We start from the raw sequence: 67552 nt of genomic DNA on the forward strand, positions 1-67552 counted from the left end.
AGCGCAGCCATCTTGGTAAAAGTCGTGAACGCCGCTGTCCACACAAAAGTGACATGCGGTCGACCAGCGAGAGGCTCGATCTTCAGAGGTCGTCTTATTCTAAACTTCTGCTTGGAGCGTCGCAGTCATAGTCGCCGGCCCAGCTCGCTGTGATCTTAGTCGTATACTGCTGTTTGCGCCTTCATACGACGTTGTAGTGCCCATAGTCTATGGACCATAGAGTTCGTTTGATTCTTCTCTTTGGCCGCTCATGGTTCTTCTTGATGTCCGCCTCACGGCCGGATGATTTTCAGCCAAGCCGGCAGCCGCCGTACGAAGACAAAGAAGACAGACAACGGGATATACTGTTCCACCTCCACGATCGACAGGTTTCATACTCCTACCATCCGACTATGGCGAGGTGGGTCTACCACTGATATTTCGCAGACGCCGAAGCCATGCGACGGCGCAGATATCCACCTCCGGCTCGGCTGATAAGGATCAGTCCGCGAAAGGCGTTGTGGTGTGAAGCCTGTTCCAGCTGCAGCAGTGGCATCGTGCCGGCCTCGCACCGTCCGTCACTGCAGAGCGAGATCATCGCGAGCTTTTTCGCGTCGTGCATACTGCCCAGAAGTGGGGTGGGGTCGTCGCCCGTCCGTCCGTCCCGCGAAGACGGGCGAGCTGGTTTCTGCCCGTTATCCGCGGCGATGTGGTGCTGCCCGGATGCAGTTCAACGGCCATTTCAGGCGCGCAGGGCTGCAGGCCATCGCTCTCGGAGCATCTCGAGCGCGGAAGCAAGAGAGAGAGAGAGAGATAGCAGGTAAAGATTCTGCAGCAGATAGCAGATATTCAAGCCGCCGTAACGGACGGCCAAAGATGATGACACGATGTGTGTGTGGAAGAATTGGCCGAGCTGGGACCTGCAGCACGCGACTGAGAGCGGCGGTCGGTATTATAGCAGCACTTCCCGATCCGCCTTCGAGCCCGCAAGCGCGCAGCGTCTGGTTCCCATTCGCCAGACGCCACCAACACGCGGTCGAATCAGCGCCGCACCGCATCAACACGCAGAACGCGCCAGCTGGGCGTCGCCTATCAACAGACCTTTCTCGACTGCGCCAAGCAGCAGCAGCTATAGCAACAGCATCTAGGGTTCGTTCTTGAAGCCGCAGCCATCAGCGCTCCTTGTTGGCCGACATCTCGAGCGACTTTACAGTTGGACGAGGGCGCTCATTTGCGTTCGGTCGGCGCCCGCGACGGTCTCACTTCAGACGCTCACTCGATCACTCGATCACTCATTCCCTCTTCAACACGCGGACGCGTCTGTTTGCGGCGGACACACAGCACAGCACAGCGCAGCACTGCACTGCAACGGCACCTCCATGAGCACCAACCGCTACGAGACGGAGGCGTCGCTGCGCGCGGCCATCTTCGGCGAGATCCTGCTGTGCCGCGATCGCCTCACGCACGAGCGCGTGGTGGTCAAGACCGTGGACCTGCAGCTGGCGCTGCAGCACAAGTCGCGCTCGCAGGAGCTCGTGCAGGAGAACGTGCTGCACGAGGTGGAGGTGCTGAACCGCGTGCGCGCGCTGGGCGGGCACCCGAACGTCATCAATATGCACAGCTACTTCGTGGCCAGGGGCGGCGGCGTGCTGCACATGGTGCTGGACTACTGCGAGGGCGGCGACCTGCTGGACGCGTGCGTGCAGCCTGTCACGGCGGACGAGGACAAGAGCGGCGGCAGCAGCAGCAGCAGCAGCAGTAGTAGTGGTAACAGCGACAGTCAGGACAACCAGAAAGAGGACGCACCAGCAGCACCAGCCACACTAGCGACTCTAGAGGAGCCGAGCCCGGAGGGACGGCGGCGGGCCCTTCCTGAGCGGTGTGGACGGGTCCAAGCGCCTGCACGAGCGCGTGGCGCACCGGTATCTGGTGGACGTGCTGTCGGGCCTGCGCTTCCTGCACAGCCACGGCATCGCGCACCGAGACGTGAGTCTCGAGAACATCCTGCTGCGCGACGGGCGCGCCGTGATCGCGGACTTCGGGCTGTGTGTGCAGGACCCGTCGGCGGTGGGCAGTCCGACGGGGACAGGAGGCAGCAGCGGCGGCGGGGAGATCCGCTGCGTCGAGACGGTGGGCAAGAACTACTACATGGCGCCGGAGATCGTGGCGCGCGAGCGCTACGACCCGCGGCGAGCCGACATCTGGTCGACGGGCATCGCCTTCTTCATCCTGCTCACGTCGTCGCCGCCGTTCGAGCGCGCGGAGCCGTCGGACCCGGGCTTCCGGTACGTGGCGAAGCGCGGCATCAAGGCGGTGTTCACGGCGTGGGGGCTGGGCCAGGACGTGTCGGAGCCCATGCAGGACCTGCTGGCGCGCATGCTGAGCGTGGACCCGGGCGAGCGCATCACGATGGAGGAGGTCTGGCAGCACCCGGTGCTGCGTCGGCCGCGGGGCGGCGCGTGCAACCAGGCGGACTGAGCGGGGCGGGGTGCAGTGTATTGTATTGTAGTTGTATCGAGCCGGCAGCGCGCGTGCATGGGGAGGTCTGTCCGCAGCGGCAGCCTAACGGAGTCGTTGGTGGCTGCAGGACGGATGCAAGTGTCGTCGGGTGTCGGGCGGGCCGAGTCGTATAAGGCGGAATTAGCTATCAGTGGACTAGGAATTGTGCGAATAATGGAGTATTTTAGTTGGCGTCTCTCGCTGCCGTTGCTGCAAAAACTGATGCGATTGCGACGGTCTCCAGTGCGATTTGGCAGATGGCTCACCGGGTTTTAGCGGCGTTTGGCGCCACTCGAATTCAAACCGCGCGCTGCAACGGAACCAATGACGGCGGCACCGAGGGCGGCGACAGCATCGCCCCCTGCGCCAGCGATGCAGCTGGTGGCCGCGACCAAGAAGACCAAGGCGCAGTGGCTCGCACAGGCCGTGCGGCTGGAGAAAAAGTGCGGTGGCAGCAGCAATAGCGTCGCAGGCTCGAGCGGAGGCGTCGGCAGGCCTTCACTGCGCGGACGGCCTCCGGCTCTAGCGCGCCCTCTTGCGCCCCATCCTCAGTCACTCACAGACTCCCGTCTGCCTATTGTTCTCGTGCCGTGCGTCGCAGGAGCTTCTCCAAGAGCGACAGCCTCGGCCAGCGCTTGGTGGAGGAGGCCATGAAGCCGTAGGCATCCGTCGCCGACATGCTCGCTCAGCAGCACCTGCCCGCGGTGAGCGAGCTGACTGACCGCTATTGTTCTCGCTGTGGCCGCCTCGCGCAGGCACAACACGCTGGTGCTGGCCGTCGCCGACGGCGCCGTGCACGGCTACATCCTGTTTCGGCGCAACGGCGTACGTGGCGTGGGAAGAGCAGGAAGGGAGGAGGCTGCCGCCGCTCACCTCGCTGCTTTGCCTCCTGATGTGTACAGACCGAGGGACACATCGACCGCATCGTTGTGGCCGAGCCCCAGCGGCGGCGCGGCGTGGGGCGGAGTCTGCTGCAGTTCGCGGTCGCGACCCTGCGGACGAATCGGTGCGTGTCCGCACGAACGCTACGCTGCCGAGGAGGATCGGGTCGCTGATGTTTTTCGAACTCTGGTGCTTGGGGTGTCCATCTTATTCTTGCGGTCGATCGCTGCAGCGCGGCCGTGCTGCTGCTGGAGGCGGACACGGCCAACGCGGGCGCCATCGCGCTGTACGACTCGCAGGGCTTCGCGCGCACCGCCGTCCGCGCCGACTACTACAAGCCCGGCCGCGACGCGCTGCTCATGGAGCTCAAGCTGTAGGCGGCGGGCATTGGGCGCGGCTGCTTCAGAAGCGCTCCGAAGCACGCGCCCGCTCGGACGAGTAGTTCGTGGCGTGCGTCCGGACGGATTTTTTCGCCGCGCGCGCCGCTAGACGGGTGGTTGTGACGCGACGGCGGCCACCGTTGAAGTGAAGCCGCAGGCTTGGCTCCCTGGGTTTCGTGCCTAAGGTTTTGGTGCGTTGGCTGCAGCTTGCAGAAACGCGGAGAATTGAAACTCGGAGAAAGTGTTTGGAAGATCTCTATGGAGGTTGAAAAAGAAATGTTCGTACGAGTTGTGTGGAGGTTTTGCTGACTTAGCACTGCTGAGAGCTTGAGGTGTTGTGATAAAAATTTTGACGCTCCCTCGCTTGTGTTGCGGATTGTTGAGCAACGGGGTCTTTCGAGTTTTTCAGAGCAGCTTCATGATGATATCGTCCGAAGGTAATCGTTTGTGGAAATTGCGAAGTTAGCTGGAAAGGAAAGTTCGGGCGACGGTCAAACAAGCATTGACTTCATGAATGCCCAATTGGTCAAGACAACATTCGTGGTGCTCGGATACGATCAAGGTATACTTATTCAATGTTCACAAGTTAGGTTTAGGAAGGCCGGCGCTTCCTGCCAAACAGCGATTCAAAGTGCCATTCACTGGCTGAGTTACTTTGTGAACAGAGCTTTGAGCTAATAAACAAAGACATTATCCATAGTGTCAACGAGCTATCGATTGCTTCATCGATACCCAGCTAAGATACTGCACCATCAACATTTTCAAAATGAAACCAAATCCTCATCTGATGGCACAGCAACAGCTGAGTTGTCACCATAACTTCCCTCTGCGTGCGCCACACCACGGTTGGGGAAATCTGGCGGTGTTTAGTTTAGAGGCGGGACGCCGCCCTCAGGCCGGCCCGACGGGCAGGGCTGAAGCCTGTGCTAGAAAACTATAATACTAAGCAAAGGGTGTGGAGTGGTGGGGGTCGAGCGCTTGGTCGCGAGGAAAACTGGAAATGTGGTGGCGCCGCGTGCATAGGGCCATCCAGCGCCTCCGCCGGGCAGCCATGTGTTGCTAGCCCTAGTCCTGGTCGCTGGCTCACGCGCGCGGAAACCTCGCCTTCAGGAACCTGAAGACGAGTGGAGCTTCCTAACCTTTCCCGACCGCACGGAAATTAGCTTTCTCCGCGTTTCTGCAAGCTGCAGCCAACGCACCAAAACCTTAGGCACGAAACCCAGGGAGCCAAGCCTGCGGCTTCACTTCAACGGTGGCCGCCGTCGCGTCACAACCACCCGTCTAGCGGCGCGCGCGGCGAAAAAATCCGTCCGGACGCACGCCACGAACTACTCGTCCGAGCGGGCGCGTGCTTCGGAGCGCTTCTGAAGCAGCCGCGCCCAATGCCCGCCGCCTACAGCTTGAGCTCCATGAGCAGCGCGTCGCGGCCGGGCTTGTAGTAGTCGGCGCGGACGGCGGTGCGCGCGAAGCCCTGCGAGTCGTACAGCGCGATGGCGCCCGCGTTGGCCGTGTCCGCCTCCAGCAGCAGCACGGCCGCGCTGCAGCGATCGACCGCAAGAATAAGATGGACACCCCAAGCACCAGAGTTCGAAAAACATCAGCGACCCGATCCTCCTCGGCAGCGTAGCGTTCGTGCGGACACGCACCGATTCGTCCGCAGGGTCGCGACCGCGAACTGCAGCAGACTCCGCCCCACGCCGCGCCGCCGCTGGGGCTCGGCCACGGCGATGCGGTCGATGTGTCCCTCGGTCTGTACACATCAGGAGGCAAAGCAGCGAGGTGAGCGGCGGCAGCCTCCTCCCTTCCTGCTCTTCCCACGCCACGTACGCCGTTGCGCCGAAACAGGATGTAGCCGTGCACGGCGCCGTCGGCGACGGCCAGCACCAGCGTGTTGTGCCTGCGCGAGGCGGCCACAGCGAGAACAATAGCGGTCAGTCAGCTCGCTCACCGCGGGCAGGTGCTGCTGAGCGAGCATGTCGGCGACGGATGCCTACGGCTTCATGGCCTCCTCCACCAAGCGCTGGCCGAGGCTGTCGCTCTTGGAGAAGCTCCTGCGACGCACGGCACGAGAACAATAGGCAGACGGGAGTCTGTGAGTGACTGAGGATGGGGCGCAAGAGGGCGCGCTAGAGCCGGAGGCCGTCCGCGCAGTGAAGGCCTGCCGACGCCTCCGCTCGAGCCTGCGACGCTATTGCTGCTGCCACCGCACTTTTTCTCCAGCCGCACGGCCTGTGCGAGCCACTGCGCCTTGGTCTTCTTGGTCGCGGCCACCAGCTGCATCGCTGGCGCAGGGGGCGATGCTGTCGCCGCCCTCGGTGCCGCCGTCATTGGTTCCGTTGCAGCGCGCGGTTTGAATTCGAGTGGCGCCAAACGCCGCTAAAACCCGGTGAGCCATCTGCCAAATCGCACTGGAGACCGTCGCAATCGCATCAGTTTTCGCAGCAACGGCAGCGAGAGACGCCAACTAAAATACTCCATTATTCGCACAATTCCTAGTCCACTGATAGCTAATTCCGCCTTATACGACTCGGCCCGCCCGACACCCGACGACACTTGCATCCGTCCTGCAGCCACCAACGACTCCGTTAGGCTGCCGCTGCGGACAGACCTCCCCATGCACGCGCGCTGCCGGCTCGATACAACTACAATACAATACACTGCACCCCGCCCCGCTCAGTCCGCCTGGTTGCACGCGCCGCCCCGCGGCCGACGCAGCACCGGGTGCTGCCAGACCTCCTCCATCGTGATGCGCTCGCCCGGGTCCACGCTCAGCATGCGCGCCAGCAGGTCCTGCATGGGCTCCGACACGTCCTGGCCCAGCCCCCACGCCGTGAACACCGCCTTGATGCCGCGCTTCGCCACGTACCGGAAGCCCGGGTCCGACGGCTCCGCGCGCTCGAACGGCGGCGACGACGTGAGCAGGATGAAGAAGGCGATGCCCGTCGACCAGATGTCGGCTCGCCGCGGGTCGTAGCGCTCGCGCGCCACGATCTCCGGCGCCATGTAGTAGTTCTTGCCCACCGTCTCGACGCAGCGGATCTCCCCGCCGCCGCTGCTGCCTCCTGTCCCCGTCGGACTGCCCACCGCCGACGGGTCCTGCACACACAGCCCGAAGTCCGCGATCACGGCGCGCCCGTCGCGCAGCAGGATGTTCTCGAGACTCACGTCTCGGTGCGCGATGCCGTGGCTGTGCAGGAAGCGCAGGCCCGACAGCACGTCCACCAGATACCGGTGCGCCACGCGCTCGTGCAGGCGCTTGGACCCGTCCACACCGCTCAGGAAGGGCCCGCCGCCGTCCTCCGGGCTCGGCTCCTCTAGAGTCGCTAGTGTGGCTGGTGCTGCTGGTGCGTCCTCTTTCTGGTTGTCCTGACTGTCGCTGCTACCACTACTACTGCTGCTGCTGCTGCTGCTGCCGCCGCTCTTGTCCTCGTCCGCCGTGACAGGCTGCACGCACGCGTCCAGCAGGTCGCCGCCCTCGCAGTAGTCCAGCACCATGTGCAGCACGCCGCCGCCCCTGGCCACGAAGTAGCTGTGCATATTGATGACGTTCGGGTGCCCGCCCAGCGCGCGCACGCGGTTCAGCACCTCCACCTCGTGCAGCACGTTCTCCTGCACGAGCTCCTGCGAGCGCGACTTGTGCTGCAGCGCCAGCTGCAGGTCCACGGTCTTGACCACCACGCGCTCGTGCGTGAGGCGATCGCGGCACAGCAGGATCTCGCCGAAGATGGCCGCGCGCAGCGACGCCTCCGTCTCGTAGCGGTTGGTGCTCATGGAGGTGCCGTTGCAGTGCAGTGCTGCGCTGTGCTGTGCTGTGTGTCCGCCGCAAACAGACGCGTCCGCGTGTTGAAGAGGGAATGAGTGATCGAGTGATCGAGTGAGCGTCTGAAGTGAGACCGTCGCGGGCGCCGACCGAACGCAAATGAGCGCCCTCGTCCAACTGTAAAGTCGCTCGAGATGTCGGCCAACAAGGAGCGCTGATGGCTGCGGCTTCAAGAACGAACCCTAGATGCTGTTGCTATAGCTGCTGCTGCTTGGCGCAGTCGAGAAAGGTCTGTTGATAGGCGACGCCCAGCTGGCGCGTTCTGCGTGTTGATGCGGTGCGGCGCTGATTCGACCGCGTGTTGGTGGCGTCTGGCGAATGGGAACCAGACGCTGCGCGCTTGCGGGCTCGAAGGCGGATCGGGAAGTGCTGCTATAATACCGACCGCCGCTCTCAGTCGCGTGCTGCAGGTCCCAGCTCGGCCAATTCTTCCACACACACATCGTGTCATCATCTTTGGCCGTCCGTTACGGCGGCTTGAATATCTGCTATCTGCTGCAGAATCTTTACCTGCTATCTCTCTCTCTCTCTCTTGCTTCCGCGCTCGAGATGCTCCGAGAGCGATGGCCTGCAGCCCTGCGCGCCTGAAATGGCCGTTGAACTGCATCCGGGCAGCACCACATCGCCGCGGATAACGGGCAGAAACCAGCTCGCCCGTCTTCGCGGGACGGACGGACGGGCGACGACCCCACCCCACTTCTGGGCAGTATGCACGACGCGAAAAAGCTCGCGATGATCTCGCTCTGCAGTGACGGACGGTGCGAGGCCGGCACGATGCCACTGCTGCAGCTGGAACAGGCTTCACACCACAACGCCTTTCGCGGACTGATCCTTATCAGCCGAGCCGGAGGTGGATATCTGCGCCGTCGCATGGCTTCGGCGTCTGCGAAATACGTCGGCGCGGAGCTGGCAGAGGCCTCAGTGGTAGACCCACCTCGCCACAGTCGGATGATAGTAACGAGATGTACATCGGTGAAGTCTGTCTTTCTTGTCGTCGGACGATCCCGGCCAGCTCGGTAGGAATCATCCGAAGGCGATACCATCGCGCTTTTAAGTCACGAATTCGTGAACAGCACGGGCTGGTACTGTTATTTTTTTAAGATTTAAAAATCAGCATGTTAGCGTTCTGGCTAGATCATCGCTAGCGCGACTGGCAAGTTGACGTCGAAGATGTCAATCTTGCTGGTTGATCTTCATCGCTAAGGGATCCTCGTGAAGGCAGCTTGATCATTGTACGCGGCCGACATTGTGCTCTCGCAAGGCCAACAAGGGCAAGTGAGAAAGGTGTCAACGCCCACAACGGACGTTGGCATTTGCTACCAGCACATGGGTGGCAACTCGTAACAGCTGCAGCATTTTGTCATACTTTCTGGCGCAGCGGTTTCTTGCGGGGAACCACGATCTAGCTCGGCAAGCTAAGGCCTTATGGCGCAGCCGCGATCACGGCCCACACCTTGCGGCAAGCAGTGTTCACCTTCGCTTAGGCAAAGCACGAGAAAACGACGTGGTTGAACTGGTCAAGTTGCAGTTGCAGACGACCCTCAAAGATACCATTGCGTTCGTATGCAACTGTTCGTCGGCCACGATGAAATCGGAAACGCCTTCGCGTCACTCGCTTCTACTCCTTAGCAAGCTACTTCACTCCACGGGCACCAGAACGTCATCGCGCCCAACGCGGTTAGTCCTCCGGCGAGATCTCGAGGATCGTGGGGTTTGGCACAATGTGGGCGTCCTTCGAGCCCTCCACGACGCGGCCAACGACCCACGCGGGCTTACCATCCAGTTCGCGCAGCTCCTTGATGAACGCATCCGCGTTCTTGGCCGGCAGACACAGCAGGAGACCCCCAGACGTCTCCGCGGCGAAGCCATCCAGCAGCTTGAAGGAGTTGCCGACGGTCTCGTTCACCTTGACCATGTTCTTGATGATCGGGAGCGTGTGCAGCTCGAAGGACACGTCGCCCAGCTGTGACTTGGCTTGGTTGCGCGCGTGGGCCAAGATGCCAAAGCCCGTGACATCGGTGGCCGAATGCGCGCCGTACTGTACAAGCAGAGAGAGAGAGAGAGACTTAGTATCACCTGATATCAATGGAGAAACTAACCTCCGCAACAAACCTTGTGCATCATCTTGGCAGCGTTCAGGTTGAGGCGACTCATGGACTCGGACGCCATGCGGAACGCAACATCAGCATCCTCCAGGGCCACCACCTTGTCTACGCGCTGCCAGCGCTCGGGTTTCTTCTTCCACTGGAAGAGGTTCACCGCCACCTGCGTGCCGAGCGGCTTGGTGAGGATGATCACGTCGCCGACCACGGCGTTCTCCGGCCGGATGATTTGGCTCTCTGCACAACAGTCAGCCTAACGTCAGTATCAACAAGCACTCCGGCCTTCGCGTGGAGAAGCTAGGCCACCCACCGCTGCGCACGCTCATGGCGACGCCGCCCACAATGGGCCACGGGTTCATGACGGTCTGGCCGCCCGTGACGTTGGTGTGCGCGCGTCTGGCCAGGTCGTTGAAGCCGCGGATCATCTGCGTGGTGACGACGTCGCGCTGCTTGTCGCTCATGTCGCGGCACACGCCGAGGATCATGAGCATGGTGTCCACCTCGGTGACGCCCATGGCGTAGACGTCCGACAGCACGTTGGCGCAGGCGATCTGGCCCTGCACGTACGGGTCCTCGACGCTGGGGAAGAAGAAGTCGGTGGTGGACACCAGGTACAGGTCCTGGCCGTGCGCGATCTTGACCACGCTCGAGTCCATGCCCGGCGTCTCGTTGGGCTTGAGGTCGTTGGCCAGGTCGTCCAGGTAGCCCAGCAGCTTGGCCTGAGGCAGCTTGCAGCCGCAGCCCTTGAGCGCGCTGAAGTTGGTGAGCACGAAGTCCTGCTCGAGCCCCAGCGCCACGGGATCGAAGTCCGCGGCGTCGCTCGGGGCCTGCGACGCCGACGGCGACGAAAGCTCGCGGTCGATGATGTCCTTGGTGTGCTGCGCTGCGGCCTCCATCGCTGCTTGGTGCGTGGTGATGGATACGATACTGGAGTGACACGCATGAGGCAGTGGGCTGTGATTGGAGGATTCGCTTTAGTGACGTGATGTACTGCACACCAAGCGATGATTCATGAGACGTACGAAAGACAGCAGTCACGTGCTCATGCATGTATTTGAAGATAGTTCTACATGTAGCTAGCTAGTTGTTGGGTCTTGGTTGAACGATTTGTTTTTTGTCGCTTGCGTCGGCCGCTGGCCCGGGCTCGTGCAGCGTCTCCGCGCCTTCAGGGCGCAAGCCTTTGCTCTTGCGGCACCCTCGGCCAGGGAGGGGTGTTGTCGGGCGGAGCGCGAGGCGCACGCGCGGGCGGGCAGGAGACCGATGCAAGCTGTTTTAAATATGGCGGAACCAAGTTGGGCTGGAGAGGGGTTGCTCTGGGAGGCGGGCGGCGGCAGCGCGAGGAGACTGGAGTCAGAATTCCGTCATTCTGGGCAGGAGAAAAGGAGGGGGAAGCCCCCGCGCGCTGCGCCGACCGCCGGCGATCGACCCACCGACCAATACACTGACGCGCCGCGGGTCCGCGGCGCCTGTTCTAACGTCCTCTGTCGTCAGGCGAGAGGCTTGCTGCTTCGTTCAGTGCTGGAGAAGCTCGTGAGGCGGCTTGGGGCTCTGCGCTCACAGCCGCCAGCGGCAGCAAGACTCGGCGACGACGTCCAACTTGGAATTCGTCTGCAGAGCGGGGCGGCGGCGGCTCCCCGGGCCGCGCGCTGCCTCGGCGCTCGCAGGAGTCATGAGGATGTGGCTTAACACTTGGAGTCTAGAGGGCATCTCGGTCTTGGCGGCACTCAGCATCTTTTGGAATGAAGCCTTGAGCGCCAGCTCAACCCACGCTGGCGCCACGTCTTCGCACTCGTACCGTAGGGAACGTGCGGAGAAACATCCAGTACCAACACTCTGAACGACTAGGACTGAGTGAAGGTCGGGTCAGGTGTAGCCATCAAGGCAACAAGTTCATAAGGTCAAATATCTGCTGCAGTTTCCATTTCTGGCGCCGGATGAAATCCACGAACGCAATAGTCAATGACGGGCTGGATGCATCAAAATGTTATATATTTGCGAGAATAACCCTGCGTTCGGCACTGCCGGCGGCAGCGCTTCAAAACTTGGCTGCCTATTTGACTGCCGTGAGGATCGCGATGATGGCCACGACCACCAGCACCGCAAAGATGCCGATGCAGATGAGCTTCGTCTTCGAGCACTTGCAGATGCCGCGCTTACGGTCAGCCTCCCGCACGTTGCGCAGCGCGCCCTCCGTGTTCTCCTGCGCGGCGGTCGTGTTGTCCTCAATGTCCACTGCAGCAGCAACACCAACACCAAAAACAGACCGTCAGCACCAACTCCCCACGACGCAACCGAACGTGAACACAGCCCGACGCACCGACGATCTCGCCCTGGTCCTGCACCAGTCCGTCGACCTCTTGGTATGCCGCGTTCACCTCATGCAGCTGCTGGTTGATCTTGACAATGTCCTCCTCTCGTCGCACCAGGTCTGTAGTCCACGAAAACAAAACAGTACGAGTAGTGTCAATCCACCAATCTCTCGGCTAGCAGTCTAGCAATGGAACGCACCGTCCTCGTTGTAGCTCGTGACGTTGGCCTGCGCGTAGATCTGGTCCTCGTTGTAGCCGTCGAAGCCCGCGGGCTTGTCGTCGTCATCGGAGCGGAAGGAGAGCGAGGACTGGCGCAGATTGGACACGGCAGCGCGCTCGGCGGCCAGCAGCTTCTGGCACGTCTCCTCGAAGCTCCGGAGCTGGTTGCGGTAGTCCGTGGACAGCTTGGCCACCTGCGTCTTGCGCGCGCGGCCGCCCGCGGCCTTGGCGCCCTTGTCCAGCTCCTGCAGGCGGCGGTTGATCTTGGCCACGAGCTTGTTGCCGCGGTCCGTGAGCTCCGTGAGCTGCTGGTGGTTGGCGCGCGAGTCCTGCGGCGTGCCGAACAGCGTCATCTTCTGCGCGATGGTGCGCGTGACCTGGTTGAACTGGCCCACGGCCTTGGACGTCTCCTGCACCAGCGCGTTGTAGTGCTCGGCCTCGCCCATCTTGGGCGAGTCGGCCGACATGTAGCTCATGCTCGGCGGGCGAAGACGGCGGCGGGGAAGTGGCGTCGAGCGAACTAAGCGGCCAGGCTAATTCGGGTTGTGCGAGGGAACTGTATTTGGCCGCGCTGTCCAACGCATTGTGTCTCGTGTGCAGAACCGGAGCGACCGCAGCACACGTTTGACTTGCTTTTGTAACCAAGCATTGTAGGTACCGATATCCAGCCTACACCGGCTGGCTCTGAGACGGACCCGCGCTCTCCATGCCCAGGCACGAAGCCGTCCGTTGGAAAATGTTGCTGCTGTATGGGGCTTTAGCGAAGGAGCGTTTCGCCGCTGCCGCTGGGGAAGAGGCTCCGATCATCGCGTGCTGTCCGGAGAAGTGCCGCACTGTCGATTACGGCGTATGCGACACGCGCTATGTCGCTGATTGGCCGAAAAAATCGAACGCCCATCGACCAATCGCAGCGACTCGTGCCCTTTGGCGCGCACAAGTTGAAGTGACTGGTGACAAGCTTCGAGGGCGGCAACGGAGTCTGCACAGGGCCAGCTCCATTCCAGCCGAGATCACCTTCCCAGCTGCGTTGCGTGCATCTAGGAGAATAAAGCACAAGGTGATTGCCGCTTTCGGGTCTTGTAAACGGCCCTGGCGCCGGTGGCATAGCTGCAGCCCAACCGAGTCGAGCTGTGTTGCGTTAGCCGCGCGAACACTGAAACCACGTCTAATCGACCCCTGTATTTCTTGCCCTGCTTATAATTCGCTTAGATAGAAAGAGCCACTTACATTGCCACGGCCACCCATCACTCGCGAGCCATAGCGACAACTTCACTAGCAGCAGCGTTTATCTTCTCTGCGGCTGCAGCGGTGTTACCAGCCACCGAGTCAGGGATCATTGAAGATGATACTAGCCGCACATCGGCCACGGACCCTCCTAGCTCGTCGAAAACAACCAGCACATTCGCCTCATCCTTGACCAGCCAGTCCCGCGGAACGTGATAGTAGCGCTGCACGAAGTCGCCTTCGTCGTTGATGAGCCAGTAGCGACCTAGATCGTGGCCATTGATATACGCACGGCCACGCGTGAGCCCAATGCAATCGAGCAGGATCGATGGTTGCTGGTCCACTGGAGCTGTCTCGGCTGGCAGCTCAAACGTTGGGTACGGGAACGACGTCCAGAACCAACTCATGAGCTGTCTTCCGCCCCGACTGCTGCTGATGGAGGTTCGAGGAACTGGAGCCCACGGAACCGAGGACAGCCACTGCGGTCGATAAATCTCCAACTGCTCGCCCACAAGGCTAGGATACATCTCCCACTGACGCCCTACTGTCAGGTCCTGGTGCCCAACTCGAACCTTGCCGGTAAGCCCCTTTGTGTGGTTGCTGCCCAGCGAATAGATCCCCAAACTGACTGAGACCAATCTCAGGCTGTGTTGTCGATCGACGTCAATATTGGCCGGTAAATGGAATCTGAACTCTTTGGAGCAATTACCTCCAGGGTAGGCCAGACTTCTCTCGCCGATAAGCCAGCCATCGACGAACGCAATGATACTAGTCGCCTCGCATGAGGTTACTTTCACCACTGGTGCATTGTTGTCGATATCGCTTTGAATGTCAGCCGGATCCAAAGTGAACGTGGCCTCGTACGTCAAATAGTCCGATCGGTCCGCTGTCAGTCGGAGCTGTTCTACGGGTCGTTCGGCAATCACACGCCTCCTTGGGGTCAGCGACGAGACATTCAGTTCACTCCACATTTTCCAGTCGAGGGAAGCTGCCTGTACAATCGGCGAGTAGGTTCGATGAACCGTACCTGGAAATGACTTCTGCACATCCGTTGTGTCGAAGAGAAGAACTCCGTCCTTGACGACCTTGATCGAGTACGGAGCCAACTCGTATTTGTTGCTCCTGAACACAACACTCACACTCTGGTTGGCCTGGTTCTCCAAAAAGGCGACTTGGTTTGGCCCCTCTTCCGGGCCGTAGATAAAGGCACGTTGCTGTTGAGACGAAGGATCTGTCGATTCTCCGTCTGCTGGGGCCAGATCATGAGGGTGCAGTAGCTGGCGGTCATTGCGCATCAAAACGTCATTGCACTCGATCAGCGCTTCATGGAGTTTGCGCAAGTGAGATCGCTTCGGCTCGTTGCTGAGTCCGTCGGAATGAAGATTCACTCCATCGGCATACTTGGTAGTCACCCCTGCCGATGCTGCTCTGCCAAAATTGTTGCCACCATGGTACATCTGAGGGAACACACGGCGGCACATCAGTCAGACCGGTACCGTCACGTATGAACAACCCAACACGTACGTAGTAGTTGTGCGCAGCTCCACCGACCGCAAACCACCGAGCAACAGCGTATGCCATTTCCTCAGCGCTGCGTTGGTCATTCGGCAGCGGATTTTTCTTGTCCCTCGCCCAGGTCTGGAACCAGCCTTCGTCCTCCGTCCACACCAGCGGATCAGAGGGGCGTTCCTTCACGTGCTTCACTGCAAAGTCCACGCAGTCGTTGTCGTTGCACGACAGAATAGTGTTCTCAGCCGCATTGGCGTAGCACCTGCACAAATGAATCCGATCAGTTGTCACTAACACGTTGGCGCCAACTACCACTATGCCGAATAAGCGTACATGACCCAGGGGATCGACGTGTCGAGCCTCTTGACCAGGTCGCCGCACCACTCCACGTACTCCGGGTCGTGCATGGCGAACTCGTTCTCGATCTGCGCCATGATGATGGGGCCTCCGTTCTTGGCCAGGAAGGGCCTCGACAGCTCCACCATGTACGCCACGAACCTCTCCATCTCGCGCTGCCAGGGCGCGTTGCTCGCCCTCACCTTCATGCCGGGCACCCAGTTGAGCCACACGGGCAGGCCCCCGTTGCTCCACTCGGCACACACGTAGGGCCCGAAGCGCACGTGCAGGAACAGCCCCACCTCCGCCGCCAGCTCGTAGAACCGCGTGACGTTGGCGTTGCCCGCGAAGTTGAACACGCCGCGCTGCTGCTCGTGCAGGTTCCAGAACACGTCTGCAGCACAGCAAGCAGCATCAACGCATCAGCCTCCCTGCTCTACCCCTCACACTACAGGGTAGTACACTCTACTGCTGGCCTACACATCTCGACGTGGTTGAGGCCGTCCCTCTTGGCCGCCCGCAGCAGCGTCTCCCACTCGCCCTCCGAGCTGCGCGCGTAGTGGACGGAGCCCCCCAGCAGCAGCGTGCGCCGGCCGTCGATCTCGAAGCCGCGTGAAGAGTACGAGACGCTGTAGCCCGACCGGCGCTTGGCCGCGTCGATGTCTGCGTACGTCAGGTACTGGAACTGGGCGCTGGGCGCCAGCAGCAGCGGGTTGGACGCGCGCAGGACCGGCGGCCGCACGCCCACGAAGCAGGCGACGAACAGCAGGACGGCCAGCAGCGCCACGTCCATGCGCTGCAGGCGGCGGCGCGCTCTTCCGGCGGGGGGCGCGCTCACGGGCAGCAGCGCCTCGCAGTCCGCCTCCTCCTCCGAGAACATCTTGGCGAATGGCGGCGTCTCAGATCCTGCCAGGCATAGTGAGCGCAAGTGGAGGGAGCTATCTTTCAGATACGGAGTTCGTGTTTATGGTCAGTCGGTACAGTGTACCGATGCTAGGATGGATACGACTGCGCAGTGCTCACACGTCACATGTTGAAGTTGCCTTTTGATGGTCGCAGGCAGCTCGCCAGCGCTGCAGCACCTGCACGAGGAACGCGCTGTGGTGTTGAAGGAAGAAGGATCTGCACTTGAGACGCTGGCTACGCGCCGGCAGCTGGGCCCTGAGCGCGGCGACGGCGGAGCGCAGCAGCCGCTGCTTGTGCGCGTGCCGCTGGTGGTGCGCGACCAGCTCCTGGTTGAGCCACAGGTCCGTGCACACGCTCTCCCAGTGGCTGAACCACGCGACGAGATCGCGGTGGCGGCGCTTAACGGCCATGAGTTGCATGCCCGTTCGTCGACGTGCTTGCTCAACAGTGATTCCACGCCACTGGTGCAGCCTTCGACGGCGCTGAGACTGCAAGGTTTGTTGCCTCACGGTGCGGAGCTTCTGCTTGAAAGCGGAGAATGCCTTCCACTGGTAGAAGCATTCGTCGGAGAGACTGCGGAAGTACCGGCAGCGGAAGGCTTCGATCTTCATCTTCAGTTGATTCATGCGGTTGATGTGGTGTCGGAGAGCGCTGATGCAACGCCATAAGAGGTGTGCTCGAGCGAATGCATCCGCCTGTGCACGTTGAAACTTGCGATACTTGGCGATACCGAACCACTGCATAACCCGGCCCCAGTACTTCTGTTGGTGGCAGAGCTGCCAGTGACTGTATGCACGCTTGATCAGATCGCGAGTGCGGTGGCTCTCTGCACTGAGAGCTCGTAAGGTAACGATTACTCGGCGTTTGCGAGTCTCGACGAGCTGAGTCCTTACTTGTGCTTGAAGTTGGATCAGTTGAAGTCTCAACTGTCGCCGACAAACTAGGCCATGAAAGCATCGGCGTAATATGCTACTGTTGTAGTGGAGTTGCGCTTGATTCAAGTGATAGCGCTTACGCTTCCAGTACTGGCACCTTCGTTTCCACAAAGAAAAACTCTTTCTGCTCGAAAAGCGCTGCCGGAAAACAACAGCCAATTTGATTGTGGCGTGCTCTTGTCGCTGTGTGGCCACCCAAGCACACCACTTTTGCCACACGTCCAATTTAACGAGATTGTCTCTGAACTTCATAGCCTTACGCAGTCTTTCGTTCAATTGCCTTCTAGCCGACACATACCGCTTCCAAGCGTCAAATTGCGTTTGTGCTCGAAAATGTTCCTGGTAGAGAAACATTGTTCTCATCCGCCGCAGCACATGAACGTTTCGATTCCAGAGGTTGAATGTCTTGCGAAGAACTGTGGTGGTGTTAAACGTTCGAGCCGTCTTATTTTGCTTCTGTGCTCGAGCAAATGTTTTCCAAGCACTCCACGCACTCTGTTCCACGTGAACACTATGAAAAACTCTCGCCTGTAGCCGCTTTTCGCTCATGGATAGCCGTTTCTGCCAATACGCTTTCCAGCGCATAAATGATTCTTCCTTTTGGTTTCGCTTAAACGCTCGAGTCAAATGGACATACTTTGCTCTCCATTGATGGTAGTGTTGCCACCGCCGGAAACACTTGGTCATGGCTTTGTTAGCTCTAAAGTGCTCTGCTCGGATAATACGCTCACGAGTATTTTTTTGTACATCTCGCCAGAGAAGTAGCTTGTCGAGACCATACATCAAGCGCCTCCTGCCAAAATACTGGGCGGCTTCGATTTCGTTGTGGTGTGCCCGACCCCATACGACAGCTACCTGTCTCCATTTTCGGATAGAACGAGACAAGACGAGCATTTCAGACTTGTGCACCTGAGTATCTCTACGAATCAACTTCACTTTTCTTAGCGCAGTATATGCTTTCCATGTACGTAACCAGTTGCGAGCAATGCGGTGCAAGTTGAAGGCGTCTGCTAATTCTCTGTTTTCTCTCTTTTCGTTTTCAACCGCTACGAGCCTTTTCCACGAGGTAAATGACTTACGCAACAGAACTTCAATGGAATAGTAGCTTAGAATCCACACAAGTTGCTTCTCCTTCTCGTGACAATGTGTGAGGTATCGCTGCCATGCTGTCCAGGTCTTATCTCGAAGCTTCGTTTCTCGGAATCCAACCGCTGTCGCAACCTTGACCCTCTCCGCGATTCGTTCCTTGGTGTGATCATACCACCTGCGCAGCATAGCCGCCTGCAAGTACTCGAGTCGTCGGTAACCCATAGTTCTAATAGATCTGCGCCAACCTACCACACGGCACCAGCGAGACCAAATCATTCTGAAGCATGAGACCCGATACAATGCGTCGCTCTTGTTTTGAAGAGCTCGAACACAACGTTGTGCATGCGACTTCCACGCTAAAAGGTGTCGGCTTTGGTGATTCTGGATGTATCTTTGCTTCGCCAATGAGCGGCGACATCTTTGTAAGTGCTTGATACCAACGAATTGTTTCCACTGTCTCCACATATACCTTACTCCATTGATTCGACCGACTGTTGCAGCTCTCACGACGGCTTGCCGGGATTTAGCTTGCTTTCTCAAGCGCCCTACTGCTCGTTTACACAGGTACCGAACATGATAATCGTCTGCCCGACAAAGTTGGACCTGGAGCTTACGGTGCTGTAAAACGTTCGCCTTCCATTGAATGAAAGTAGCTCGGTACAAATTATTCCGGAGCAGTTGCCTAGTCACCAAGATATTGCGTCGAACTTTAGTAACGTACTCGCACTGCTGTCGCCAGCTGATCCAGACTATACGAAGAAGCAGCTTCCTACGAAAAGTGTAGGCAATAATGTAGAGTGTACGCTTATTTCGGTAGCTCCTCCAGTTTTGAAAGACTAGACCAAGAACAATTCTTGATCTGTGCTCAAGTGCGAATTTGAACTGTCGCTTCTCAAAGATAATGACCTGCGTAACACTGTGCCACCTCTGAAACATTCGTGACAGCAAATTTTGCTGGCGTCGACGTGTTTCGAATCGTCGCTTCGATAGCTTATGACGAACGGCAGCGTTGTAGTCTTTCCACACGCGGAGACACCGTGTCAGCAATACCCTAGAGTATAGCCGCAATGCTTTTACTTTCTTCGAGCGACTATTTGAGCTACAGCGACAATTTTCATACCACAGGGCCACTGCTTTCGAGAGCCCCCGCGAGTTAATGTGACTTATGGCGAGCTGTTCCTTGTGTCGTAGCGCAGATCTTTTGAACCACAGTTGTTGCCAGTGAAACATCATTAGGCACAGAAGATACTCGCCGTAAAATTTATCCGCGGTAGCGAGTTGTTGCCGTCGACGTTGACGTTCACAGCAAAACTCAGACCATTGTGTGACTCGAGCTTGAAGATGTCTCTGTATGAGCGTGTTTCTCAGGCTAGAGCTGCCTAGCTTGAGTTGGTTTGACCGTCTTGTCTCCATATACCAAGCTCGAAGAACGTTCACCTGCAAGAAGTTATCATGGGCGGTGATAGCTACGTATTTCCTCTCATTCGACGCTCGACGGGTTTCGAGAAATTGAAACCAAGCGTAGAAAGAGCGACGTTGCTGACTTTGCCATTGAAACTGAAGTGCAGCCCACTCCCGCGCTCGATGATCCGCCCTCTGTCGCACAACCGAATACCAAGCGTGCAGGCAGTTCGTCATTATTTTCTTGTCACGAAGGTGCTGCCTATATCGAAAGAGTTCTGCTTGACGACGAAGTTCTCTTGTTGCGACGTACCAATTTTGTAAGGCCCCAATTAATATCCGACGAAAGTAGTGTGATAAGGCTTTGCTGTCCAGTTTTCTGGATCTAGCTCGTCGATGAGCGAAAGAAGACCACCGTCCTACCGCCATGGCGTACCGGCGCTCGCAATAGTATTGAGTTGCCGCACGCATGATATTTCGGTGTTCTTTAAGCTCTCGGCAAGTGCGCTTCCACCCCAGCAGTGAAAGTCGTATCAATTCTCGATCTAGTTTGCGAGTCGCCCTGCAGACGTGAGCATGAACTCGCCATAGCTGAAAAACCGACTTGACACTACGTCTAGACTGTTTCTTTCGGAAAAGTTTCACCAACCTATTGAAGCACCTCTTTCGCAAAGTTATTCCATACCACTTGCTTACAACGCGTTGGAGATGGGTAGCTTCACTTCTGCTCCGTTGCTGCACCACAGCATTTCTCCGCGACACTTTGATCCTGCACCAGTTGTACCAAGCACGGAAATGATTCGTAGCTCTTACGTTCCTGCGTTTCAACTCAAATGATGCTACCATCGACTCGATGTGCAACCACCTCACCCACTTCACCATGCAAGTTTGCTGCAATAGTGCATTCCAGCGCTCGGACACGTGGATTTGTATTGAAAGAAGTCGTTGGGACTCTGCTGTTCGCTTCCGCCAATTACGAAGAATCCGGCCTAATATCCTTGCATTGACAGACAGTCGGAAGGTCTTCAGCCTAACGCGTTTTTGAGTATTTACAGTCCACACCTTAAGCACTCGGGTTGCTAACTTCCATCGATGCCACCGTATCGATGCATTAACTTGATCTCGCCGAGTTTGTGCTACTATGGCTGCTGATTGGAGCGCTTGAACGCAGTTTTTTTTCGCATTCAATTCGTAATGCCGTCGGGCTAGATCGATCACTACCTTCCGTTGCCTCGTCCACTCAACAAACTGACCCCAACCTTGAATAGCGTGCCGCAAACATATTCGATACCGAAAAAAGTCTGCTAGTAAACCTTGACGAGCACGTACTTCCCTTCGGGTCAAATATCGCCTCCACTTCCTCACTCCACTCGACAAACTAATTCGCTTCTCATGATCAATCGACAGTAGATAAAAGGGGTCATCAAAAATAATATCCCTCCATAAACGCAGCACCGACACCTGTAGCTTACTCTGATAGTGGGCAACAGCATCAGCACATTTCAAGCGTTCACGTGTTGCATAACGTATACCATCTTGAAAAGATCTCAAGACCAAATGCATATGCTTTCGACATATCTTCGCTGCGAGTTGATAACACTTTCGTGTCTGTAGAATGCAACGGTGCCAGTGGTGGAAAACATGCTGTCTTAGACGTGCTGCACTGGCTTCTCGCCGCCGAACGATTTCACGCTCAACCCGGCAATGACGTTTCCATGCAAGGAATGCCTGGGGCTTGATGATAGAGCCATAAAATTGGTCTGCATCTTCGCGTTGCTTTCTTTTCCGTTTGTAGATATCGCTTCCGCACTTCCACGCGCGAATGAACGTTTTTAGCTGCTTTTGACGATGGAAATTCGTGGCTTGTACGAGTTGGTGAACGCGTTTCTTTCTTGAATGGTCCACGCTACATTTCCATTGACGGAAGCAAGCGTATATCGAGCGTAGCTCCGTTCTAAACTGCCGTCGCTTTTCATTAGAGTTCGGGGCGACCAGAAGCTTCGCGTTAGGCGAACTATACCACTTCTGTAAGTTTTGCTCGCCAATGGCATCCGGTGGAAGCATGGCCATTCGAGTTGACTTGCAATCAGCAGTAGTCGAATTACTGTTTCGATTATTTTCCGACTCCTCAGCATTCGATAGGCTGGTATGGCGCTTTAGGATCAGATTTCTTCGTGGTGGGGGCAATCCAGCTGAATCGTAACCAGTTGGCAGTGGCTTAGTTGGACGAGTATGGCGATGAATCTGCTTCGCGGATCGACGTAACGCAAAAACCACCCACTTCCACGCCGAGAAATGTGTCTCGATGACTTTCCGCCTCCAGTAGAACAGAGCAATGAACATCTGCTGATCGTCTTCATCCACTGTCGTCACATACACTTCCCCAGATTCCGCAAGTCTTGGTGATGATAATCGTCCGTTTGTCGGTCGTCGCTGATAGTAAGACCGCATAGACTGCAGGTTGTAGGGGGAGGCCTATACAGGTCGGCAAAAGCGTCAAGTTATCAACACAGCTCTTAGAATGCATTCTACGAGCAAATACTCACGACGAAATCTTGGTATGCTCTTCTTGCCATTGGGTTCCTCACTCTGTCAACCTTTTGATCAGTCGCCTTCATATGCACACCAACGCAAGAGTAGATCAATTCCCACAAGACGCAAGACATAATACCCCATGCTCAATCAAAGCAGCAAGAATGTACCTTTCCGCGCGCTGTCCATCTGTGAATCGGTCGACCACGAGTTACTGGTACCCTCTTAACGTGTTTTGCTCCATCTTCATCATCCGATGACAACTCTGAAGAAGACGGGGAGGAATAGACATTGAAGTCTTCTTCGTGTGGGTACCGCTGTACATCGCGACGCGGTGATGTGGTCCAGCTCGTCGGCATCTTGAGCGGTGTGTTGCTCAACCTGAGCCGAGCTGGAGCTTATGCGCTGAAGTCGCCGACTGGTGACCATGAAACGACGTGCCGCTTCCCCAAGTAACGTACATGAACCAGTCCGGTCCGGCATGACGACCCGAATCACTGCTATTCCTTTGTCTGTGCGAGGTATCGCACGTACACACCCTTATACACGAGCTCGAATATCTGCGCCTGGACGTCGTCATAGATTGTTTGCTGCAACTTCTTACCGGGGGTCGTGATGACCTTCTTGATTTTCTTGCGCTGTGCCGCCGTGATCACTTTGATGCGACGGGACTTGATGTAGGTGAGGTAAGTGTTCACTGCGCGGGAGCGAAGTGTCTTGCTATCGATGCCATTCTGCGCACATGGCATGCCACGATCTTGTTAACGAGAGGTTGGTTGAACTAAAGCAAGATTTCAGTGGCCTACCTCCTTGAATTCCTCGATTGAAATCCAAAAGGTAACAAGGTCTTCAGCGAATTCCTGTTTTGCGAACGTTAAAAAGGTTGCCAAGCCCTCGGGGTCCTCCATCAGCAGGTGCCTGAAGTTCTCCAAATGCCTAAAGAGGACAAAGAGCAACATCAGACTTCGTGCGATCTGGTTCCAGTACAATAACGACATCCCGCCAGCAATGTACTTTTCACTCTCGTTGGCCAGTCGTTCGAGGCGTCTTCTCTCCTGCTCGATCTTGTGCAATGTGATGAGGTCCTCGTTACTCATGTTGACCGTCTCTCGCTTCGCGATAAACTCATCCAATTGCTCTTGAATCTCTTTCAGACATTTGTGCGAAGCCGGAAGTGCTCTTACACGAATACTAAAAACATGGCGGCATCTTCGAACAGCCTCACAGTAGTTTTCCGTCGCGTCCTGGAAGCAAATCACATGAAACTTGTCAAATGTCTACGTCAAGACCGAAGACACGCTTTCGGCTTACTAGGCTACGGAGTAGTATTGCAGTAGCCGTGAGAATATCCTTGTGATCTAGAGGGAGAACACTTTCAAACAGTGAAAGTGCGTCTTGCATTGTGTTGAAACATTGCTCGAACTGATTTGTGTCCTGTTGTAATCAAACCCACGAAGTTTAGTTTAAATATTTACCAGTATTCTCGCCGAAATGTTACTTAGTACCTGGGAAATTCGTGCCCTGCCGATTGCGATCTTCAGCATCGTAGGATGAAGAATACCGAGCGAGTCTGCAACCAGTCTTTCTACCTTTCCCAGTAGCGTTCGGGCCTGGTCATATTTCTTCTGTGTTGTGTAAAGTGCTGCAAGTTCGAGCTCGGCCAACTGCGTGAAAACAGTATCTTCACCCGCCTTAGCTGCATGCTTTGCTGCAGCGACAGGTACATTGATTTGCATTTGAGAAATCGCTTTCTCTTTTGCTATTCGTTGTTTTCGCTGGTATTTATCAACCTCTGGATCAACTGGTGTCGGTGATATGGTGCAATGAGGAACATGATCATCTCTGAGTATCAATTTGCGCATCTCGGCGACGTAGCTAGCACTCTTCGCGACAGTGTGTTGAAGAGAGTTTTCTTGGTTTGTTTGGACGACTTCTTTGAGTACGTGCCCCACATACAGCTCCGGTGTCAGCTCTTCATATTGATGGTGTCTACGATAAGCCAACTCATGCAGTCGCGCATGGCATTTATCGCACAATACCTGGTCGCAAGATGAGCACCGCTTACGAGCTCGACTCTGTTGGCAATTATCACAAGTAGGGAACTTGAGGCGGCCGGCCGGGTCCAATGGCAACGGAGCAATAAGTCCGTTTCGACGGCCGCGAGTTCTGGCAGCTAGAATACGCCCCCGTTCCTTCTCGTACAGTTCCAGCCGATGTTTATCTCGTTTCAAAGTCTCTTGCTTAATTCCCCACTTACGAATCGAGGAATCGTCGACTGGCTCCTCATTTCCATTGTCATCATTAGCATTATCAGGCCCTGTGGAGATGCTGTCATCAATACTGCGGCTACTGCCATCACTCGCACCCTCGAGAGTAAACGAAATGTCCGCCTGCGTCAACGAAATTAAGTACTCAGATTTCAGGAAGTTCATGGGGGATATTATACTCCCCAGCACTAACGCCGGAATGCTGTCGCTGCCACGAGCACGGTGCTTGATTGTATATTCAATTGCAGGACTCGGATGGTCGAAGGCATTCAGATAATAAAACGCATCACGACCAGAAAAGTCCCGAGTAAACATACTGCAGCCGCACTTCATTAGTAACTGTATCATGTCAACGTCGCCGCGCTTGCACGCAATCATTAAAGCATTGATACCCTCCCGGTTTTGATGGATCGGAATGCAGTTGCTCTTGAGACATAACATCACGTCGGCATACGTTCCACTGGCGCAAACGATCAACAGTGGCGTATTCCCGTTGTCATCTTCGTAGTTCGGGCTGAACTGAAGGCCTTCAGTCGACAAGTGTTCTCGTATTCTACCCAGATCATCAGTGCGCATAGCCTTGTCCATTTCTGCCATTCGCTTGCGACGAAGCACCCGGTTAGTTGACAACGAGCTTAGAACCTCGCCGTCCTCCTCTTCGTCTTCGGCTTTCAGCTGTGCCAAAAGGTTCGAACTGGTGAGAGAGCTGCTCAAGATTGACACGATGCTCGAGTTACGCAGTTGAATCGCCCAGTCTAGTGCAGCCTTCCCTCCTCGATCTCGAAGCTCTTTACTTGCCCCGTAGGCCAAGAGAACCCGGACTAGGTCGGAATTTCCCGATATTGCAGCTTGAACGAGTGTCGATCTGCCATCGCTGTTCACGCCATCAACGTTAGCCCCGTACTCCAACAGCGCACGTAATATGTTCTCGCGGCCTTTGTCTGCAGCTAGCAGCACCGCGTTGACACCGCTCTTCGTTTCATGATTCAAATCAACTTTAAACTCGACCAGAATGCTCAAAGCAACCACGTCTCCCGTCATAACCACAGCTAGAAGTGGTGTGATCCCGGCCGCAGTCTCTGCATTAGGAGCAGCGCCCAGCTCCAGCAACTGCCGCAGTACCCTCAGTTTGCCTTTAAAGATCGCGACGAGTACAGGCGTGAATCCGTTCTCACTCTCGTGGTTCAACAGATCCGGCGAGCGATTGTCTGAAGAGGACGCGGCTGGGTCGAAGAGGGGCACCAGTCGGTCCCAATGCTGGTGGTAAACGGCGTGCTCCACTTTCTTCCTCACGCTCGACGCGAAGAACGAGTGCATCAGCTGCCTGAGCTTGTTCCTCTTGGCAGGGAGCGCGTCCAGTCGGCCTTTCGCCTCGCGCGACTTCTTCAGCGCCAGCTCCTTCTCCGCGATGCGAAGTTCGAGCAGCCGCAGTCGCTGAATCCCAGCAGCACCGGGCGTCGACAACGACAGCCCGAGCTCCACCATCCTCTTCCTCGTCTTGGAGATGGCCGCGTACAGCTTCAAGTCCTCCAGCCGCTGGGCCTCCAGCCGCCTCCGCTCCTCCTCGTCGCGGTACCAGGCCTCCATGGCGACCGAGAGCCGCTCCTCATGCTCCATCTCCCGACATCTCGCAGCCAGCTTCTGCAGCTCCCGCTCGCGCGCCTCCGCCTCGCGCCTCTTGCGCTGGAGCTCGCGCTGCTGCCGCCTCACCACGGCGTTGCGCCTCTGCTCCAGTCGCGCGTGGGCCTCCAGCCACTCCATCTCCACCAAGTCGCGGATTGACACATCAGGCCAAAGCTGCCCTCCTCTATTTTTGCAGCCACGCTACGTGCACTAGCTTACCAGTAGAACGACCACCCCTACGGGTAGAATACCCCCCACCCAGTGCCACGCACGAGAGGCGGACTTTGATGGCCAATTGGCCATCAGCGAGTCTCGTCCGGAACCGTCCATGAAAGTCTCCTGGTTGCGCAGCGTCGCAGATTTGGGCCCGCCAGCCAATGGGAGCGCCGCTGACGAGGCACTGCAACTTGCTGGGCTGGCAGTTCCCGTTGCCTCAGTCCGCAGCCCCTCACAAGCGAAAATGACGTTCCCCAATCGCACCAGCTACCGCCTGCGCCCCCGAGAGAAGTCCCAGTCGAGTCTGACGGCTGGCGACGTCGTCCGCGCTGAGTCTGCAGCGAGTGGCGCGGCATTGCGCCATGAGACGCCAGACGGGGGCGGCGAGGACAAGGCCGCCGAGCCTGCAGGCCCGCCACCCGCCACCTCGTACATGCAGGGCCACGCGCTGCTGCTGCTCACGCACAAGCTCATGGCGCTGGTCGCGCAGCCGGCCAAGCTCCTCGCCGCCCTGGTGGGCGACTGCGACGACCGCACGTCCAAGCAGAGCTTCTGGCTCCGCGCCGTGGCCTACCAGCACGCCGAGCTGCGCGGCCTGTGCGGCGCCTGGTGCTGCCTCGTGGAGGAGCCCGACCGGTACGCGCTGGGGCCGGCCGACGTGATGCTGCTCAAGGCGGCGCTCTACTACTGGCGCCTGTGGCAGCACGTGTGCATGCTGTGCGTGGACGCCGTGGCCAGCCTCGAGGAGACGGCCACGCAGCCCCGGCCAGCGCCCAAGCCGTGGACGAGTCTGCCGCAGAAGCGCGAGGCGCCGTCCATCTCGCCCTCGTTCGAGGACCGGTGCTCGGACGCGCTGACGCAGGGCATGGTGCTGTCGGGCGCCGGCATGGCCAAGCGCTCGCGCATCACCAAGCGCTCGAACGAGTTCCTCGTGGCCTGGTTCCTCGCGCACAAGGACAACCCGTACCCGTCGCCGGACGAGCGCACGGAGATCGCCGAGAAGACGGGGCTGGCCGAGCAGCAGGTGCGCAACTGGTTCGCCAACATGCGCAAGCGCCACTGGAAGCCCAACCGCACGAACGCCAAGAAGCCGCGCTGTCTGCTGGACTACGTGCTGCGCCAGACGGAGGTCTGAGCGGCCTGTTCTCTGTGTGTCTTGTGTGTCCTGTAGCTGCTGCGCCGCGGCGGCTCACCCGTCCCCAACTCCACAAGTCCATTAACCTCAACGTAGCGAATCTGTACGAGCCTGTAGCCACATAAACGAACTCCCACCCGCGAGCCTCTTTTAAAGTAGTAAGAGCCGACGTCGTCGTACATTTTTCTGCTGGGTTTTCATTGGGCTTCTTGCTGTCTACGCGTCCGTCCGCAGGTGGGGGCTGCCGCGTCTAGTCCTCCTCGAGCGAGGGGGCCTCGCCGATCTCGCCCTTGACGTACTTGTACTTGCCGTCGGCGCGGAACACCTCCTTCTTGCCGCCAGCGGCCGCGGGGGCGGACGGCAGCGCGGCGGGCTTGAGGCCCAGCGTCTCCTCCTTGAAGGCGGGCGTGAGCGCCGGCCAGGCCATCCAGCCGACCAGCAGCGCTCCGGGGGCGCCCCACGGGGCTGCACGCACACACGCACACGACACCGTCAGCTGCGAGCGATAGAGCGAGAGACAGCAGAGGCAACGAACGCACCGTAGCCCGTGAGCTCCTTGGCGAGGTGGGTCAGGCGGGCGGCGGACATGGCGAAGGCGTCGGGGGTCGAGGGGATTCCGCGGGTGCTTTGCGTGAGTGTGGGAATCGAGCGGCTGCCAACCGCCCTCGCCTGGATTGGCTGGCGTTTGCACCAATCATGGAGGGAGAAGAGCAGAGACACGAAGAGAACTGCGCAACGGACTGCAAGTTGAAGTGGATGAAGGATAGCAGGTTTCGGTGATGATGGCGACGGGAAAATACTTTGTCCGGAGAAAGAGAGCCCTCTCTTTGTAGTCCTTAGTTGCAGTACTTACCGCGGTGCGAGTGGCCTGGGTGAAGGATGTTTGCGAGACGAGGCGCAGTCGGGCAGCTATGGAGAAGAAGCCGAGTGTTGACAGCACAAGCAGGAGCATTGGTACAAGCGCGGTGTGGCTAGATCTTGGAGACGGGCTGCCTGCTTGCATACATGCTAGTTACTCTGAGCGAGGAGTAGTCGGGGGCTGGTGCTGCCAACGCCGACAGATTGACGAGGCCTGCGCGCGCACCGAGACGGATCGATCCGCCTGAAAGGGCGGGTGAAAGGCTGCACGATAATAGATTCTCTAGCGGAGAGAGGATATGCGGCCCTGGGCAAACGCGCTGCTGCTGCTGCCGCTGCTCCTTACCTGGTTCCGGCCTCTTGTCCATGCTTCCATCACGAGCGCGAGCGTGTCGCCCGCGTCACTGAATGCGGGTGATGTTAGCGACGTCACGGTCACGTTCACGACCGCGGTGGACGTCGATGTGGGCGGCTCCGTTCTGGTCCAATTCCCCACGGGCTTCCAGATCTCCAGCGGCGCAACTGTAGCTGTTCAGACGGCGGGGAGCACCACCGCGCTATCGGTGCTAGCAGTCTCGACGACGCAGCTATCGGTGCAGGTGGGGGCTACGAAGATCTCGGCTGGCGTCACGTTCCAGTTCTCTGTTGCAGAGGTCACCAACCCAGGCGCACAAACAACTGGGGATTTCACGATCAAAACTTATGACACCAGTAGCACCATACAGGAGACAGACAGCGCTGTCAGTGGGGTGGTCATCGTGAAAACGACGATGACTGGCGCTACCGTAGCTCCCGACAGCCTGAACGCAGGCGTGGCGGGGACGGCCACCGTGGCATTCACTAGCGCAGTGGGTCTGCCGGTAGGCAGCATTGTGAAGGTAACGTTCCCTAGCGATTTCATAGTGGAGTCCACGACGCTGTCCTTTGCGACGAACATCGGCAGCTCCAGCACTGTGGCGACGTCCGGCTCGGTAGTGACCGTCACAATCGCGGGTAGTGCGGTGGCGGCGGGAGCAAGCGTGTCGTTCAAGCTGGACGGCGTCACGAACTCGGGAGCGAAGACGACCGGCACGTTCGCGTTGGCGACCTTGGACAGCTCGTCGAATATATTCGAGCAAGCCACGGTGATCAGTGCAGTGACCATTGTGAAAACGAATTTGACTGCGGTTTCGGTTGGAGTTGATAATGCAATCGCGGGTGTGGATTCAGTTTACAATGTCGATTTGGTGATGAATGTTGATGTACCAACAAGTGGATACGTTGTTCTTGGGGTACCAAGCGATTTTACACTGTCCGGTAGGATGTTGTTGGAAGATTCGTTGTTTTCGGTAACGTGGACCGGAACCATCAACGGTCAAGCCATCAAGTTCAAAGCCCTATCAGCCTACGTTGCGGGACAGCATAGTGTTCAAGTCAAATTTCTCCAGAACCCAGGTAACAGTGTCGGGTGGTATGTGATCCTGATTGCTTTCTCATCTATATATATATATTTTGCGTGGAACAGGAGCATCTACCACTGGAACCTTCACAGTGTCGACGACTGATGCAAATGGATACCTTCTAGAGAGTGCAAGTTGTGGAGGTGTTGTGATTGTGCCAGGTTCTATTACGGATGCAGTCCTCGTTCCGCAGTCGCCTCATCCTGGGATTGTTTCTCAAGTTGGCATTTCCTTCACTGCGTCTGCGGGACTTGCAAAGGACAGCCTCCTAGCAATCTATTTACCCGCAGGAGAGTATGATGCTGCTGTGGATGTCGTTTCCGTTGTGGTGTCATCACCTGCAAGTTCGACAGCTACAGCGTCGTGGAATAGCACGACCTCGGCAATCCTGATTCTTTTGACCAGTTCAACAGCGATACCTCACGGTGCTGCTGTGAATTTTCAAGTTACAGCGCTAGACATGCCTCAATCCGTCCGGGCAACATCCTCTTCAGCAACGATAGCGAGTTGGAATGCCATGGGGCTTCAGCTAGATGGCGCGAGTACGTTAATACTCAGCGCGATTACGGCTGTCCAGGGCCTCCCATGCACATGGGCCACAGAAACGCCAAACCCAGGCATCACATCAAATGTGCTGGTTACTTTCAAAACAAACGGTCTGATCCCAGTTGGCGGCAAAATCACACTGGTATTGCCAGCCTCCGACTTTTACGCAAGCTCAGCAGGAAATTCGCCCTCTGTTGTGTTTAAATCCCCCAGCACTGTAGTGGGCACCGCATCGTGGAATTCCACGACGACATCGCTTGATATCTTCATTTCAAACGATACTATCCCGGCCTACACAGTCGGCGTTCAAGTAAGGATCATGAAACTTGACACACCAGGATCTGTACGCCCTGGCTCCAGATTACCAGCCACGCTAACGACATTTGATCCACTGGAAATTAAGATCGACGGCTCGAGTACACTTCAACTGGATACTATCACAGCAGGTTACATTTTGGGAAGCCGCATCTGGACTGCCGTGAACGCAGTAGCAGGAGTAACTAGCGACCAGACCATCGAGTTCTTCATTAGTGGGAGGATCGATCCTGGTGGAACGTTTGAATTCACGCTCCCTGATACGCAATGGGGTATGGCCGCGACGGGCTTTGCAACATTTACTTCACCAAATTTGGGTGCCGTTGGGTCGATGGTGTGGGATGAGCTCACACTAATGATGACTGTGACGTTGACTGGAACGGCATCGCTTTCCGCGTATACCGGGGTAACGTTGGTCATTCAAGACGTCACGAATCCGCCAAAGGAGACATGGATCAACAACGCTTACCTCACGACCAGAGCAGCTGATGGCAGCATTATTGATGGTCCCGATACCATTTCTGTATTGACTATTTCTCGAGGTGTCCTGACAGGGGCAAAGTCATGGACTTCTGTGACTACCGCAAGTGCAAGTATGCAAAGCGATCAACTTCTTAGCTTTACCCTCAGTGGGGCGCTCCCTAGCGGCAGTATCATCGTAATAACTCTCCCTGCAGGTGGCTGGCGAATGGTCAACAGCGCATCCGTGACGGTGTCGTTCTCACTACCAGCTACAGGGGTAACTATTCAGTCGGCCGTTTGGTCTCCAGGAAGCTTTCAGCTACGTGTCATTACTGCTGGGAGTCTTATCGAGGGCACTCCAGTAGAGCTGCTTGTGTCTGGCATGATCAACCCGTTCTCGAGTGCGGCCGCAGATGTATGCAGTGTATTAACGATGCTTGCAGACTCCGGGGTTGTTGATGAATCGAACGATATTGTCGTAAATATGATAGTGAGCGATCAATTACCGACAAACGGCTCATGGACGTCAACTATTGCTACTCCAGGAGTTCTGTCGTCGCAGACCATCACATTTACAACGGGAGGAGAATTGGAGCCTGGTGCAACATTTTGTATCACGATGGTGGACACTTGGATGTGTATGGCTTCGACTTCCGCCTCATTAACCTTGCCTGGAAGTTCGCAGTCTTCTCCGTTGACACTCACAGTCAACGCGACAAGTGGTACTTTTTGTATGCAGACTGCCGTGGTAATTAACCAAGAAACGAGTGTTGTCATCGCCCTGACTGCTATCCTGTCGCCCGAGTCTACTCGTCCTGAGAGAGTAGCGCCACTACTTATTCTAAGCCACCTCGGAGGAAATGTGAACACCGGTTCCATCCTCGTTAATCCGATCACTGCGGGACCATTAACTGGTCCGCTAACATGGCAGACTTTGTTTTATAGCCCTGGCCCAGTTGCAGGTCTAAAGACGTCTGCGAACCTAGCATTCAAGACAACAGGTCAAATCGCAGCAGGAGGATATATCCTTGTGGAGCTTCCCTTTGAGTGGGTCATGGCATCGACGTGCCAAACATCATTCATTCACCCACCTGTGCTTGGTACAGCATCCTGCAGTCAGAATAACATCAGCATTCACTTGTTAGACCCTCTCGTCGAGGCGACAGACGTGAATATTTCATTCGCTGGAGTTTACAACCCCTCCTTCGTGATGCCAGAGGGAGTTGCATCGGCTCAGACTATTGCAGCCGATGGAGGAGAGATCGATGAAACGAACGGCATTATCACAGGCGCCATCACATCAGCTGTGACAGGAATCACCAACTCTGGTGACAATCTCGTTGCTGTGGTAGGTGTGACCAAGGTATTTCAGTTTGACGGTTCTGCTATTGCCGTTAACGACGTCGTCAAATTCGTGGATGCAAGCACCACTAGTGATACGAACTGCGGAACGTCAACCACCGGCCAATCTGATGTCGGAGGCGTCAGCGTGAAGTATTTGAGCGCCAATCTCGATATTGCTGTAAAGTTCACACAATCGTCACTGGACAGGAAGCCATTTGCCATTTGTTACAAGTTCGGCAATAATCCTTTTAAGTTGTACTCGGCACTAAGTATCACGGTCAAAGAGGTCAAATCCGTGACGTCTGATGTTGGGTTTCCAGACATTGCAGTGGCGGACTTTGTAAAGACCTGGAGTTTTGGTGGAAATGGAATTATGGTCGGCGATCAAGTTCGATGGATTGACCTAGACGTGGTGAACAGTGTGGCGTACATTTTGAGTCCACCAGACTGTCTTGACAATTCAACCCTCGCAAAGCTGTCACCTCCAGTTTCTGGAACTCTAAACGCACCAGAAGATGGCTACACCCGAGTGATTCAGGCAAACCTGGGTTCTTCTTTTGCGTTCTCTAAAGAAAGCAGTGGCAAGACGTATTGCCTTTGTTACAAGTTCGGCAACGAACCGTTCACCGTCTACCCGTCAATTACAGTGCAAGTCAACCACCTTCGATCTATCGCGGCGCAGTCTACTGGAAGTGATGCGGTTGCCGTGGTGAATGCGCCGAAAACTTTCGTTTTCTCTGGAGATGGTGTATTTCTCAATGATCGACTGTACTTTGTCGAGCTGGGCAGCGTGTCTTCCTGCGCAGAAAGTAACAACGATACGTCGCTGCAACTTACACACATGATTAACGACCAAGAGCAAAGCATGCTCTTCATAGATACGAATCTTGTGACCGAGGTCAACTTCGATGCTGCAGCTGCTGGCATGATTGTGGTCCCGTGTTATCAGTTTCGAATGGAGCCACACCAACTTTATCAGGACATTCGGCTTACCGTAAAGATGGTCACGCACTACACCGGGGCGCTAGGATCACCGCAACTCGCTGTTGCAGAAGTAGCCGAACCACTGACGTTTCTTGGGTACGGATTAGACGGTGGCGATCAGGTCCGGTGGATTTTGCATGGCGAAGAAGACTGCGAAAGCAGCCTCGCATCGCTAGTAGAGCCGACCACTTTGGAAGTTGTTGATACCATTCCGTTGGACAACAATAGTGCGGCGCTGTTCAACTTCACAACTACACAGAGTGACTTCAATCCTGTGCTATGCTACAAGTTCGGTGAGGAGAACTTCAAACTATATTCCAGCATTTCAATTGCAGTTGGGACAATTCGAGGTAAATCTTCTCTCACTGGAGCCAAGGACGTTGCAGTCGCGACTTCACGAAAGAATTTTACACTTGTGGGAACAAACGTGGCTGAGGGTGACCGAGTTGGCTGGACCACCGTAATCGATTCACCTACTCCGTGCACAAACCTGAGCTTGTTGGTGGCTAATCCGTTAAACACTGACAACGACTATCTATCATATCTGACGGATTCCAACACATTCGGCGTTGCGTTATCGACACTAACCTCGGGAACGCGTGTCTACCTATGTTATGGGTTCGGCCAAGAGCCATTCAAGTTGTATACTGGATTCTACTTGGACGTGAAGAGTATCACAAACATGCGAGCTCTTGTTGGCAGCCCCAATGTCGCTGTCGCGGGTGCACTCAAGACCTTTTTGTTCGATGGAGACGGGGTGGCCACGGGCGATTTCGCCAAGTTCGTTTCAAGCAATAGCTCCTCCGACTGCACAAATCGAGGCGTCACACTACTGAATATCATTAAAGAATACGATGACTACGACGAAATGGCCATGTACCTTTACGAGATTTCGGACATTACCACCACGGGAAGTTTTCAAGTGAGTAGTGACAGTATGTCGGCGGGGCTAGATCGTGTTCTCTGCTATCGATTTGGGGTAGAACCGTTTGTCTTTTACAATAATTTCCGCGTTGACGTGAAAACGATTTGGGCACTGCACCAGTTTGACGCGAACGCAGCTGGACAAGACAATATAGCTGTGGTAAACGAACCCAAACAAATGGCTATCGACGGTGTGGGCATGAGTGCGAAGGACACACTAAAATTCGTTAACGCGACCAGCGATAGTGGCGACGCTGATTGTGTAGACCTCCCAGCACAAGGGCTGAATGGTAAGCAGCTACAAGTCACCGCTGACTTGACGGTATGGCTACCCTTTGACTTCGGATCTAGTAGTGGGATGTGGACACTATGCTACAAGTTCGATGACGAGCCCTACCGGCTGTACCCTACCGTGACCATGACGGTGAAGGAAATCACTGTGCTGCTGGACTACTCGTTCCAAGATATTGCCGGTTTGGGAGGCGTTGCCACTATTGGCCATCAAAAGCAATGGAAGCCCGTCGGGTCGGGAATTATGGTGGGTGACGTTGTCAAAATAGTACCACAAAGTGTGACCGCAAGTGCTGATTGTGGGGTATCTGACGTCAACATTGCTGTGGGAACGTCAATCATGACTGTCGGGGCAAAACTATCTTTCACTGGTACCATTACAGCTTTCCCAGCTTCTACCACTGATGTGTATCATTTGTGCTACCAGTTCCAGGATGAATCCTTTACTTACGTCCGCGACTTCACGTTGACAACCTATGGTATCACGAGCTTGGACCGCAGTGTTGTGCTTGTTAGCGCATCAACTGTAGCGCAAGTAAGCGGCTTTCGGGTCTCAGATACGGATGAAATGGGCTGGACTACAAGCACAACGAACTGTAGTCTGATGCTTGGCCGAACCGAAGTTTTGGGAGCAAAAGGGGTCATCCAGTTCTCCGACAGCTACTCACAGTTGTTCTTCTGCTACAGCTTCAATCGCCAACCGTTTGATATCTTCAAAACCGTGACGTTATCAGTCGTGAAGTCGGAGATTTGGACGCCAACGATAGTATCGATCATCGCGGACCAAACGACGGAGCTCGACGTGTCGGGCACATTCGGGATAACCCAAGGCACAGATCAAATTGCATGGGTGCCATCTGACGCCGTTGACTGCTCCGATAACACTGTCGCCAAGTACACTCAAATTATGCAGACGTCAGTGAAAAGTGCCACGAAGTCGCAGACGATCGTGCCGCGTACTGGTGCGGCAGCGTTTAACGCTAAGTACGTCGCTCCTTCTAGTGACAGTGGGGTCACCGCTACGGACAGCTTCTCCGCTTGGAAGTTGTGCTATCGGTTTGGCACAACCCCAACCTTTCTCATGTTCGGCGATGTGCTGTGTACAGTGCTGAATATCGTCCAAGTCCAGCTCATTAGCATGGAGCCTACAAGCACTGGGGCGGTGATGAAATTCGAGTTCGATGGTGTCGGCATGCAAGATTTCGATTCCGCGAAATGGGTAGATGCAACAGCGGCGTCTAGCGATGCAGATTGCAACATTTTGCCTGCAACTGGTGGAAGCAAGACCTGTGATGTTGTAAACTCCCGGGCAACATTCACGTTTTCTGAACAAAGCTCTGCAATGGCGCTCTGCTACAAGTTCATAGGGCACGTCTTTAAACTCTACACCAACATTCCGATTCAGAGCTCCGCTACATCTACTGTTAGTATCGGCCAGAGTGCAACCGGTGTTATTTCGACCAGCTACGACGAGGAGGCCACTGCTGCAGCCAGTGACCAGTTCACTGCAAGTCGCGATATTGCAACAGTCTCGCTCACACTTGACAAAGACATTAGCGAGATCCCTGCTGGATCGAACGCTGAAGCAGCGTTCAAAGCGTCCTTCATCGCGACGCTAGCAACCTCGTTGGGTATTGACGCGTCTCGAATCCAGATCACGGGTCTCGCGGCTGGGTCGGTAGTCGTCAACTTCCAGCTTTTGTCCTCCGACAGCGCCGCGGATCCATCCGTGACCGAGGCACTTCAAGATCTTCACGCGCAACTCATGGATTCTGGCAGTGCTTTACTCACGAGTAACACCGTTGCCGTGAAGAACCCCGCAACCGCGCTAAGCGTTACCTTGTCGTCACTTCCAGCTCCCGCCACTTCGACTACGGCAATTCAAGTGCTAGGATACCAGTCAAACGGACTCTTCTCATTCGTGAGAAGCATTTACAGCATCACGGAGAAGTCGTCGAGATTGGTGATTCCTGTTATCCGTCTTCAAGGAACAACATCGGTTGTCTCTGTCACTGTACAAATACAAACGGCGGGGACGTCGGCGGTATTGGGTAACGAATACACTTTTCCAACATCGGCTACGTTCGATGACACGCTGAGGATGCTTCATATGCGCTTTGACATTGGCGATGTCTTGCAGACTATTGAACTGGACATTCTGGACAACAGCGTGAAGGGAGCCCACTTCAAAACACTCGCGCTAGCCCTGCTCACTCCTCAGACGTCCGGGGCATCGCTTGGTTCGACAAAGGAGACCGTCGTTCGTATTTACGACTACAGTGATGGCACTGCACTGGCAAAATCGAGCTTTTCAGCTAGCGATTCGGATCCGAAAGAAAAGCAGGATCCTCTACAAGGTTGGCAAGTTGTCGCCAACGGGGTAAGTCCGCTACGTGTCGATGCGAACGGCATTTTTGCTGTCGATGATGTCTTTGGAGAAGCGGAGTACAACCAGAAATGCGATCTTGCAGCGCCCACGGGCGTGTGCAGCTACGCCTGCGAGCTTGGTGGTGGGCTAACCACGACGGACGAATTGGATTCCACCTACAATACATTTGTTCTTGACGGAGACGATTTTGCTGCGAGTATGATCAGTGTCAGCTCCTTCCCGTCCGAGGTACGAGTACTGCATTTACGAACTCTCTCATACTCCCTGGCAACTAACAAATGCTGTGCGTGTTTTAGGCACTCACGGTGTCACTTTGGGTGAAAACGTCGCAAACGGACCCGGATGCTTGCTTGTATTCGTACGCAGTCTCTTCCGTGACTGCTTCGGCCGTGCCATTAGCACTCTGCAACCCTCCCAGCCTACAGCTTTTTATCAATGCCGAGAGTGACATCAGTGGGCTATCAACGTTTGTGAACGTCAGCGATAATGCGTGGCACTTTCTTGCTGTAACGTGGAATTCGGAGGATGGTCGGGTGCACGTTTTCGACAACGGTATGTTGGTGTTCGACGGCGGGCCGTACCGAGAAGGGCTGACGATCGAGTCGAATGGGTTCTTCGTTGCTGGGCAGTTGGTGCTTTCGAGTGCATCTACGTCACCGTGCGTTATCGGGGCAGAAGCTCTAGCTCAAAGCTCAGCGTCTACAACTAGCAGTAGTAATCCTACCTTTGTCGCATCTACCTCGGAAGATGTTAGCTGCGACGTGGTCGCAGGCAGCGGGTTCCAGGGCCAGATCCAGCACGTCCACGTTTGGTCTCGAATACTCGCACGATCTGAGCTGCTGGGAGAGCTGGCGTGGCCGCTTCGTGTCGCCAGCAACGGCCTAATCCTCGGATGGAATTTTGATTCCTCGTACTTGTTACTGCAGGGGCGAGTGGTGAACGACTTGTCGATGCAGGGGCAGGAACAAAAGAACCTCGGTGTGCTTCACTGCAAGACTCGGAACACCACCACGCTGCAGCTATCAACACTGTCTCAAGCAACGATCAGTACCAGCAGTAGCGTCAGTAGTTGCCTGCTTCATGGCGCAGTTCCTCGCCTCGATGCGACCTTCCCGTGTGGCCCCGTGTTCTCCAATATTTGGCAGTTCTCGGCCCCTGTGACGTTCACCGCCAAGTTGAAAAGCGCATACGGCGGCCGCCTGCAGTTTCGTTTGCTCGCTCCGAGCTTCAACGGGTCTCCGCGTCCGCGTCGAGGTCAAGTGTCCATCTTCGGCTCCAGCAGTGACGGCGTCGCGACTCAAATGTCGGTCGCGTTGGGGTCCTTCGACCTGCCGTCGGCGTCTCGCTGGACGTACTACTCGGTTGTGCTGCGCGAAGACTTCGGGTGGATCACGGAGCCGGATGCTTCGTCGTTATCGAGCGACGGGTTTCAGGCCGTGCTAGCGAGTGCCACGGCGCTCTGGATCCGAGGCGATATATGGGGTTATGACTCCACCGGGCCAGGCCAGGAGGTGGTCTATCTCAACGACGTCGCGCTCTACGCGCGGTGACACGCATGAGACTCTAGAGGAGCTAGTTTATTACCCGTGGAAATACACGAAAGCGGGCGCCGGCCCACATCGAATCACAAAACTACGTCCACACACGCCACAAGTGCCGCCCGCTTAGTAGTGCATTGCTCAGTTGCGGCGACGAACCTTGCAGCCAGAAGTGTTGGTCGTTGTTGCGTCTGTGGTCGGGGCATCAGTTGCAGGAGCATCCGTGGCAGGGGCATTAGTTGCAGGTGCGTCCGTGACTGGTGCGTCCGTCGTAGTCGAAGTGTCCTCGTTCGCGCTGTCGTCGGCGGTTGAGGCGGGCGCTTCCGTGGTGTCATCGGCAGCGTCGCTGGCCTCGTCGGCTTCGCTGGCAGCGGATGTGGAGGTGGTCTCCGTCGAAGGTGCGGTGGTCGTGGCGGCAGGCGCAGACGTGGTGGTGGACGTCGAAGTGGACGCAGAGCTACCCGTGGTGGACGCCGTGTTGGAGCCGAGGCCGCTGGGGACGCTGCTCTCGACCGAGACGCCGTTGAAGGACAGCACGTCTTGCTTGCCGTCCACCATCTTAACGGCGCTGCCGTCGTTGGAGAGCGTGAGCTGGCCGAAGTGGAACTCGTAATCCGTGGGCACGGCGCCGTTGTAGTTCTCGGTCTTGGTGAGCGCGAGCACGTCGTCGCCCTCGCTGAAGTAGAGCGCCAGCTCGCCCGAGGACACGGCGATGCCGAAATTGTACCAGGTCTCGGTCTTGAACTCGGTGGACCAGCGCGTCTCGGTGCTGCCGCCCGTGTACCAGACGAGCTGCACGGGGTCCACGGACGCGTCGATGCGGATCTCGAACAGGTGCGACTCCGGGAAGATCACCTGCCACGAGTAGAGGTTCACATAGGCCTCCTCCTTCATGAGGCTCACGCGGAAGAAGGTGGTGCCGGCCGTGTTGCCGGCCACGTCCTGCACGAGCTCGGAGCGCCGGAAGTTGGTCTGGCCGCCGAAGATGGCCTCGGCGTCCACGGCCAGCGTGGCCACGCCCGTGTCGCCGTTGAAGGCGGGCGAGCGGCCCTTCTGGGTGACGGTGACCCACTGGTCCGGGCTCACGGTGCCGTTCTGGCGGTTGGTCAGGATGTGCGTCAGGTACTTGTCCGTGAGCGTGTCCACCGTCAGGTCCTGGAAGCGGCCGTCCCAGGGCAGCGCCTGGTCGTCGGCGGCCGACGCCATGGGCGGCAGCACGTGCAGCGCGGCGGCCAGCAGCGCCAGGCCGGACGCGAGGATCGAGTGGACGCGGGTCATGGCGGGCGAGGCAGGAACGGAAGTGCGCGGCTCGGGGCGAAAGCGGCAGTGCAGTGCAGTCAGTGCCAGTAGTGACCAGGATGCGGGCGACCAGGTTGAGGTGACTCCTAGCAGGTAGAGACCGAGGTGATGCAGCTTCCGCGAAAGCAGCTGGTGGACGGAGTAGTATAGTGAAAGCGAGATGTTCCAGCCGTTACGCGACTAGCTAAGCCAGCAGCTGACGGCCAGGAACTCGGCGTCCAAGGACTTGTCAGCAAAATGGCTGGGCGGAGAGAGCGATCAGGATCGGCGCGGCTGGAATGCTGGATCGCAGCGCCGGCAGGAGCTGAGCTGACCAGGTGAGCCGAGCCATGCTGCACAACGAGCGAGCGCGGCGTCGGCAGCCGCGGCCGTTGCAGAAGAAGCTCGGGGAAAATGCAAGGTGCAGTACTGTAGAGTCTGTCCGCGCTCGCACTGCTTGACGGAGTTTGTCCGCTGGGACAGGCGTCGTCCGCGGGTACTTTACTCCTCCACGCCACGTTGCAACGAAGAAATCTACGTGTAGACATTTTCGGTGAGGCTCGGAAGCTTGGAGCGAGGTTCCGGTGATTCTTGCTCATGTGCCAGCTGGAGGAAGTGGCGTCCGAAATGCTGACACCACCGGACTCGAGCGCGCATTTTGCTGTTGTTGCAACGATGACGCGAAGACAACTGACGGAGAATGTTGTAGGTGCTGAGACCACGACGAAGTGAGGAGATCCCCCCACGCAATGCGCGACAAGTCAGGGATTGTGCTGCACGTGTTGATCAGTGCGGTGTGTATGTGGAAGCAGGTTTGTCATACCGTCTAGGTGCGTCTGAAACAGTTTGACGGGGTTGAACAATTACCAGTGTGAGCTTTGAAGACTCGCAGCAAGATCTCAAGCGGCTAGGATAAAATGGAGTGATGACAAGTGTCAGAGTGCTCGACTCGCAAACGAAACTATCGTGCTTGCGACTCGAAGTCAAAACACGGGGTATTCTTTGCACTGTGCAGCAATGAGGTTCAAACGATTTTACGGGAACCGAGCAAAACAACCGTTTTGGTTTGGCTTACTTGCGGTCGTTGAAGGTGAACGAAACACCATACTCACCCTCTCCAGTGGTTTCGGTCGTGCATGTCACGGCCATCGAGGGTGCAGGGGTCGGAACCCCCATGTGGAGATGCCGGAATATGCGTTGAGACCTAAATGAAAAGTGGAGTGTAATGCTGGAAACTTTGCTCTGGTTGCCCTGTGCAAATCTGTCGAGACTGAAAAGACGTAACGAGACTATCACAACGCGATGTATTACTGGTTACTGTATTCTCGACAGAAGAAATATGTGTTTTTAAACATTAAAATATGCCGTGAAGGATCAGGTGGCGAGGATCCTTACGTCGAGACAGTACATGTATCGGATAGTCGGACTGACCGTGGCCGCATTGGTCTCCTCTGCGTATCCGAGTTATGAATCTATGGGCGAGGCACTGTGAATGCTGGTGTTACCTGGTGGCATCAGTAAGATGGCGAATCAAATCCGCTAATAATGCTGGCTGCAACTTGGACGACGAATAGCCAAAACAAATTGAAGTGCATGGGTGTGCACAGTACTTTGCAGCGAACGGTTTGACAGTTTTCCAGCTTTGATATTGTTGCCACGGCCTTCGCTGCGCACTGGCACTCGAGTCTCTGGTACCTCGATTCCGTCGGCGCCATCGTGATCTCGGTGTACATCGCTGTCAGCTGGCTCGCGACTGGAAAGGAGCAAGTGAAGCGCCTCGTCGGCTTGCGTATGTGTCAATTATTCCTCGTGTTGCTACAGTGGTTTAAATTTGCCTTAACTGGTTTGCACAGAGGCCAACCAGGAGTTTATCGATCAGATCCGACTACTGGGCGACCGATGATGAGAACCGACATCGTGCGTGCGAACCACTTCGGCAACTACTACTTGGCCGAGATGGAAGTCATCTTGCCCGCGGATGTGTGCGTCAAGGACGCCCACGACATCAGCCTCAGCTTGCAGGGCAAGGTGGAGGAACTAGACAATGTGGAGAGCGCCTTCGTGCACGTCGACTACCTAGAACGCAACTACAGTACGACAAGCACAAGGACCACTCCCCATAGTAGGTTGAGATCGGCGCAAGAAACAATGCATACCCACACAACACCATCTTCAATCGCCAAAGTTTTAGTTATCTAGGCTTCGTATTTGCAGTAAGCACTGCGCTGCTTTAATTCGCTCATTGTTAGCGAGGTATTGTCATGTGAGTATGTCATATTACTATATATTAACTTTAGATTCCCTATTTCTTATCAGGATTAAGAATAATTGCTTAAATGCGATAGCAATTTTGTTGCAGACTGGCAAATACCGATTCAACCCCAACTCGATACCAATGTAGACTTAGCGGACTCCTACACATCTTCCGATCTGGTACACCAAGGTCTCTCTTGATAAACGGATAAAGCTTATCGAAGCCAGGCGTCTAGGTTGTTATACGTGTACGAAACATGTTTTTTTAGACATCGTGTATTGAAAGTTTTGCTGGGTGGAATAGTCCGTGTTACAAACATTGGGGAGCTTACTTTGTTTCTGTCATCCTCAGATTGTAGCGCTAGTAAGCGCGGCCGTGAGCGGCTTTGCTACCGTCGCATATGCAACGATATTAGACGAAGCAACTTGGCACAAAGGAATTGATAACAGGTTTTAGATGAATAAACAGCGAACGTAAGAAGAATAAAAATATCTGAGCTGCTGCCATGGGTGTTTGGCTAGTGACGACGCTGGCGGCGGCGTGGGGATTGGCCATCATCATCATCATCATCATCATCATCATCATCATCATCATCATCATCATCATCATCATCATCATCATCATCATCATCATCATCAGCAGCAGCAGCCCTTGCTTCATCAGCCTGCCGTAGTGCAGAGTCCACTTGCGCCTCTTGAATGATTGGGTCCACAATGTCGAAGTATAGCGACTGGCGAATCGGTGCAGAGGAAGAAGACGACTAGAGCGAAGATCCACGGAGGATAGCTCGAAGAGTCGTGAGGCGAGGTCTTGGAGGAGGAGGCTTGAGGGTCTTTATGAAGACTCGAGCGGAAGTTGGTAAAATGGAAAGTGAGATTGAAATGGTTAGTTGTTTGTCGGCTATGGGCTACCTCGAGGAGGTACTTCCTTGTTACCCTATGTAATTCTATACATTTCACTATACAAGATTCTCCGTAGCCCTTGAAGTTGAATCTTGAAGGTAGGCAATGACTGTGATTCACCTGAACCGGTCCGAGGTCTTACTTGAACCGTGTATAGTAATTCCTAGTGAAAAGAATGAAAGTAGAAGTTGTGCACTTTTAATTATGCTCGCCCAAACATGTAGATTACCTGTGCCCAGGCGTGTACCTGTACGGTAACCTAGTGGTTGATATTAGAACGAGTGGCACTCGACACCTCAGCGTCTTGGCCGAGGGCCATGACGCTGGTGCGTCGTTACATCCTCCCGGACTTGACTTCTCGTTGACGGTTCTTGTAATCGTTAACGAGAACCTTCCAGTGCGACACATGTTTGATGTCCTTCTGGCGCTCCCACGTGGATTCATGGTAAGGTAATCCATGCCACTTGACAAGCCATTCTGGTTTGCGGTTAAACTGGCGCTTTCGGAGAAGTTTCTCGATGATATGCAATGTATCACCAGTGTCGTCATCGACAATCAGTCGAGAAGCCTTGGGAATAGGACGAGTCTTGAAACGAGACGGGTTTTCGATGTATGGACTCAGGACATCCACGTTAAACGTCGGATTCACACGTTTCATGCTTCTCGGAAGTTGCAATTTGGCAACGTTCGGCTTAACCATCTTGATGATCTCAAATGGTCCCACTTTGCGAGCAGCGAGCTTAGCACGTTTTCCTTCAATGTCCTGGGTAACATGTCCCGACGGGATACGACGTGTATCCACCATGACTAAATCTCCAGCCTTGAACGTGATCGATGATCTCTTCTTGTCATAGTACTTCTATTGACGTTCTTGGGCTTGCAACAAGTGTTTCTTGGCGACTTCAATTATCTCTTGGCGTTTTCCTTTGAACTGTTTTGCGTATTCAGCAATGCCATGTTGCACTTGGTTCATGGTATTTGGGTTGTCGAGCGGATTCAATGGGTTGCGTTCCTTGCGGCCAGTATCAACTTCAAATGGCGAAAAACCAGTAGATGCACTAACAAGAGTTGCATGAGCATACTCAATCGTTCACAGCTGTTCCGACCAGTCACGTCCGTGATACGATATCATGCAGCGTAGAGCGTTTTCTAGAATCAGATTCTGACGATCAGTCTGTCCATCAACTTGAGCACGATAGGAGGTTGTCATGTGAAGACGAATTCCCATGAGCTTAGCCAGAGACGACCAAAACTTGGAGACGAACTTGGAATCTCGATCGCTGATGATAATCGACGGTAAACCGTGATGGCGAACGACACAATCAAAGAAGTTGAAAGCAGTAATTTGTGCATCATCAGTGCGTTTGCACGCACGATACTTGGGGCGCTTGTGTATTGGGCCTACTTTGGCTCACTACTTTAGCTTACACGCCGCGCTACGTGTATGAGGAAGCGTAGGAGTTTATTAATAATTTGAATTAATTATACTTGAGTCCACAAGTATAATATAAATCAAATAAAACACCAAGTAGCTAGTTTAAGGTAAAATGAGAACTGTATTGTTTGTAAATTGATATTCCTCCTAAATCTGCTGAAACTGTTTATCATCTATGAAAGGGGTTGACAGCGGCTGGCTGTCAGAGCCCCGCCAATATGCACGTCTCTAATCGGTAGAAAGATGCTGCTTTCTACCAATAGGATCTTTTGGGTAGGTGTGGACCACTCATTGTGGTGGCCCACTTCAATGTATCCATTGGTGTGCCTTACACCAATGTGAGGAAGTATCTAAAACCTTTAACAGATATTTATCTGTTAAACCATAACTGACAAATGTCATGCACAAGTGCCTGTTGTCACTTGTGTGTGTAACCCTGTTACACCATCCCCCCGTTAAGCTTAGACGTGTCGGTCTCGACACGTCAAATAATATTGACTGCTTGTCAATTGTTTGTGCTGGGGGTTTCCGTGCTCATCCGCAATGAGCACGACCAAGCTGAAGATTGTCATTGCAATAGAGTGTAAACTCTCTGTTGCTGAGTACCATGCGCGGTAACGCGAGGTACGCCGCTACCACGGGGACAGACAACGCAGTGTCTGTGTACGATTCTTCGATGTCGACCGCGTCTGTGCGTCGACATCTCTAAGCGAATTTCTGTTGCTTACCGTGATCGGGCAAGCAAGCGCCAAAGCACTTCGAGTCCTTCTCGAAGCGAAGCAAGTATTAGCAACTCCACGCTGTTGCGGTGGAGGCAGGTGTCCGTGCGCTGTGCGCACTGTCCGTCCAGGTGGCGGTGCGTATTAGCAACCGCGACCACAACAGGTATACTATATGTATACCTGAAAGCTTCAATGGTCTCCGTGCTAATTATCTAGCACGCGAGTCGTCAGGCGTTGTAGATTACTACAGCGCTCGCACTACCTTCTTGCTGGTAGTGCATGTTGGGTTTCGTACTCCTTCACCATGTCCGGAACGTCTTCCATCAGGACGTTCCGTGGTTCCCACGTGTCGTGTTGGGGAGGGAATCCTCTCCAGCGAATGCGAAAACAATCCGGACCTCGGATTGTTTTCCTATGATAAACAATTCGCTGGACGATCCAGCGAATTTCTCCGCGTGCGTCTCGCAGCGGTGGCGGAGGTGGTGGAAACACGCCCCGATGGTCAACGCCGTGTTGACCTTCATCTCGTGTTGCTCCACGACCAAGTGAAGGTCGTGGAGTACCTTCAGAGCGCGGCGGTTGCCGCTCTGTTCCTTCGTGTCCCGGCTGTGGCGGTCTCCCAGACCGTCTTGAACGTGCCGGTCGGGCTGTAGGCCCGACTGAATTAACTGCTCCAGCGCGACTACGCGCTGGAGAGGAGGGTTTCCCTTGCCGAGTCTGTCTCTTTGGGTCAGACGAGCCACTTGGCTCGTGCTGGAGGTATGGCTTTAACCGCCCGACATAAAATGTCGGGTGGAGCCGCATGCTAGACGTATGTCTAGCGTGTATGCGTTGCCGTGCCGTGCCAACACAGTGAACGGCCCGATGAAGCGCGGAGCAAGCTTACTTGCTCCGAAATCTGAAACTACATGTTTAGGCAGGTTTTGAGTAGATAACAAAACCAATGAATCCACTTTGAATTCATTTGTGTTGCCCCTGCCAATATTATCGGCGTTCAGCTTCTGTTTATCCACAGAAGCTGCAATCGTGTCCTGGACAAACCGAATTACGGCTTGTCTTTTATTGATGAAGTCAATCGCATCCCAGCTGAATTCGTTCAGCTCGCTCTCCGCAAGAAGCCCGGCCTCTGCGTGGTTCTTCGCGGTGTCTGCGCCCTGCGCAGACCCGTGGTCCTTGTTCCTTGTGGAGTCTGTGTTCTGCACAGACTCGTTTGCCTTGTTCTGGGGGTCAGCGCACTGCGCTGACCCTTGTTTCTTCCTGCCAAGGTCTGCGCGGGGCGCAGACCTGGTTGTCTTGTTCGTTGTTGTCGCGGCTGACACTGTGCAGGTGTCAGCGGCTTTTTGCGACTGCTGTGTTGCAGTCGTAGATCCTCCCCCACTTAAAGTGGGAGCCACCACTCCGAGTAAACTCGGCAGACGGGGATGCCGCATGGCATTAACATAAAACGGTGTATGTCCGGTCGAGGCATGCACTGAGCTGTTGATGGCGAATTCCGCCATCGACAAACACTCGCTCCAGTATTGGAACGAGTGAGCGTAGCTCTTCAACATATCGACGAGCACGCGATTCACGCGCTCGGTTTGGCCGTCCGTCTGCGGGTGGTCCGCAGTCGACATTGAAAGCTGGATCCCAAGAAGTGAAAACTCTTCTTGCCTCAGGTTCGCTGTGAAGCGTGGGTCTCGGTCCGACACAATGTCGGTCGGCATGCCATGGTGTTTGAACACCATGTCGACGAACAGACGGGCCGTCTGCTTCGCAGTCACTTCTACCGGCACCGCAGCAAGATGTACCATCTTGCTGAAGCGGTCGACGAAGACCACAACACCGGTATTCCCTCCGCTGTCCGGGGGAAGACCAAAGATGAAGTCCAATGACATGGACTTCCAACACTCCGACGGAGTCGGTAGTGATTGCAATGGAGCCTGCGCAAACGGCGCAGGCTTTACGCGTTGGCATACCTCGCAAGCACGGATGTACTTGCGCACCCACTGATACTGGTGGTGCCAGTAGAAGTCGCGCGTGAGAAGGACGTATGTCTTCTCACGTCCGAGATGTCCCGCAGACGGGGCATCGTGATACTCGTACATGATCCTGAGGCGCAGCTCATGGTCATTTGGCACGACAACGCGGTCCGCGTTGTCGTCGACGGCATTATAAAGAAGCAGTCCGTCGTGCACCCGATATCGGTGTGCACGCGCACGAAGGTGCTTGGGCAACTTCTGACGAGCCTTGTCAGAAGGTGTTGTGCCATAGGCCAGCAAGAGTTTCGCGTACGCGTCGTGCGCGTACGCGGCCTTCACATTGTGGTGTTGTAGAACACACAAAATCGTCAAATGTGGATACTAGCCCAAACCACAACAATAGCCGAGCTAGTCGGCTCTTGTTGGCCTGCGCTGAGTTGCCCCAAGTTGCCCCAAGCGGTTCGGCCCTTCCGGGACAGAAGTGGCTCGCCTCCGCCGAGACCAAGTACCCCAAGCCAGTCAAATCACGGAGGTCAGCTGAGCTACCTGCCTCCGGGTTCAGAAATCCTGTACCCTCCACCAAAGGATGGACGACGGCGCGCGAGCGCTTTTACAGGTCGCCGGGGCAGAAGCAACCCGACTTGAAGAGTAACGGCACCCGGGCTGTCCGGCGTACCGGCTCGCCGACCTGGCGAGACTTGTTCCTTTCGCGCTTGGCGAGATTTGCCCAACCCGGGCCGACTTATCTCTTGGCGCTGCCAGTCGAGTACCCTCCAAGCTATGCCTCTCGGGTACCGACGGCAGGCATAATCCGACCCCGCGCAGTGACTTACGGAGAAGTGTACACGTGTGGTGGGCCTAGAAAATCCTGCTCTGTTGGTTCTTAGAGTCTCTTGGGCGCCCTGAAAGGGCGCCTCCACTATTCCTAAGGTCCTATACAAATATCAAGTGAAATGGAGTGGTTTCGGATCTCGGCCGACCCTTCACCCTCTCAGCGACGCTTCGAACTCGGCGGAGCCGGATAAGTTGTCCGGATAACCCGGCGAGCTCGACGGGAGGTCTCGCCGACTCGGCTGAGTGCTGCTGGGCTTGCCGGGCTCACGCTTGGTTCTCTTGTGCGCCTTCTGGCCGTGCACCGCGTCGTCTGGGCGGTCGGCAGCTCTGTTTAGCCGAGCTCAAGGCCCGGAAACTGCCTTGAACTCGGCTGAGCGTCTCCTAGCGTCCCCGCACTCGGCCCGCCGTACGTGCGTCTTCTCCTTGCGTGGAGCCACCCGTCCTTGGTCTCCGGTGCTCTTGATTCCCATTCAGTCGGCCGCAGTGCGCTCGTGAAGCCTGCGAGCTCGGCGAGCTCGGCGGACTGGCACAGTGTACCATCCAGCCGAGTAGTATCGTCGGTGCTGCTTTCCTGGCCGTCTCGGTACCGCGAGCTCGGCGAGCTCGGCGGACTGGCACAGTGTACCCATCCAGCCGGGTAGTACCGTCGATTCCGCTATTAGGCGGAATTGGTACACTGTTCCACTTGGGTGCTCCACAAAACTGATGTTTCCTACACCACAACTGCCCCAGCCATGTTACGAGCCGGAGTGGTGAGTGACGTGGCTCATCTGGTGTGTCCCACACGAACTTCTCCCGTCCAGTCAAATTTGTCGCTCACATTCCCCAAATCGAAGCTGGTCGGAGCGGCTGGAGCGCGACCTCGACTCCCTCGCTCCGTGAAGGTGAAGCCTTCGAATGACTCGACCCTTGGCTCACACCTTGTCTGACATGTGGGCTCTGTGCCCCACTATGTCTGTGCGGTTATAGATGCCTCTGTCAATAAGACCAGGCACCGCCGTCCGGCCAAATCAGTGTTCGGTTGGCCGCTCCTTCGCAGTCCGTGACGGTCCCGGCTGGACGAGGTGATGTCGGCTAACACCCCCGCAACTCCGCTAAGCCCGACCGGGGTCGCCTTGGACACGTCCAGTCGAAATTCGACTCGGCGACGCTCGGCCGAGACGACTTCGACACATCCAGTCGAGTTGAAACTCGGCGACGCTCGGCTGAGGTGACTGCGACAGGTCCAGTCGAGATGGAACTCGGCGGTGCGAGGCTCCAGCATGCCCCAGCCGACGTGGAACTCGGCGATGCCCGGTCGAGCCGACTTCGACACATCCAGTCGAGTTGAAACTCGGCGACGCTCGGCGGAGGCGACTTCCACACGTCCGGTCGAGATGGAACTCGGCGGCGCTCAGATCCAGCACGCCCCAGCCGACGTGGAACTCGGCGATGCCCGGTCGAGCCGACTTCGATACGTCCCGACGAGATCGAGCTCGGCGACGCTCGGCGGAGGCGACTTCCACACGTCCGGTCGAGATGGAACTCGGCGGCGCTCAGATCCAGCACGCCCCAGCCGACGTGGAACTCGGCGATGCCCGGTCGAGCCGACTTCGATACGTCCCGACGAGATCGAGCTCGGCGACGCTCGGCGGAGGCGACTTCCACACGTCCGGTCGAGATGGAACTCGGCGGCGCTCAGATCCAGCACGCTCCAGCCGACGTGGAACTCGGCGCCACTCGGCCGAGACGACTTCGACACGTCCGGTCGAGATGGAACTCGGCGGTGCGAGGCTCCAGCATGCCCCAGCCGACGCGGAACTCGGCGATGCCCGGTCGAGCCGACTTCGATACGTCCAGTCGAGATTCGACTCGGCGACGCTCGGCCGAGACGACTTCGACACATCCAGTCGAGTTGAAATTCGGCGACGCTCGGCTGAGTGACTGCGACAGGTCCAGTCGAGATGGAACTCGGCGGTGCGAGGCTCCAGCATGCCCCAGCCGACGTGGAACTCGGCGATGCCCGGTCGAGCCGACTTCGATACGTCCCGACGAGATCGAGCTCGGCGACGCTCGGCGGAGGCGACTTCCACACGTCCGGTCGAGATGGAACTCGGCGGCGCTCAGATCCAGCACGCCCCAGCCGACGTGGAACTCGGCGATGCCCGGTCGAGCCGACTTCGACACATCCAGTCGAGTTGAAACTCGGCGACGCTCGGCTGAGGTGACTGCGACAGGTCCAGTCGAGATGGAACTCGGCGGCGCTCAGATCCAGCACGCCCCAGCCGACGTGGAACTCGGCGATGCCCGGTCGAGCCGACTTCGATACGTCCAGTCGAGATTCGACTCGGCGACGCTCGGCGGAGGCGACTTCGACACATCCAGTCGAGTTGAAATTCGGCGACGCTCGGCTGAGGTGACTGCGACAGGTCCAGTCGAGATGGAACTCGGCGGCGCTCAGATCCAGCACGCCCCAGCCGACGTGGAACTCGGCGATGCCCGGTCGAGCCGACTTCGATACGTCCCGACGAGATCGAGCTCGGCGACGCTCGGCGGAGGCGACTTCCACACGTCCGGTCGAGATGGAACTCGGCGGCGCTCAGATCCAGCACGCCCCAGCCGACGTGGAACTCGGCGATGCCCGGTCGAGCCGACTTCGATACGTCCCGACGAGATCGAGCTCGGCGACGCTCGGCGGAGGCGACTTCCACGTCCGGTCGAGATGGAACTCGGCGGCGCTCAGATCCAGCACGCCCCAGCCGACGTGGAACTCGGCGACGCCCGGTCGAGCCGACTTCGATACGTCCCGACGAGATCGAGCTCGGCGACGCTCGGCGGAGGCGACTTCACACGTCCGGTCGAGATGGAACTCGGCGGCGCTCAGATCCAGCACGCTCCAGCCGACGTGGAACTCGGCGCCACTCGGCCGAGACGACTTCGACACGTCCAGTCGAGATGGAACTCGGCGGTGCGAGGCTCCAGCATGCCCCAGCCGACGCGGAACTCGGCGATGCCCGGTCGAGCCGATTTCGATACGTCCAGTCGAGATTCGACTCGGCGACGCTCGGCCGAGACGACTTCGACACATCCAGTCGAGTTGAAATTCGGCGACGCTCGGCTGAGGTGACTGCGACAGGTCCAGTCGAGATGGAACTCGGCGGCGCTCAGATCCAGCACGCCCCAGCCGACGTGGAACTCGGCGATGCCCGGTCGAGCCGACTTCGATACGTCCCGACGAGATCGAGCTCGGCGACGCTCGGCGGAGGCGACTTCCACACGTCCGGTCGAGATGGAACTCGGCGGCGCTCAGATCCAGCACGCCCCAGCCGACGTGGAACTCGGCGATGCCCGGTCGAGCCGACTTCGATACGTCCCGACGAGATCGAGCTCGGCGACGCTCGGCGGAGGCGACTTCCACACGTCCGGTCGAGATGGAACTCGGCGGCGCTCAGATCCAGCACGCCCCAGCCGACGTGGAACTCGGCGATGCCCGGTCGAGCCGACTTCGATACGTCCCGACGAGATCGAGCTCGGCGACGCTCGGCGGAGGCGACTTCCACACGTCCGGTCGAGATGGAACTCGGCGGCGCTCAGATCCAGCACGCTCCAGCCGACGTGGAACTCGGCGCCACTCGGCCGAGACGACTTCGACACGTCCAGTCGAGATGGAACTCGGCGGTGCGAGGCTCCAGCATGCCCCAGCCGACGCGGAACTCGGCGATGCCCGGTCGAGCCGACTTCGATACGTCCAGTCGAGATTCGACTCGGCGACGCTCGGCCGAGACGACTTCGACACATCCAGTCGAGTTGAAATTCGGCGACGCTCGGCTGAGGTGACTGCGACAGGTCCAGTCGAGATGGAACTCGGCGGTGCGAGGCTCCAGCATGCCCCAGCCGACGTGGAACTCGGCGATGCCCGGTCGAGCCGACTTCGATACGTCCCGACGAGATCGAGCTCGGCGACGCTCGGCGGAGGCGACTTCCACACGTCCGGTCGAGATGGAACTCGGCGGCGCTCAGATCCAGCATGCCCCAGCCGACGTGGAACTCGGCGATGCCCGGTCGAGCCGACTTCGACACATCCAGTCGAGTTGAAACTCGGCGACGCTCGGCTGAGGTGACTGCGACAGGTCCAGTCGAGATGGAACTCGGCGGCGCTCAGATCCAGCACGCCCCAGCCGACGTGGAACTCGGCGATGCCCGGTCGAGCCGACTTCGATACGTCCCGACGAGATCGAGCTCGGCGACGCTCGGCGGAGGCGACTTCCACACGTCCGGTCGAGATGGAACTCGGCGGCGCTCAGATCCAGCACGCCCCAGCCGACGTGGAACTCGGCGATGCCCGGTCGAGCCGACTTCGATACGTCCCGACGAGATCGAGCTCGGCGACGCTCGGCGGAGGCGACTTCCACACGTCCGGTCGAGATGGAACTCGGCGGCGCTCAGATCCAGCACGCTCCAGCCGACGTGGAACTCGGCGCCACTCGGCCGAGACGACTGCGACAGGTCCAGTCGAGATGGAACTCGGCGGTGCGAGGCTCCAGCATGCCCCAGCCGACGCGGAACTCGGCGATGCCCGGTCGAGCCGACTTCGATACGTCCAGTCGAGATTCGACTCGGCGACGCTCGGCCGAGACGACTTCGACACATCCAGTCGAGTTGAAACTCGGCGACGCTCGGCTGAGGTGACTGCGACAGGTCCAGTCGAGATGGAACTCGGCGGCGCTCAGATCCAGCACGCCCCAGCCGACGTGGAACTCGGCGATGCCCGGTCGAGCCGACTTCGATACGTCCCGACGAGATCGAGCTCGGCGACGCTCGGCGGAGGCGACTTCCACACGTCCGGTCGAGATGGAACTCGGCGGCGCTCAGATCCAGCACGCCCCAGCCGACGTGGAACTCGGCGATGCCCGGTCGAGCCGACTTCGATACGTCCCGACGAGATCGAGCTCGGCGACGCTCGGCGGAGGCGACTTCCACACGTCCGGTCGAGATGGAACTCGGCGGCGCTCAGATCCAGCACGCTCCAGCCGACGTGGAACTCGGCGCCACTCGGCCGAGACGACTTCGACACGTCCAGTCGAGATGGAACTCGGCGGTGCGAGGCTCCAGCATGCCCCAGCCGACGCGGAACTCGGCGATGCCCGGTCGAGCCGACTTCGATACGTCCAGTCGAGATTCGACTCGGCGACGCTCGGCCGAGACGACTTCGACACATCCAGTCGAGTTGAAATTCGGCGACGCTCGGCTGAGGTGACTTCCACACGTCCGGTCGAGATGGAACTCGGCGGCGCTCAGATCCAGCACGCCCCAGCCGACGTGGAACTCGGCGATGCCCGGTCGAGCCGACTTCGATACGTCCCGACGAGATCGAGCTCGGCGACGCTCGGCGGAGGCGACTTCCACACGTCCGGTCGAGATGGAACTCGGCGGCGCTCAGATCCAGCACGCCCCAGCCGACGTGGAACTCGGCGATGCCCGGTCGAGCCGACTTCGATACGTCCCGACGAGATCGAGCTCGGCGACGCTCGGCGGAGGCGACTTCCACACGTCCGGTCGAGATGGAACTCGGCGGCGCTCAGATCCAGCATGCCCCAGCCGACGTGGAACTCGGCGATGCCCGGTCGAGCCGACTTCGACACATCCAGTCGAGTAGGAACTCGGCGACGCTCGGCTGAGGCGCCTTCGGCACGTCTAGTCGAGATGGAACTCGGCGGCGCTCAGTTCCAGCACGCTCCAGCCGACGTTGAACTCGGCGATGCTCGGTCGAGCCGACTTCGATACGTCCCGACGAGATCGAGCTCGGCGACGCTCGGCGGAGGCGACTTCCACACGTCCGGTCGAGATGGAACTCGGCGGCGCTCAGATCCAGCACGCCCCAGCCGACGTGGAACTCGGCGATGCCCGGTCGAGCCGACTTCGATACGTCCCGACGAGATCGAGCTCGGCGACGCTCGGCGGAGGCGACTTCCACACGTCCGGTCGAGATGGAACTCGGCGGCGCTCAGATCCAGCACGCTCCAGCCGACGTGGAACTCGGCGCCACTCGGCCGAGACGACTTCGACACGTCCAGTCGAGATGGAACTCGGCGGCGCTCAGATCCAGCACGCCCCAGCCGACGTGGAACTCGGCGATGCCCGGTCGAGCCGACTTCGATACGTCCAGTCGAGATTCGACTCGGCGACGCTCGGCCGAGACGACTTCGACACATCCAGTCGAGTTGAAACTCGGCGACGCTCGGCTGAGTGACTGCGACAGGTCCGGTCGAGATGGAACTCGGCGGCGCTCAGATCCAGCACGCCCCAGCCGACGTGGAACTCGGCGATGCCCGGTCGAGCCGACTTCGATACGTCCCGACGAGATCGAGCTCGGCGACGCTCGGCGGAGGCGACTTCCACACGTCCGGTCGAGATGGAACTCGGCGGCGCTCAGATCCAGCACGCCCCAGCCGACGTGGAACTCGGCGATGCCCGGTCGAGCCGACTTCGATACGTCCCGACGAGATCGAGCTCGGCGACGCTCGGCGGAGGCGACTTCCACACGTCCGGTCGAGATGGAACTCGGCGGCGCTCAGATCCAGCACGCCCCAGCCGACGTGGAACTCGGCGATGCCCGGTCGAGCCGACTTCGATACGTCCCGACGAGATCGAGCTCGGCGACGCTCGGCGGAGGCGACTTCCACACGTCCGGTCGAGATGGAACTCGGCGGCGCTCAGATCCAGCACGCTCCAGCCGACGTGGAACTCGGCGCCACTCGGCCGAGACGACTTCGACACGTCCAGTCGAGATGGAACTCGGCGGTGCGAGGCTCCAGCATGCCCCAGCCGACGCGGAACTCGGCGATGCCCGGTCGAGCCGACTTCGATACGTCCAGTCGAGATTCGACTCGGCGACGCTCGGCCGAGACGACTTCGACACATCCAGTCGAGTTGAAACTTGGCGACGCTCGGCTGAGGTGACTGCGACAGGTCCAGTCGAGATGGAACTCGGCGGTGCGAGGCTCCAGCATGCCCCAGCCGACGTGGAACTCGGCGATGCCCGGTCGAGCCGACTTCGATACGTCCCGACGAGATCGAGCTCGGCGACGCTCGGCGGAGGCGACTTCCACACGTCCGGTCGAGATGGAACTCGGCGGCGCTCAGATCCAGCACGCTCCAGCCGACGTGGAACTCGGCGCCACTCGGCCGAGACGACTTCGACACGTCCAGTCGAGATGGAACTCGGCGGTGCGAGGCTCCAGCATGCCCCAGCCGACGCGGAACTCGGCGATGCCCGGTCGAGCCGACTTCGATACGTCCAGTCGAGATCGAGCTCGGCGACGCTCGGCGAGGCGACTTCCACATCCAGTCGAGTTGAAACTCGGCGACGCTCGGCTGAGGTGACTGCGACAGTCCAGTCGAGATGGAACTCGGCGGTGCGAGGCTCCAGCATGCCCCAGCCGACGTGGAACTCGGCGATGCCCGGTCGAGCCGACTTCGATACGTCCCGACGAGATCGAGCTCGGCGACGCTCGGCGGAGGCGACTTCCACACGTCCGGTCGAGATGGAACTCGGCGGCGCTCAGATCCAGCACGCTCCAGCCGACGTGGAACTCGGCGATGCCCGGCCGAGACGACTTCGACACGTCCAGTCGAGATGGAACTCGGCGGTGCGAGGCTCCAGCATGCCCCAGCCGACGCGGAACTCGGCGATGCCCGGTCGAGCCGACTTCGATACGTCCAGTCGAGATTCGACTCGGCGACGCTCGGTCGAGACGGCTTCGACACATCCAGTCGAGTTGAAACTTGGCGACGCTCGGCTGAGGTGACTGCGACAGGTCCAGTCGAGATGGAACTCGGCGGTGCGAGGCTCCAGCATGCCCCAGCCGACGTGGAACTCGGCGATGCCCGGTCGAGCCGACTTCGATACGTCCCGACGAGATCGAGCTCGGCGACGCTCGGCGGAGGCGACTTCCACACGTCCGGTCGAGATGGAACTCGGCGGCGCTCAGATCCAGCACGCTCCAGCCGACGTGGAACTCGGCGCCACTCGGCCGAGACGACTTCGACACGTCCAGTCGAGATGGAACTCGGCGATGCGAGGCTCCAGCATGCCCCAGCCGACGCGGAACTCGGCGATGCCCGGTCGAGCCGACTTCGATACGTCCAGTCGAGATCGAGCTCGGCGACGCTCGGCCGAGACGACTTCGACACATCCAGTCGAGTTGAAACTTGGCGACGCTCGGCTGAGGTGACTGCGACAGGTCCAGTCGAGATGGAACTCGGCGGTGCGAGGCTCCAGCATGCCCCAGCCGACGTGGAACTCGGCGATGCCCGGTCGAGCCGACTTCGATACGTCCCGACGAGATCGAGCTCGGCGACGCTCGGCGGAGGCGACTTCCACACGTCCGGTCGAGATGGAACTCGGCGGCGCTCAGATCCAGCACGCTCCAGCCGACGTGGAACTCGGCGATGCCCGGTCGAGCCGACTTCGACACATCCAGTCGAGATGGAACTCGGCGGTGCGAGGCTCCAGCATGCCCCAGCCGACGCGGAACTCGGCGATGCCCGGTCGAGCCGACTTCGATACGTCCAGTCGAGATTCGACTCGGCGACGCTCGGTCGAGACGGCTTCGACACATCCAGTCGAGTTGAAACTCGGCGACGCTCGGGTGAGGTGACTTCGACAGGTCCAGTCGAGATGGAACTCGGCGGTGCGAGGCTCCAGCATGCCCCAGCCGACGTGGAACTCGGCGATGCCCGGTCGAGCCGACTTCGATACGTCCCGACGAGATCGAGCTCGGCGACGCTCGGCGGAGGCGACTTCCACACGTCCGGTCGAGATGGAACTCGGCGGCGCTCAGATCCAGCACGCCCCAGCCGACGTGGAACTCGGCGATGCCCGGTCGAGCCGACTTCGATACGTCCCGACGAGATCGAGCTCGGCGACGCTCGGCGGAGGCGACTTCCACACATCCGGTCGAGATGGAACTCGGCGGCGCTCAGATCCAACACGCTCCAGCCGACGTGGAACTCGGCGACACTCGGCCGAGACGACTTCGACACGTCCAGTCGAGATGGAACTCGGCGGTGCGAGGCTCCAGCATGCCCCAGCCGACGCGGAACTCGGCGATGCCCGGTCGAGCCGACTTCGATACGTCCAGTCGAGATTCGACTCGGCGACGCTCGGCCGAGACGACTTCGACACATCCAGTCGAGTTGGAACTCGGCGGCGCTCGGCTGAGTGACTGCGACAGTCCGGTCGAGATGGAACTCGGCGGTGCGAGGCTCCAGCATGCCCCAGCCGACGCGGAACTCGGCGATGCCCGGTCGAGCCGACTTCGATACGTCCCGACGAGATCGAGCTCGGCGACGCTCGGCGGAGGCGACTTCCACACGTCCGGTCGAGATGGAACTCGGCGGCGCTCAGATCCAGCACGCCCCAGCCGACGCGGAACTCGGCGATGCCCGGTCGAGCCGACTTCGATACGTCCCGACGAGATCGAGCTCGGCGACGCTCGGCGGAGGCGACTTCCACACGTCCGGTCGAGATGGAACTCGGCGGCGCTCAGATCCAACACGCTCCAGCCGACGTGGAACTCGGCGACACTCGGCCGAGACGACTTCGACACGTCCAGTCGAGATGGAACTCGGCGGTGCGAGGCTCCAGCATGCCCCAGCCGACGCGGAACTCGGCGATGCCCGGTCGAGCCGACTTCGATACGTCCAGTCGAGATTCGACTCGGCGACGCTCGGCCGAGACGACTTCGACACATCCAGTCGAGTTGAAACTTGGCGACGCTCGGCTGAGGTGACTGCGACAGGTCCAGTCGAGATGGAACTCGGCGGTGCGAGGCTCCAGCATGCCCCAGCCGACGCGGAACTCGGCGATGCCCGGTCGAGCCGACTTCGATACGTCCAGTCGAGTTGAAATTCGGCGACGCTCGGCGGAGGCGACTTCCACACGTCCGGTCGAGATGGAACTCGGCGGCGCTCAGATCCAGCACGCCCCAGCCGACGTGGAACTCGGCGATGCCCGGTCGAGCCGACTTCGATACGTCCCGACGAGATCGAGCTCGGCGACGCTCGGCGGAGGCGACTTCCACACGTCCGGTCGAGATGGAACTCGGCGGCGCTCAGATCCAGCACGCTCCAGCCGACGTGGAACTCGGCGACACTCGGCCGAGACGACTTCGACACGTCCAGTCGAGATGGAACTCGGCGGTGCGAGGCTCCAGCATGCCCCAGCCGACGCGGAACTCGGCGATGCCCGGTCGAGCCGACTTCGATACGTCCCGACGAGATCGAGCTCGGCGACGCTCGGCCGAGACGACTTCGACACGTCCAGTCGAGTTGAAACTCGGCGACGCTCGGCTGAGGTGACTGCGACAGGTCCAGTCGAGATGGAACTCGGCGGTGCGAGGCTCCAGCATGCCCCAGCCGACGTGGAACTCGGCGATGCCCGGTCGAGCCGACTTCGACACATCCAGTCGAGTTGAAATTCGGCGACGCTCGGCTGAGGTGACTGCGACAGGTCCAGTCGAGATGGAACTCGGCGGCGCTCAGATCCAGCACGCCCCAGCCGACGTGGAACTCGGCGATGCCCGGTCGAGCCGACTTCGATACGTCCCGACGAGATCGAGCTCGGCGACGCTCGGCGGAGGCGACTTCCACACGTCCGGTCGAGATGGAACTCGGCGGCGCTCAGATCCAGCGCCCCAGCCGACGCGGAACTCGGCGATGCCCGGTCGAGCCGACTTCGATACGTCCCGACGAGATCGAGCTCGGCGACGCTCGGCGGAGGCGACTTCCACACATCCGGTCGAGATGGAACTCGGCGGCGCTCAGATCCAACACGCTCCAGCCGACGTGGAACTCGGCGACACTCGGCCGAGACGACTTCGACACGTCCAGTCGAGATGGAACTCGGCGGTGCGAGGCTCCAGCATGCCCCAGCCGACGTGGAACTCGGCGATGCCCGGTCGAGCCGACTTCGATACGTCCCGACGAGATCGAGCTCGGCGACGCTCGGCGGAGGCGACTTCCACACGTCCGGTCGAGATGGAACTCGGCGGCGCTCAGATCCAGCACGCCCCAGCCGACGTGGAACTCGGCGATGCCCGGTCGAGCCGACTTCGATACGTCCCGACGAGATCGAGCTCGGCGACGCTCGGCGGAGGCGACTTCCACACGTCCGGTCGAGATGGAACTCGGCGGCGCTCAGATCCAGCACGCCCCAGCCGACGTGGAACTCGGCGATGCCCGGTCGAGCCGACTTCGATACGTCCCGACGAGATCGAGCTCGGCGACGCTCGGCGGAGGCGACTTCCACACGTCCGGTCGAGATGGAACTCGGCGGCGCTCAGATCCAGCACGCTCCAGCCGACGTGGAACTCGGCGCCACTCGGCCGAGACGACTTCGACACGTCCAGTCGAGTCGGCGCCACGTCGACAAGGTTCATGAACTTCCATTCGTTCATTACGGACCCTCCGTTTCTCAGCGAAACCGACTTCCTCGGCTGGTACTTCGCCTGCATCGGGTACGGCATGCTTTCACTCCATGCTTCTCGACTCAATCTCCACTCAACTCCATTTCGGTATCATGCAAACATATAATCATACAGTTGACGCAGTATCCTTCATCGTCTCGACTCGGCCTGCTGTCTTCACCGAGTCGGCGGATCATCATTTGGTGCAATAGCTTGAGTTCACATCCGCAACTTGCACCAATTGCAGACGGATTTCACGTGTCTTATATTGCAGACAATCGAATGGCAAAGTGCCCCACGAGATGTCTGACAACAGTTCCCAATTCGGGCTTTTCCCACTCGATGCCCTCGTCGCTCTAAGTAATAGGGGCGGATGGTCCCCTGGAGCAACGTCTTGAATGTCGTCGTCCGCATCATCACCGAGCTCGGCTGCGAAGTTGCACTGGGCGGGACGCTAGTTACACACGTACCCAACCAGCGGCGAGATCTCACCGACTCCGCTAAGCAACTCGGCGATCAACTTCGCCTTGCCGAACTCGGCGTTTTCATCATCACCATCACTTCCTCGGTCTTGGGCAGTGTCCCCGCCTAACTGGACAGTGCCGGTCACTTCCATCGTCATGTCAATGCTCGGCTCACCAGCTGAGTTCGTCCTCGCGAGAGGCGAACCTCCAGCCGTCGCTGGGCTGGCCCAACTCGGCGGTGACCTTCCCTCGACCATCCTGCTCAGTACTCGAAACTTGGTTTACTTGGCACCAGCGAATTCAAGCACACTCTGCTCCCGGGTCGCGGCACCAGTTGTGGTGTTGTAGAACACACAAAATCGTCAAATGTGGATACTAGCCCAAACCACAACAATAGCCGAGCTAGTCGGCTCTTGTTGGCCTGCGCTGAGTTGCCCCAAGTTGCCCCAAGCGGTTCGGCCCTTCCGGGACAGAAGTGGCTCGCCTCCGCCGAGACCAAGTACCCCAAGCCAGTCAAATCACGGAGGTCAGCTGAGCTACCTGCCTCCGGGTTCAGAAATCCTGTACCCTCCACCAAAGGATGGACGACGGCGCGCGAGCGCTTTTACAGGTCGCCGGGGCAGAAGCAACCCGACTTGAAGAGTAACGGCACCCGGGCTGTCCGGCGTACCGGCTCGCCGACCTGGCGAGACTTGTTCCTTTCGCGCTTGGCGAGATTTGCCCAACCCGGGCCGACTTATCTCTTGGCGCTGCCAGTCGAGTACCCTCCAAGCTATGCCTCTCGGGTACCGACGGCAGGCATAATCCGACCCCGCGCAGTGACTTACGGAGAAGTGTACACGTGTGGTGGGCCTAGAAAATCCTGCTCTGTTGGTTCTTAAGTCTCTTGGGCGCCCTGAAAGGGCGCCTCCACTATTCCTAAGGTCCTATACAAATATCAAGTGAAATGGAGTGGTTTCGGATCTCGGCCGACCCTTCACCCTCTCAGCGACGCTTCGAACTCGGCGGAGCCGGATAAGTTGTCCGGATAACCCGGCGAGCTCGACGGGGAGGTCTCGCCGACTCGGCTGAGTGCTGCTGGGCTTGCCGGGCTCACGCTTGGTTCTCTTGTGCGCCTTCTGGCCGTGCACCGCGTCGTCTGGGCGGTCGGCAGCTCTGTTTAGCCGAGCTCAAGGCCCGGAAACTGCCTTGAACTCGGCTGAGCGTCTCCTAGCGTCCCCGCACTCGGCCCGCCGTACGTGCGTCTTCTCCTTGCGTGGAGCCACCCGTCCTTGGTCTCCGGTGCTCTTGATTCCCATTCAGTCGGCCGCAGTGCGCTCGTGAAGCCTGCGAGCTCGGCGGACTGGCACAGTGTACCATCCAGCCGAGTAGTATCGTCGGTGCTGCTTTCCTGGCCGTCTCGGTACCGCGAGCTCGGCGAGCTCGGCGGACTGGCACAGTGTACCCATCCAGCCGGGTAGTACCGTCGATTCCGCTATTAGGCGGAATTGGTACACTGTTCCACTTGGGTGCTCCACAAAACTGATGTTTCCTACACCACAACATCATCCAACAGGGACGATGTGGGTTTGCTTGATCGCATGACGTTAATGACATTGACGTCAGCAGCTTCTGCGTAGTCCGGCCGACGTGATAACGCGTCGGCCACCACATTCAATCTTCCGGGTTTGTATTCGACCCGGAAGTTATACTCCGCAAAGAATGAGAGCCATCTCGCCATTCTTTGTGATATGTGTGGCGACTTCACTGCGGTGCGCAGTGATGCATGGTCGGTGTAGACCACAAATGGTCTACTTCCAAGCAAATACACTCGGAACTTTGCGAGGGCATATTTCATGGCAAGGAGTTCCTTGTCATGTACCGGATAATTACGCTCAGCTGCTTTCAGCTGACGCAACTGGTAATAGACGACACGATCACGGCCCTCGTGATCGTGCTGAATCAACGCACATCCGATCGCGAAGTCGGATGCGTCACATACGACGTGGAATGGACGATCTTGGTCAGCCCCTGCCAAGATCGGTGCCTCAGTCAAGCTCCGCTTGACTGCATCGAATGCCTTTTGGCAATCGGGTGTCCAATTCCACACAGCTTCCTTCTTAAGAAGCTGTGACAGCGGGCGGATCTTGCCCGCGTAATCCTCCACGTACTTGCACAAGTACGTGGCCAAGCCAAGGAACTGCCTCAGTTCCTTGACACTTGAAGGCGTTGGCCATTCATTAATCACTTTGATCTTTTCCGGGTCAGGGCGAACACCATTTTTCCCTACGAGACACCCGAGGACGGGTATCTCGCTCGCCCCGAAGATACACTTCTTCAGGTTCGCGTAGAGCTTATGCTTTCGCATAAGCTCAAGCAGCTTCCGGAGATGCACCCTGTGCATCTCTACGTCGGTCTTCCTGTCCACAGCCCGGCTGTGGATGAACACATCATCGAAGTAGCTCGGTGCGAAGTCGCGCACCGAGCGCAACAAGTGCGTCACGCACCTGTTGAAAGTCGCAGGGGCGTTCTTAAGCCCCTATGGCATTACTAGCCATTCCCAGAGCATGCCGCTTGGCGTGCTCACTGCCGTGAGAGGGATATCCCTCTCACGCATTAGGATTTGATAGAATCCATCTCGCAAGTCGAGAGCACTGTAAACGGTGCTCCCGGCCATCGAATCGATGATAACATCTTTTCGCGGTATCGGCGTCTGTGCCGGTACCGTCGCATCGTTCAGCTTGTTATACGCATGAACGATGCGCCATCCACCCTGTAGCTTTTTTACACAGAACGTCGGAGCACTGTGCGGGGACTTTGATTCCCGCACTTGTCCTGCTTTGCGACGACTTTCGAAGAAGTCGTCGATTGCTTTTACTTGCTCTCGCGGCAGTGGCTACTGCCGCGTGACACAGTATTTCGTGCCCGGCACGAGATCAATCTCGTGCTGAATGCCCTTATCGTGCGGAAGCTCCGCAGGAATCTCTTCCGGGAGTACGTCTTTGTACTCCCTCAACAATTCGTAATAGGGACTCGACTTCAGCGAGTCCCAGCCTTGTTCCTCGAAGCGCTCTCGCTTCGTCTTCGCACTGAGAGTGTCTTCACTCTCAGTGGTACTTCCCATGAAGAACTGCCTCAGCTCTTCGTTCCCGCTCTCCGTTCTTTCGCTGTTCGAAAGAACGCAGACCTGCTCGATGCGTCCATCATGCAAGTCGCGCGTGAAGCGCTTCCAGCTCATGACTGGAAGCGAAGTCAACTCCGACGCCCTCGTCGGAGGATTAGCGAGTTCCTTTTCCTGATACTGGAATCCAGTATCGGTACGCGTCAAGACACTTAGCGTCTCGACGTCCGGCGTCACCGCCGCAGTCTGCCCGGCAGACAGTTCTTGTGGCGTCTCGGTCCCGGACCGAGACTTGCGCAGCGTTCTTCGCATGCGCCGTCTTCTTGTTGTGCGGAACCCGGCTCCACACAGTTGTTCTTCTGGCCCAGGCCGGGCCGTGGACAGTTGTTCGCCGGCGGACCCTGTCCGCGGGTGCGCGGTACCAAACCCGGCTTGACCGCATGGCGCTTCGTCCTGCAGCCCGGCTGCACGACAGCATGCAAATTGCTTCAGTGTGGTACGTTTGCAACCGTCCGCACTGTTTGCAGCGTCAACTCCCGGAGTTGACACGCCATTGCCACCTCGACGCCATGCATTGGCGGAGCCCCTCATGACCGAGGGTGCGTTGGCTCCCGGAGCCGACGCGTCGTCGTCGACCTGACCGCTTCGGGTCAGGGACTGTCCCTTACACGCTTGAACGTGGGTGTTGGTTCCCGGAACCAGCACATCTTTTTCTTCCGACGTCGGCAGCATTGCCGACGTGGATCCCACTTGTGCGCGCCCTCGCGCACTTCCTGGGCACTCCGGGACAGCAGCATGAAGCGCTGTCTCGACTGGTGAGCCGCGCGCACCTGCTGGTGCGTGCGCTGCGGTAACAGGGCCATCGCTCTCTGTTCCGCTGTCGCGTCCGAAGCGCACGAGCGTGCGCTTCTTCCAGTCTATCACCGGATCATGCCGTGCAAGCCACGGTATGCCCATTACTACTTATCGTCCAGGTCCAGGACGATGAAGTGCTCGACAAACACTCGTTCTTTGTACGAGAAGTGCACACTCACGACGCGCTTCTCGGTCTTCACGATGGCACCAGTTGCCAATCGAACTTCCAGAAGACTTCGAGGTACCTTTACCACCTCGAAGTCAAGACTCGGTAAACTCCGCAGTCGAACAAAGTTGTTCGACGCGCCCGAATCTACCAATGCTCGAAGAGAGTCGCTCGCTCTCTTCGACGTTACCTTCAAGATGACCAGGTTCGGCCTGTCATCTTGCTTCTTGCAGCGAGATCTGGTCTCACTGGGGGCTGCAGTCCTCAGTGTCGCGTGCCCAATGTCGGCACGCGTGACTGCATTACCCGTAGGGCGCCTCGCGCCTACTGGATGTTCACGTTTTTTGTTGGTCCGCGGCGATGCCTAGCATCGCCACGACGGCCACCTCCAGGGGGCATGGGAGCTGTGTGTCGTGTAGGAACACGCGCTAAATTATATATGGCACACTTTCCCCACTAACAACACCCACCGACTCACCGAAGACTCAATGGGCTTGTAAGGGTTAGAACCTGAAGGCCCAGGAACTTTCCCTTGCACCGGGTTGATGTTTCCTCTGTGCACCGAACTTCCGCTAGTCGACCGACGGAAGCCTCAGCGTCACTAGCCACGAGCAAAGGCCAGCACGCTCTCACACCCAAAATATACCTCGCAGGCCCTCAGAAGGAAGGGTCCCGGCCTTTTACGGCGTGATATGAGGGTGCCGGAGCTGTACTCCGGCGGGAAGAAATAAATGGAGTGCGTTCTCGCTCCTCCAGTTCCTGGTGACGACTCGTCGCTACCAATACACCGGCCACTAACTCTTGGCCCTGCCAGGGATGAACACACGCCACACTAGTAGATGTGCCCACCGACAGTCATAATCCTACCTACCAGGTTTACCTTGAGCTGCAGGTCGTTCACTGCAGGCACCGGTGTCGCCCTTGCGTGGTTAGGAGGAAAAGTTGTTCTGTTATTGTTGCCCGAAGGCTTATCTCGTCTTCTGTTAAATTTCCTATCGATCAATACAAATATCAAGTATAAACGCGTCCGTTTTGGACCGCCAGTTGTAACTCACGACTCTTCGGCGCTTTCTCTGCGACGTGGCGGCGTTACCGACGACTCAAACGGCCGCTGAAACGCCACCGACGACTCGGGACAGGCGCCGATGACTCGTAAGTTCGGATCTTGCCAGTAGGTTCGCACCGCACTTAGCGAGCTGCAACCGCCCGCGCTTGACTTGGGACCGTCGACGAGTCATCGTCACCGGCCTATTTAGACCAATCAGCGATCGGGGAGTTTGGTCCAATGACTGGCGATGGGTTGTGACTTGCCAGTTAGCGCCGGCGCCTCGAGTCTTCTTCGCCCCTCGTCCCGCCTTTGGGTTTTGGCTTCGGCTTCATTTCCCGATACCACAACTGCCCCCACCGCGACTCGAGCCGCGTGCTGGTGTGCGTCGGGGTGCTCTTGTGCCATGGTCGGTTCTTCGCGCGCTGCTTAGTCCGCCGTGAACTCGGCCCTCAGGGCTCTCGGTGTGTCTCGGTCTTCGCTCCAAGTAAGCCGTCTTCTTCTTGTTCTCTCGCCGTCTTCACTTCTAACCCGGATCTTGGTATCTTGGTCAGTCTTCGCCAGGTCGAGGAAGCTCGCTTGGTGCTGGTAGTTCGCCTGCTGCTCCTGCTCCCTCGCAGTCGGCGGTGTCTGAGGATGAGAGCGCTGCTGAGTCGACGGCCAGTTCGGCCACGGTGAGTTTCCTGCCGTCTTCTCGCTTTCTGTCAGCTTCACGTGAGATGCTGGTGCTTGGTGGCTTTGTGCGTCTGCTTCCCAGGTTGCCCTGTCCTCTCCGGGGTTGAGTTCACTCGCTGGCGGTGATACGCCGTACCAAGCTTCGCTGGAAGCCTCTGCTGAGTCGTCTGCGTCACTGGCCACCTCTCCTGCTGCTCCTTCGGTACGTCTCGTTGACTGGCGCCTTGATCTTGAGCTGCTCTTGCTTACCTTCACGGTTGTTGCCTTCGTTTCTTGTCATTCTGGACACTTCTCTGGTTGATGTGCCCGTTGGTAGTGCTGCCGGCGACTCGGTTGCGATCCAGTCGTCGCAGCTAGCTGCTAGGTGCGCTACTTCGAACGCTGAAGCTGGTCGTTCCACCACCGACGACTCGCTGGTCACGGTGTCGCGTGAAGCTCTCGAGCAAATCGTCATGGAAGCCAGTGCTGAGGCGTCGGAGCGCGTGATCGCGGTGTTGGGTCCTTGGATGGATCTCATCGGCCGTCTTAATGTCACCCTGCACCAGGGTCCCAACGTTTGTGGGGACCGCCACGTGGGCTCTCGCGTGGCTGCTGCTCGCTCGCTGGAAGACGTGGTGGCGGCGGCTCAGCCCATGACGACATCAACTTGGACTTGGCTGTGATGCGAGGCCAGTTGCATTGCGCTGAAGCTGCGCGTGCGGCCGCCTAAAACTCGGCGATGAAGTAACCGTTCAAGCACGAGAACGCCATGGTGTTCCTCAAGCAAGCGCGCGCGGAACTCGAGCACTCCAAGAAGGCGGTCAAGCGTCTGCGGGTCTTGGAGGCTCACTACCTCCAGGAGATGGAGGGTCTTCGTGGAGCCGTGGATGCGCACACCGAGACAGCCGCCCGCTTGGAGAACCGCGTTAGAGCTGCTGACGACGAGTGCAAGCGTCTGGCTCTCCAGCTCACTCGCGAGCAGACCGCGTTCAAGGCCGCCGTGGCGACGTCGACCGCACAGAGCAAGCGTCTTCACGATCTTCTGGCTCGCTTGGATGCCGGCGATGACTCGTCGCCGACTCGCCTCCAGCGCCGAAATGAAGACCTTCAAGAGCAGGTAAAGCGGCTCACGCGCGCCAACAGGACTCTTCGGGCGCATGTCAAGTTTGAAGACATGGATCCAGACGTCCTTGTGCTGATCTCTGAAGGTTCGTACTCGTCGTTGAGTTGCTGGATGTGCTGGCTTGTGTTCTGATTCTGGCGATGACTCATGCTTTACAGGTTTGTCGACTGGCGAGTTGAACTGGGACCTGCTGGACATTAGCCACGAGACTCGGCAGGTCCTCAAGGACATGCTGGCTAATGCGGATCCGTCTCGAACCGAGGATGCCATTGCCGTTGACTTGGCCCACGCTGCTTTCCTGGAGTCTGACTCTCATGTTGAGTTGTCGTCGGAGGAGCGGTCGGCCGAGGCGAACAAGACAACGCCTGGAACTCGTGTTGCCGATATCGAAGCGGACCGGGCTTTACGCGCTGCGCAGATTGGTTGCTCACGCAAGCGTTTCTCGCAAAGGAAAGCCGGTTCTCATCATGTTCGTGGTCGGTCAAGCTCTGTTTCTCGTTCGGCGTCGCAAAAGCGGGTTCGTTCCTCGTCACTCCGTTGCAGTCCGTCCGCCAGTCGCCCGGGCAAGAGACCTCGCCGCACCGCCGAAGACTCGGCTTCTGCCGTCCGTGGATCTCGTACGCCTTCTTCTCGTCGAGGTGGTAGCCGTGAGTCTTCGGTGACAGCTCCTGGTGATTCTCGGACTTCTTCTCAAGATGGTGAGCACTTGGAAATGGAGGTGGAGGTCGTCGAGTCTTCCGGAAGTGTTCCTGCGCCCGCAGAGTCTCCGTACGCGTTGGCAGTGCATGCCCCGAGTGCTTCTGGGGCTTCGTCGTCCAAGCGCGAGTCGAGGCGGAGACCCAAGGGGCGATGGGCTCGT

The 67552-nt window shown here is 57.7% G+C and overlaps 17 protein-coding genes across 18 annotated transcripts; 5 read left to right on the top strand and 12 right to left on the bottom strand.

Annotated features, from left to right (window-relative positions):
- Positions 1 to 1358: 1358 nt before the first annotated feature.
- On the top strand, positions 1359 to 2457 carry IUM83_05346 (CAMK protein kinase; the record flags this gene model as incomplete). Its single annotated transcript, XM_067929479.1, has 2 exons — positions 1359 to 1858; positions 1944 to 2457. 2 exons carry the CDS (start codon positions 1359 to 1361, stop codon positions 2455 to 2457), a joined length of 1014 nt encoding a protein of 337 aa, XP_067799510.1.
- Positions 2458 to 2850: 393 nt separating this feature from the next.
- IUM83_05347 (Ribosomal-protein-alanine acetyltransferase) lies at positions 2851 to 3737 on the top strand (the record flags this gene model as incomplete). The annotated part of the gene is made up of 5 exons (XM_067929480.1): positions 2851 to 2921; positions 3080 to 3136; positions 3234 to 3303; positions 3381 to 3484; positions 3593 to 3737. 5 exons carry the CDS (start codon positions 2851 to 2853, stop codon positions 3735 to 3737), a joined length of 447 nt encoding a protein of 148 aa, XP_067799745.1.
- A 1396-nt stretch (positions 3738 to 5133) lies between these two features.
- On the bottom strand, positions 5134 to 6020 carry IUM83_05348 (Ribosomal-protein-alanine acetyltransferase; the record flags this gene model as incomplete). The annotated part of the gene is made up of 5 exons (XM_067929481.1): positions 5134 to 5278; positions 5387 to 5490; positions 5568 to 5637; positions 5735 to 5791; positions 5950 to 6020. The coding sequence occupies 5 exons, from the start codon at positions 6018 to 6020 to the stop codon at positions 5134 to 5136; spliced, it is 447 nt and encodes a 148-aa protein (XP_067799612.1).
- A 393-nt stretch (positions 6021 to 6413) lies between these two features.
- IUM83_05349 (CAMK protein kinase) lies at positions 6414 to 7511 on the bottom strand (the record flags this gene model as incomplete). The annotated part of the gene is made up of 1 exon (XM_067929482.1): positions 6414 to 7511. One exon carries the CDS (start codon positions 7509 to 7511, stop codon positions 6414 to 6416), a length of 1098 nt encoding a protein of 365 aa, XP_067799752.1.
- A 1727-nt stretch (positions 7512 to 9238) lies between these two features.
- IUM83_05350 (Selenide, water diKinase) lies at positions 9239 to 10558 on the bottom strand (the record flags this gene model as incomplete). Its single annotated transcript, XM_067929483.1, has 3 exons — positions 9239 to 9598; positions 9673 to 9899; positions 9973 to 10558. 3 exons carry the CDS (start codon positions 10556 to 10558, stop codon positions 9239 to 9241), a joined length of 1173 nt encoding a protein of 390 aa, XP_067799787.1.
- A 1154-nt stretch (positions 10559 to 11712) lies between these two features.
- IUM83_05351 (syntaxin 7-like protein) lies at positions 11713 to 12666 on the bottom strand (the record flags this gene model as incomplete). 2 transcript variants are annotated; one of them, XM_067929485.1, is made up of 3 exons in its annotated part: positions 11713 to 11894; positions 11980 to 12075; positions 12171 to 12666. In XM_067929485.1, 3 exons carry the CDS (start codon positions 12664 to 12666, stop codon positions 11713 to 11715), a joined length of 774 nt encoding a protein of 257 aa, XP_067799728.1. The 2 variants fall into 2 exon arrangements, with proteins under 2 accessions (XP_067799728.1, XP_067799727.1); XM_067929484.1 differs by having other exon boundaries at positions 11980 to 12090.
- Positions 12667 to 13434: 768 nt separating this feature from the next.
- Positions 13435 to 13821, bottom strand: IUM83_05352 (Beta-galactosidase 5; the record flags this gene model as incomplete). Its single annotated transcript, XM_067929486.1, has 1 exon — positions 13435 to 13821. The coding sequence occupies one exon, from the start codon at positions 13819 to 13821 to the stop codon at positions 13435 to 13437; it is 387 nt and encodes a 128-aa protein (XP_067799788.1).
- A 515-nt stretch (positions 13822 to 14336) lies between these two features.
- Positions 14337 to 16139, bottom strand: IUM83_05353 (Beta-galactosidase 5; the record flags this gene model as incomplete). The annotated part of the gene is made up of 5 exons (XM_067929487.1): positions 14337 to 14347; positions 14442 to 14871; positions 14939 to 15185; positions 15257 to 15653; positions 15740 to 16139. The coding sequence occupies 5 exons, from the start codon at positions 16137 to 16139 to the stop codon at positions 14337 to 14339; spliced, it is 1485 nt and encodes a 494-aa protein (XP_067799772.1).
- Positions 16140 to 16278: 139 nt separating this feature from the next.
- On the bottom strand, positions 16279 to 22166 carry IUM83_05354 (Beta-galactosidase 5; the record flags this gene model as incomplete). The annotated part of the gene is made up of 3 exons (XM_067929488.1): positions 16279 to 16816; positions 21968 to 22065; positions 22137 to 22166. The coding sequence occupies 3 exons, from the start codon at positions 22164 to 22166 to the stop codon at positions 16279 to 16281; spliced, it is 666 nt and encodes a 221-aa protein (XP_067799775.1).
- A 456-nt stretch (positions 22167 to 22622) lies between these two features.
- IUM83_05355 (Beta-galactosidase 5) lies at positions 22623 to 26363 on the bottom strand (the record flags this gene model as incomplete). Its single annotated transcript, XM_067929489.1, has 7 exons — positions 22623 to 22856; positions 22929 to 23058; positions 23137 to 23366; positions 23434 to 23556; positions 23628 to 23830; positions 24380 to 26150; positions 26232 to 26363. The coding sequence occupies 7 exons, from the start codon at positions 26361 to 26363 to the stop codon at positions 22623 to 22625; spliced, it is 2823 nt and encodes a 940-aa protein (XP_067799774.1).
- A 109-nt stretch (positions 26364 to 26472) lies between these two features.
- On the top strand, positions 26473 to 27363 carry IUM83_05356 (homebox and aldo/keto reductase domain-containing protein; the record flags this gene model as incomplete). The annotated part of the gene is made up of 1 exon (XM_067929490.1): positions 26473 to 27363. One exon carries the CDS (start codon positions 26473 to 26475, stop codon positions 27361 to 27363), a length of 891 nt encoding a protein of 296 aa, XP_067799793.1.
- Positions 27364 to 27613: 250 nt separating this feature from the next.
- Positions 27614 to 27951, bottom strand: IUM83_05357 (uncharacterized protein; the record flags this gene model as incomplete). Its single annotated transcript, XM_067929491.1, has 2 exons — positions 27614 to 27828; positions 27903 to 27951. 2 exons carry the CDS (start codon positions 27949 to 27951, stop codon positions 27614 to 27616), a joined length of 264 nt encoding a protein of 87 aa, XP_067799790.1.
- A 569-nt stretch (positions 27952 to 28520) lies between these two features.
- IUM83_05358 (Concanavalin A-like lectin/glucanase, subgroup) lies at positions 28521 to 38465 on the top strand (the record flags this gene model as incomplete). The annotated part of the gene is made up of 3 exons (XM_067929492.1): positions 28521 to 29418; positions 32201 to 37143; positions 37212 to 38465. The coding sequence occupies 3 exons, from the start codon at positions 28521 to 28523 to the stop codon at positions 38463 to 38465; spliced, it is 7095 nt and encodes a 2364-aa protein (XP_067799565.1).
- A 129-nt stretch (positions 38466 to 38594) lies between these two features.
- IUM83_05359 (uncharacterized protein) lies at positions 38595 to 39731 on the bottom strand (the record flags this gene model as incomplete). The annotated part of the gene is made up of 1 exon (XM_067929493.1): positions 38595 to 39731. One exon carries the CDS (start codon positions 39729 to 39731, stop codon positions 38595 to 38597), a length of 1137 nt encoding a protein of 378 aa, XP_067799777.1.
- A 1899-nt stretch (positions 39732 to 41630) lies between these two features.
- On the top strand, positions 41631 to 42658 carry IUM83_05360 (Cation Diffusion Facilitator (CDF) Family; the record flags this gene model as incomplete). Its single annotated transcript, XM_067929494.1, has 2 exons — positions 41631 to 41823; positions 42507 to 42658. 2 exons carry the CDS (start codon positions 41631 to 41633, stop codon positions 42656 to 42658), a joined length of 345 nt encoding a protein of 114 aa, XP_067799600.1.
- Positions 42659 to 43221: 563 nt separating this feature from the next.
- IUM83_05361 (Chromo domain/shadow) lies at positions 43222 to 43692 on the bottom strand (the record flags this gene model as incomplete). The annotated part of the gene is made up of 1 exon (XM_067929495.1): positions 43222 to 43692. One exon carries the CDS (start codon positions 43690 to 43692, stop codon positions 43222 to 43224), a length of 471 nt encoding a protein of 156 aa, XP_067799644.1.
- A 15183-nt stretch (positions 43693 to 58875) lies between these two features.
- On the bottom strand, positions 58876 to 59346 carry IUM83_05362 (uncharacterized protein; the record flags this gene model as incomplete). The annotated part of the gene is made up of 1 exon (XM_067929496.1): positions 58876 to 59346. The coding sequence occupies one exon, from the start codon at positions 59344 to 59346 to the stop codon at positions 58876 to 58878; it is 471 nt and encodes a 156-aa protein (XP_067799645.1).
- Positions 59347 to 67552: the final 8206 nt, after the last annotated feature.

Source organism: Phytophthora cinnamomi (assembly GCF_018691715.1).
Source record: "Phytophthora cinnamomi strain GKB4 chromosome Unknown Contig4, whole genome shotgun sequence".
NCBI classification, from domain to species: Eukaryota; Oomycota; class Peronosporomycetes; order Peronosporales; family Peronosporaceae; genus Phytophthora; species Phytophthora cinnamomi.